The sequence below is a fragment of the Amphiura filiformis genome, chromosome 17, assembly GCF_039555335.1.
Source record: "Amphiura filiformis chromosome 17, Afil_fr2py, whole genome shotgun sequence".
Taxonomy (NCBI): Eukaryota; Metazoa; Echinodermata; class Ophiuroidea; order Amphilepidida; family Amphiuridae; genus Amphiura; species Amphiura filiformis.
The window spans coordinates 48,385,228-48,457,316 of NC_092644.1; the positions used below are offsets into that span (position 1 = coordinate 48,385,228).

The 72,089-nt window shown below is 36.8% G+C and overlaps 2 protein-coding genes across 2 annotated transcripts in view; both read right to left on the reverse strand.

Moving 5' to 3' along the window:
• Positions 1 to 4,726: 4,726 nt before the first annotated feature.
• On the reverse strand, positions 4,727 to 52,544 carry LOC140137895 (pappalysin-1-like). The gene is made up of 18 exons (XM_072159699.1): positions 51,895 to 52,544; positions 31,407 to 32,478; positions 30,441 to 30,586; positions 28,994 to 29,149; positions 28,284 to 28,430; positions 15,408 to 15,752; positions 13,837 to 14,311; positions 12,948 to 13,079; positions 12,624 to 12,715; positions 12,126 to 12,325; positions 11,754 to 12,016; positions 10,692 to 11,025; positions 9,985 to 10,147; positions 9,581 to 9,788; positions 8,705 to 8,879; positions 7,920 to 8,052; positions 6,938 to 7,119; positions 4,727 to 5,865 (listed from the first exon to the last, which is right to left on the reverse strand). The coding sequence occupies exons 1-18, from the start codon at positions 52,319 to 52,321 to the stop codon at positions 5,677 to 5,679; spliced, it is 4,839 nt and encodes a 1,612-aa protein (XP_072015800.1). The 5' UTR covers positions 52,322 to 52,544; the 3' UTR covers positions 4,727 to 5,676.
• A 5,385-nt stretch (positions 52,545 to 57,929) lies between these two features.
• The window catches only part of LOC140138454 (uncharacterized), a 14,221-nt gene continuing 61 nt past the window's right edge, over positions 57,930 to 72,089 (reverse strand). Inside the window, exons 1-8 of the mRNA XM_072160345.1 lie at positions 71,946 to 72,089; positions 69,714 to 69,803; positions 67,730 to 68,227; positions 66,428 to 66,524; positions 64,442 to 64,495; positions 63,391 to 63,438; positions 58,688 to 58,840; positions 57,930 to 58,199 (exon numbers count right to left, since the gene is read on the reverse strand). The exon at positions 71,946 to 72,089 is cut by the window's right edge and continues 61 nt beyond it. Of these exons, the coding sequence (XP_072016446.1) occupies positions 58,085 to 58,199; positions 58,688 to 58,840; positions 63,391 to 63,438; positions 64,442 to 64,495; positions 66,428 to 66,524; positions 67,730 to 68,227; positions 69,714 to 69,803; positions 71,946 to 72,089 (1,199 nt within the window). The 3' untranslated portion in view covers positions 57,930 to 58,084. The remainder of the gene's footprint in view (positions 58,200 to 58,687; positions 58,841 to 63,390; positions 63,439 to 64,441; positions 64,496 to 66,427; positions 66,525 to 67,729; positions 68,228 to 69,713; positions 69,804 to 71,945) is intronic.

A 72,089-nucleotide genomic window follows, 5' to 3' on the forward strand; every position in this document is an offset into this window, starting at 1 on the left:
ACACCAGGTAATTTCTTTGCTATATTGAAGTTCTGGCAACACTCTATCCAGGCCGGGCACCCAGAGATATCGATCCACAATGCTAGTATTAGCCGAAGATTTCACGCGTGGATTTGAAAATATTTCAGCTGCCGTCAAAAATTATGGAATCAAAACGGAAATTCTGACAAAACTATAATATATAGACCCACACGATGTGCTTTACAGAGGTGGGAAATATCTTTCTTTAGCAAACTATATTAGTTTGAGACGCTAAAAATGAATTCTGTAAAAAGCTCACGGGCGAACTAAAGGCCTATAAAAATCAAAAATATCACACTAAAAGACACAATTTGATGCTTAATTTTAACACCAGGATTTTAAAAAAATGTTCATCCAAGCACTATGTTTTTATTTGACATTACTGAAGAAAAAAAAAATTTTGCTTTATATTTGACCGAGAAAATAAATTTCATAGCAAAAAGGTGCATCTCGGAATTGTGCTGATTTTAACATGTATCGATCGACTTTTAGCACGACTAAGCAGAACAAAAGAATCGGTTGTCCTGCGTTTAGACTGTACTGTCTTTATTTCTACCCATAATTATTCAATCAATAGTTTTGCTGTTATACAAAAGACGTGTAGTCTCCAACATAACATTTTTTCTAAGAGGATGTTTGTACTCTCTAAATTCCAAAGAGTGAAAAAGTCAATCCTCATCGGAGTGACTCTTCAGGTCAATCGAAAAGATTGACATTTCAATCTACCAAGAGTGAAAATCACATATTTTCCTCCATACGAGTAAAATTTTCACTCTGCAAAGAGTGAAATTTCAATCTAAATTCAATAAAATTTAATAAACATAAATAAACTTCAATCGGGAGAGATTGTGCTGAGGGAACACTCTGTGAAAAGATTGAAAATTTCACTCTAAAAAGATTGAAATTTCACTCTTTGCAGAGTGAAAATTTTACTCGTATGGGGAAAAATATGTGATTTTCACTCTTGGGAGATTGAAATGTCAATCTTGTCGATTGACCCAAAGAGTCACTCCGAGGAGGATTGACTTTTAGAGAGTAGGCCTATGATAAATAGTACATTGCGTGATCCACAGCGTCATCCCCCACTTTTCTCAAAAAAGTTAAGATTTATATACCACTGGAAACCTCTGGCTACATAATGTTTATGTATAACAAATTACTTGCAGATTAATTCGTTTTAGCAAAAATATCGTGAAATTTGAATTACGTTATGGTATACCAGAACGAAATTACAACACATGGTCTGGAAGGTAATACACATAATCATGCATAATCTCCTCTTTGGGAATAACCTTTTCGTGGATATCCAATGAAAAATGTCATAAAAAGAGGATGCTAGGATCACGAAATACTCCTTTATAATATCTTGCAGTTTAGAGTTAAAAGCCTAGCCTCTTTGACATGAAGCGGCACGTTTCTCCAAATATTCTCCCAAACAAAATGATAATTTGGGAACTTTCTTTCCCAGAATGCTTGACAGATTGATTAGACAGATATATTTGGGGCTGTGCAATAATTATGAGCCCCGGGGTTACTTTTCGGAACGGCCGCCAAAATCGCCCCCCATGGTTTGCAAACCTATGGTCTAGATATATGTTGCGGGCGCAGCGAGCATATTCATGATATTAAAGCGTTTCTGTACTGTTTTTCTAAGCCTTTTAGAGCGTTTTATTTAAAAGGCACCCCATGAATGTGTGCCACAAATCGCTTGCTCACCCCTCTAGGCTGGCCACAAATTGCTCACCCCCCCCTTTGACCCTCCCTCAGGTTCATAAATTATTGCACAGCCCTGGGTTATAATATTACAAAATATCCTCTTACCTTTTCCATTGCTGTATATTATCACAATAACTGAAAACTGCTAACGTTCAACATGTGAATTCTTAGGCGAAATAAACACTAAGTTTACATGGTTAAGTTAATTTCATTTCACATCATGTCTTCTTTCCTTTCACTATTAAAGCTGGCGATGATATACAATAGGGTAAGCATTTTGTCTTGTCACCGCTCACGTTGATAGATTTATTATTAGGAACTTGATTGGGATGTTCCAGCTGAAATCAATTCACCCCCGTGGAAGACATGACCTTAATCTTCCACACAAGGAGTGTGAGTTTCAAATGGATCTACCTAAATGGGTGACTCCATTTGAAATCTACACCCCCTGTGTGGGAGATTAAGTTCATGTCTTCAATAGAGGGTGTGTTGATTTCAACTGGAATAGCCCAATTTTTCCATTATACCAACGAGTCTGAGATCATAATGACGAATAAAGAGATATCACTACCAAAACCACGTGTCAAATCTTAATAGTTAGAGAAATATAAATGGGGTTGACAAAAATATATAAATACATATCCATGGAAACGATTATTGTATTCAGTTAAGGCGAGTCGGAGGGGAGTATGATAACAATTAATATTGAATGGTATGGGTTCTACAAGGAGGGAGATCAAAAGGGGGGTTTTCCGCCCTGTGTGTATGAAACGTTTTGACTCTATATTAGCCTAACTCAAGAACCGCGAGACATAGTAAATATTAATGCTATTATTGGCTTCCTTGACTCATTTTGTTTTGGATCAATGTATCAATATAAAAAGGGCATTTCGTGATCCACAGCCTCACCTCCCCCCCCCCCCCACACTTTTTCAACAACAAAAAAGATTTTTATACCACTAGAAACCTCTGGCTACATAATGTTTATGTACCAAAAATTTCTTGCCGACTAATTCGTTTAGCAAAAATTTCGTCAAATTTGAATTTTGTTCTGGTATACCAGGACGAAATTACAACAGTGGCCTGTGGAACAGTGTTATACACATAATACTAGTCACTAGTCATGCATAACTCGCAAACGCAAAATCGGAATCAACTCAAATTTTGGGAATAAGCTTTTTTCGTGGATATCTACTGACAAAATGTCATAAAAAGAGGATGCTAGGATCACGAAATCCTCCTTTAAGAAGTACACTGCAGTTATGTTTTTTTATATAAATGGCCAAAACTGGAAATACACGGCTCCTATCAGCCTCTGCCATCCCACTCTCCTTAACTTCACGTCAATTGTTCAGTTCAATGGTTGGTAGATGAAACGCTATAAATATTTTAACCTTCCGATTCATTTGTTAAGATTATGGGCTTGATATATTCTTCCGTATTTAATATTTGATTATCTTCGTATAAAATCCTACTTGCATAGCCTATAATATAATGAGGTTATTACGATAAAACTCTCATTCAGCTTATTCTGAAATCAATCAACACATCACATTATCTGTATTGCCAGCTTTTAAAGGAAGGTGACCTGATATATTTGGAAAATCAAATTCTTTAAAACTTACGTATAACATAAAATGTCATCCCTTTCAAGCACTCATGCAAAAAAGAAAATGTAAATGTTTTTGTAAATGAGACTAATTCCTAATGGAATTACCGACGTTTATACAGTGTGATATTGGTGGGTCGTGTGGCGTAGTGGTTAGAGCATTGGACTCATGATCGTAAGGTTGTGGGTTCGAACCCCATCTCGGCCATTGCTTCTACTCAACAGACCCTAGAGTAATCATTGTACCGTCCAAAAAATGGACCATCAGGCTATGATGTTTCCAAATAGACGTAAAAGTTTGTAGAAATTGACCCTGTGTCAGCTTGGTGAAATGGTGATGGAAATCGCCCCTGCCGAGTTCCTCCGGGAGTTTCCAATAAGGTAAGTCTATCAGTGTTTTTATTAATAATAAGTTCCAACTCGGTGTATTTCCCAAGATATCATCAAAAAACTGCCTAATTAGTCTCAACTATGGTATACCATAGTTGAGACTAATTCGGCAGTTTTTTGATGATTTCTTCGGAAATACACCGATTTGGAACGCCAAATTTCAATATGTTTATGAGAAAAATATGAGCTTTCATCTGATACCAAAATCAGCATTTTGATGAGGTAGATTTTAAATCAGGTTACCCACCTTTAAAATGATCTTGTCTGATTTTCTTTCTATTCAATTCGCTGTTTACTTGTGTTTCAATTGTAATTTTAGCTTTGACAATGTGCGAAGTATATCATTTGCTGTCACAAATTAAAGAAAACATATTTGCGCACATTATCATGGTTATCTTATTTTTGAAATCTACCCTCACATTTGTTGTATGATTTATAAACTACCACCGTACCGTATTTATTGTGAACTACGCAACAAATAAAAAGCGTTTTACACAAAACATTTCGATATCCGGTTATATAAAGGGTATAAAACGTTTTAATAACATTAAGGAAACATTTTTGAAAATCTAATGCAAGATATTCTAAGTTTTTAAGTGTTGACAAAAAATTTTGCAAAAATGTTTGCCAAAAATATCTAGCAATAATATTTTGACAACAATCTTAAAATGTTCTAGTGTGTGGCATATAAAACGTTTTAAAAACGTTTTCATGACCTTTATATAACCCGACATTTAAATGTTATTGAAACGTTGTGACTAAAACCGAGACGCGTTTATAAAACGTTTATAACGTTATAAAAACATGTTTGTGTTTGCTGTTCATTACAATTTAGGGGTTTTTTTTCACCATTGTGTTTTATTGTGGTCTATGTTCTCCTTTCTGAGACCATCTTTCCAATTACCTCGCTTCAAAAAGAAACAATTTCTGAAAATATAGACAGAAATCTTTTTTAAACATAATCTAAAATCAATAAAAGAGACGTTACAAATTATTTTACATGAATTTTTACAAATATATGTTTATTTATTTCAAAATGATAACTGGCAGTGACAGTGCAAATTAAAAATACTTGAGGTTTTCCGATAGATTTAGCAACAATTGAATAAGCTAACGAAGAAACATTGATTTACTGTTATGCTGATAGTAAGCGATACAAATTGCATTAAATAAAAAATAGAACAATAAAAAAGGAAAACCAAAGAAATATAATGTATAATATTTCAGTCCTTAAGTCTTGTAAATGGGCCATTGGTGAAAACAAACGACCATTCTCATTGTCGTGATCGATACAATAATTTGTGCATCATCCTTTGACTTTTGACAGCATCAAATTCTAGACAATTTTCACCTGAATCCACACAACAAACATTACGCCTCAATACCTGCAATAGCTGCCATCTGTATTTTTAAAGTTGTGCATATGCAATAAAGTGCAGAAATTGTCAAATAGACTTCAAATGTCTATATGGAAGCTATAGAATTGTTTTCTTCTTGCACCAACCTCTTGACTTTCATTTGATGGATATATGGCTGGCCAAGAGGCAGAATATGATTTTTTCAAGGATTATTTTTAGGGCTGCTGAATTTGCACAAATTGAAACCTCTTGTCCCCCACCCTCCCCCTTGCCTCCCCTGTGGGATGCTGGCGTCCTGATATTAAAGTTTTTAGGCCTTTGGGTGTTTATTTTAGCCCATTTTGGACAATGTTTGTCAAATATTGCTCCCCGTATTTTAAGTTACCTTGCGCCCTTTTCCCTGCCCCATGTTTCCCTCTCCCCCTCTGAAAAGTCCTGGCTACGCCACTGTTTCTGCCAAAGTGATCAAACTCGTTGGTCCTAATAATTGGTCCCTTCTCATAAATTTCAGTAAAAATCTCTATACACTGGTTTAAATATATTTTTAAAATCTAATTAAAAAAATACTCTATCTTTGCCTATCTATCCTAATATATTTTCTTCAGCATCTGGATCCAAGCAATCGCATTCCCCATCAGCGCACTGCAAAAATGACGGTAAACTTTCGTCGCCGTAACAGAATGGGCAGGTTGAGGAGCAGCAGTCGCCTCCATCCCATTCACAATAAGCTCTGTTGTTCATCCCATCACAGAAATTATCCTTTATGGACATCTGAAATGTACATACAAAGTAAGGCATAGTAATGTTATAGTCATGATTCTTCTTTTACAGCAATGTTGTAGCATTTTTGTTTTGTATTCATACTATTAAGTCCATTAATTTGTAGTGACATACTTCAAATATCATGAAGCTACGCAACACTTCACCAGACCAGGGATATATCCCTGATCAGATTGACAACTTTGCTCCTTCTTTAATTCCTCAGGGATATGAGACTTTATCTCATATCCAGTTTCTAAAGTTGCAGCCAAAAAAATATTCGGTAAGAAATAGTTCCCTCATCTCTATAGTGTTTTCTCCTCGTCGTCTGAGCCAAATTTCCTGTCATAAATAGAGATGAGTGGAGCTATTTCTTATCGAACATTTTGACCAGTGTCTAGTGCCGCCAACGGCAGCAACTTTAGGAAAGAAGAAACAAAGTTGCCAGTCTGATGAAGTGCTCCATAGCAGCTGCAACTGTAACAAGGTATCAATGTCGCCAAAAATGGATTTGATCGTTTGAATTCCAATCAAACAATCCAGATGAGCCTGATACCGCATAATTGTTGTAGTATACTTCAAATTGTAACAATTCGGAGCCGACGCTCTGACAAACGATTGCTGCTATATAGACTACGATTTTATATTTGTACATAACATTGTGCCACATTTTGGAGAACTTTGCAAATTGAAAATGTCAATAAAAATACATTAATTGCTGGTGATCGGTCCATTAAAGCGAGAGACGTTCAAAACTGTAAGAGACACGCCCCAAGAGGGAAAAACCGGCGAATCTATATTAAAATTCTATGACCAATCTCCCAGATATACCACTAAGATAAAGCCATGATCCCTAGTTTGAGCCATATTTGATGCAATAACATTAAAGCACCTGTCTAATGCAGAGATAACCTTGTCACTAATTAATTTGATAACCAGGCAGGTTTGGATCACCCCAGAACAACTGCTCTGACGGGGCTTCCTCTTTAAGGTGAGCCACGATTCCCGGATTATATATCAACCTTAATATAGAGCTGCGATCCCCGGACTATCCCTTATAAAATAATAAGAATCTGTGACGTACTTGTTCACAGTCATCTGCACATGCTAGTCTTGACGGGTCTGGGTACCATTGTCGTTGTCCAGTACAGATAATTCTCTCTTTCCATTCTGCTGCACTTTTAGCGTACTTTATATTAGCGCCGTTTAAAACTACCAGGTGACTGTATGGATATCGACGACGGCAAGACACAGTACATATAGAACCTGCAGAAATACACGTGAGATTATCATGATTATTGTTACGATGGTTTATAGTTTCTTTGGAATCTTTGGTAAGAAGTATATACAAAATTATATATAAGTTAATACGTTCTGGTGATACTTGCAGCATAGGAATTGAAAATTCAAGTAACCGTGAATTTTCGATGTATTTCTCAACATTTTCACCAGAAGAAGCCAATGTTGTGACGAACTTGCCCTTTTGTTGACTTTCGGTCGAATCAGGGCATTATATAAAGATGACACATTCAGTTCTTGATCACGATTGAGGCAAATTGTCTTTTGTATTAATAATAAACGGAGAGAGACAGCGGAGCACAAGTCGTGGATACGGATGATAGAGTATCCCAGTTTTAGTATGAGGGAGGTCATATCAAATAAAGAAAAGATCGCCAAATCCAAAATCACAATCAAGGACTTGCGATGTCATCCTTATACACTGATTCACCCGATGGTCACCAAATGTCACCCAAAACACGAGTCCTTCACTGTCACAACATATGACTTCCTCTGCTTAAAACCTTTTGTCACAAGTTGAAATTTTAATTCCTGTGCTGAAAGGCAGTTCAATTTTTTGGGAATGTATATAGGTAACCATGGTAATTGAAGTACCACAGGCTTTTTCTAACGTTTGAAAAAGGCAGCAATGAGTAATAGAAAACTGGTTTTCATATTAACTTTTGAGATATACGAGTATTACCTATTTTGAGATATAATGTTGTTTTCACTAAGAAACGAAAGTCCGACTATTCCAATACGAGTTGATTTATTAACGTAGTACTTACCAATAGCGGTTGTTGAATCACAGCTGAATAAGACAGTATGGTCTGGTGAAACTGGTGGTTGACACTCACCAACGAATGACGGGCACATTGTAAACTCATGATCCCACGTTCCATCGGCTTGGCATGTAATGAGCTAATGACAAAATAAAAATCACATTGATTTGACCATATAGACATTTTCCTCTTGCTAATGATTTGACATTGATGTGTTTATTATACGAATGACCCACACACCTGATGCTATCTTGACTTAAGCGTGGACTTTCATAATGCAAGTATCAGGAATGAAAAAGTCATCGGCGTAGTGCTTCCTTTATAGGATAGTAAGGGAGACTTATGTTGTCAAGAACGGCGCATAATATTCGAGTGGCGTGCTCATATATATATTCATTAATTCATTGAGCAGTAAAATTGATGAACAAATCTCGCAGCCAGATTATGCGTAGGCCTAGTTGTCTGCACATTCTAAACTAGGACCCATGTGTACAAGTAATGAGATGTACACCTTGTACTAAATAAAACCTGACTGTATTGTGTAAATTTGGAGTTTGGCGTAAATTGTCCCTTTAACCCAAGAGCGCTATTTCAAATCCAACTTCAGTCAGTCGGGCAAGCAATTCTTAGATTATACATTTAAAATGATTCACAATTATTATCAAATAAAATCTACCCAGTGAACTGGATTGTTTCTCTTTGCTTTAGAATATAAAATGTGTTTCACTGGACAAATATCATCGGCTCATCGCTAGTTGCAAGATTTTGTTTTAAGAAGGTTGTTAACTTACCTGGTCATTATGTGCCTGAGTGGGACATTGCAATCTGCAAATACTATTAAAGTTGTATGAATCGGTACAATTATATAAGCCGGTAAAGACTGGTGGTGGTGCTGAGCATACGACGGGAAGACATTGTGGACCATCCCATTGTGAATCGATACCACACTTGTAGCGTAGAGTTCTCCTAAAACGACAATAAAATCAGTATGTGCAGTAGCGTACAAACATGCATGTGTTAACATGATAAGCTGTACTCTACATGACAGAATAAGGCTAGAATAATCCGGGAGAGTAAACAGTATCCCATGTACACCATGTGATACCACAATGATTGTGTGCAGCCCAATACAAAAGGGTTAATATCAATTATTAATTTGCAGGCTCGGAACTTAAAACAAACACCTGACACAAACAGCGCTAATATGGAATCCTGAAGAGAATACAGATTATCCAACACTCGTCCAACACATCTCCTTTATTAATAGGCTTCATATTTCAAAGAGTTTTATCAGCAAGGACAAGTCCCAAAGGGTAGAATTTGATGTGCTTTTAACACCATTACCAATGTATGGGAGCGCATGAAATTTGACTGGTTTGTTGTTGCTGTCCTTGGACTTTGTTTTAGTTGGTTGGGCTTTCGGATGGGGAATAGTAAAACAGCTTCTTTTGGTAATGGTCAGAGTCATACACCCTCTTAAGACATAACCTTAATCTTCCACAAAAGCAGTGTGAATTTCAAATGGGGTTACCTGAATGGGACATTAACGTCATGTCTTCCCCCGGTGTCTTCCATAGGAGGTGTATGGATTTCAACTGGAATAACCCAATGTGTGTGGATGACCCCAGCATCGGTTTTATATACCGTATTCAGTTCTTTATTCTTACTTCTTTTGTGCTTCGCCAGCCACATGGTATCCTTCTGTACATTCGTATTTGCAGGACGTGCCAACGATATATTGTCCAGCCCTTAGACAACTAGTGGTTTGGAGCTCAGCATTAGCTACATCTGGTGGCGACTCGCACATGAGTTGACAAAATGAATCCGGTAGGGAAAACAAGCCGTCTTCCTGGCATACTACTCGATTGTTTGTACCTGTCATAAGAACAACAATTTAATTTCTAACTCTGGAAAGGAGAGCATCATGTATTGGCCGAAGACGTACGCGTTTTTTAAGTAATTTCCAATGTTATCTAAGAGGTCAGAAGATTATTTGATTAGTTTATATTAATGATAATGAACCAACTACACATTCTAAAACGTCAGGACAGAAATGCGAAATCATAGTTACCCTGTAATTTTGCAGGTGATATACACTTAAAAGTGCATTCTCGTCCAAATTTGGTTCCAGAAGGGCAGTTGAATTTGGCATATGGAATGTTGGGATTGCCACAATCAATAGACCGGCATATTACATCATCTGGACCAGTCCATTCGCCGCTGATACATTGAAGCTGTTTGGAATTAGAGTAGAAAAATAGTAATCTGATAGTGAAGCACAATAGTGCATGGAATAGAGTTCTTGGTATGTTGGATAAGGTTTTACCAGAGTATATACGCATGTCCATTAACGTTTCAAAGGCTCCCAAGTTCTTTGCAGGACTCGCGCGCGCATGATAACCCCAGATTTATATCGTTTCGGGGACTTTAAGGGAAAGAAAATATATTTATAATTCCCTTCTACGATTTTCATCGGAATATTAAAAAGAGTATGGTTACTTATGTCATGTCTGTTTCTTTAAGGTTTACAGCATTTTGACCATTTTTCAGCAACTTTTATCGACATTTTGCTCTTTACTGAGCATGCTGAGCATGTGAACTTGTCCAAGCCATCCCATATAAACCAACACTATTTTGGTTGAAGGGCGGTTGTTTTAAAGTGGACTTCGGCGCATCAGCCTCATAGTCCTTATGGTATATTACATCAACAATTCCTAACAAATTCTCCGTCTTTGAATATTCATAACAATTGAAATGGAGGGCCTACTGCACACTTACAGTTCTGGTCTCTTGAGGAGTGTATCCCGGTAAACATGTGACCCTGCAAAGGTCACCCTCATTCCTTCCAGTACAATTCGTATGGGCTTTCCTCGCACTGAGCTGGCCACATCGAGGTTTTTTACAACTATAATCAACGCACTGCTCTGTTGTTGGGTCGTAAATGTGGTCACCACTACATTGCCCAATCTCAACAGGATCAAATGCTTTCCACGAACGGAGACGGACAGCAGAAATGGCCACCTCAAAGGAGTTGATCTCGATGTGAACTTGTTGAGTATAATAGAAAGGTTTACTGAGATCGTGTACGATATTGAAGTGGACAGGGTTTTCTCTGGAAAATACAAAGGTATAAATTTAAAACGTACATACCAAATCGTTTTCCTCTCAATTAGCTCTTAGCTACACCACTCTTTGTAATGAACTAGAATGTGGTATTGTGCCACGAAAGAGACTACAGGCCCCTTCTAATGGTATACCACATTCCGGAATGGTTGATCATAACGTGCAGACTACTCTTTGTGACACTGAATCTCGCTACGTGACGTACTTGATAAATATCGGAGACAGTACACCGATTGTTGAAACTGAAATCACACGGTACCTCAGTGTCCCGTGGATACCCCGCCCAGCAATTGCCGTACTTTTCGGTTCAAGTGGTAACAAATCATCTCATTGGTCAGATTCTATGCATTTCTGTCATACGTTTACCAGTCTATCCACTTCATTTCAACCAATTCTGTATCTGAAACATTGTGGGGTTGATGGAGGTGGTTTATGTGAGTGAATGTCTGGTTGATGGTTACATATTACTTGAGATGGTGCGATATTGGATGTACCTACGGTGAGAGTAAGTTGTGGAGAATGTAGAGGCGGTAAGATTGAACGACGCATATAAATGGGTATCGTCAGCGTAAATATGGTGACACTACGTGATATATCATCACGGGTATCGTACTAATGTGGTGCATTTTAGAGGACCGAGCATCAATCCTTGAGGAACTCCAAAATCAAAAACTCAACATTTCTGACAAGACCCACCAATCTCGACTTGATACTAACCTACAAGACACAGCAACGTCTTCAGCAGGTTGCGTATGACTGACTCCATCAGGTCCAATTAGCGAGACACTGACTCGTTTTGGATCCGAGTACTGATAAAATCCATCCGCACCTAAGTGAATTATAACTGACGTAGCTACCACAGGATCAGTAAAGCTTACTCGCAGCCAATAATCTGTTCGCAGTTGTTCATACCTACATGGATACCAAGGGTATCGATTCCGTGGATGGTTTTCATATTGCTCAACTGATGCATAGCATACCTGAAGAAAATAATAAAATTGTATTATTACGATTATGTGCAATGGAAAAATGGACCGATATAAAAGCTCACTGACAAAGTTAATATGATCAGTTCTATGTCCCATGTACCTGTGTCCGGCCTGGATCTCCTTTAACAACTGTTGCGGGACAGCGCTTAGATTGGTAATCGGGATTGGCGCGTGCATTACTGGCCCATTGATCTCGAAATCCAGGAGGCGTGTGATAGCCGCAATCCTCTACGCTGAGATGACGTTCGAAACTTTCGCAAATCCCATCATCAATGAACTTATAGCACAAGCTGGGTTTTCCTGAAAAGAAATGGAAATTATCGACAATTAGGCCTATATTCTACCTTTCCAGACTAGCGTCGATTTTAACATTATTTTTGGTCGTTTCTTGAATACTCCTAAAAAAGTCTTAAAATCGAAGTTAATATTCCGCTTTCCCCGAGGAATATGCCATAAATGCAAGTTCTGCACAAAATAACTCTACTGAAAGTGAGTTACAGTTTCAGACCGGTTAATAGGGGCCGATGTGTCCGGAACTCAACCTGCCTTTACAGACACTTCATACGGTACCCCAATACTATAAACTAAATCATCATACCTGAACATTTAAAGTGTGTTTCCACAAGGCAAACCGTATTGCATCCGTCACCATCCATAACATTACCATCGTCACATTCCTCCCCGTTTGCACTGAAATGAAAGTGATGCGTACATTAAACTTGGTTTAAATATCGCATTTGCTATCATGCGATGCAATATTTCGTACGAGCTGATGTTTCATGACATGATTTACATAGACATGTACATTATTTCCTTATTTTACAAACAAAAATTAATCTAAAGAAAAAAGAAATGGTGCTGTATTATTGGTATAGATGACAGATTTTTATTATTGATTTTAAAAATGTTTTCGGTTGCGTACCTGTCAATGACCCCATTGCCACAAAACGATTGTCCTAGTCTGAAGTGAAGTGGTGGAGACGGGTCGCTTTCTTCATTGTCGGCAATCACTGCTATCACGGTGTATGTGTAATCCACATCGGATGTCACAGAACTAAAGATATAGCCATAATGTTTGAATAATGTTTATTTTAATGCATTTCACAAATCAATATTCATGATCAACGGGCTACAGTTCTCGATGTAAATGCAACCAAGCAAGATCCACCATGTCCATGTGAATACTAATGTTTCCCTACCATTCATGCGACCTTTCTAAGGGGGACGTTCAGGCAATGAGAACCCTAAATGGCAGCTCTCGATCTGATCAGGCCACCGAGCAGTTTGAGCCGGGAGTTTGACCAGTGTACACTAAACTTTGATCAGTAAGGTATTGCTGATAGCGATCGATAGACAAAAGTGATGCATGCTGGGAAGGAAAAGGGCTCAAATTCGCGATCTCAGGTGACGAATTCTATAGCTTTTTAGCCCTTTCCATTCCCAGCATGCATCACATTTGCCCGTCGAACGCTATCAGCAATATACCATGTAACAAACATGACAAAGTTAGATCCACTTTTATGAGCAATTTATTTCCTATTTGTTTTAGTATTTTTGTAAAGAATGAAGAAACATACATATGGCAACCTATGAACCTATCGCTTTTGCAATTATCACCAAAAAGACTTTTAGTTTAGGGTTAATAATAAATAATCCACATTGAGAACAAGCCTGGCCATATGGGATCAACACGTAATTGAATGCGTAATTAGGTGGCAAAGTATACCATAAGGATCATAAACGAATTACTGCGCTTAATGGATCCGGATCAAATATGAATCTGGATATATAAAAAGCTTGATAGTCTTTACCTGTCAACAAAGTAGGGATGTTTAACCTCCACCATCTCGTCACCGTTGTCAAATGCCGGGTCTCGATGTACATTGTACAATGGATGCACACAGCTTTGACAATCAGTGTTTTGTGGTCTCGATTCCAGTAGAACAGCATCTATACTCAAGTATTTAGTGACATGAATTCGTACTCTGTTCACAGCCTCGTTAATGCCAGGTACAAGGGTCGTAAATGGCATGTCACAAAAGACTTCTTTCGGGCCCAGAGAAGAAACAATTGCACCTGTTGCAGAAACCAGTTCAATATCTCTGATCTCGTATCGCACATCAGATCCGCTGAGTGGTTCATCAATCCAATTAATCCAAACAGAGAGACGATTTGGGATTACTGGCGTGGTAAATCCCAACTCAAGAATGCAATTTGCACATGAGCCCCCATCGTCCGCATACCAAGCAAACTTACTAACTTTACAACGTGGGGCGTCTGGCATACCTGGAAATTAGAAACAAAGTTCATTTCAATAACAGGCTACAGGCTGTTAAAACACAGTTTAACCGTTTTAACAACTCTCTCTAGTGGGAGAACTAAATGACCACGTTGCTTAAAATATTTAAACATGTTGCTTAGGAATTTTAAACTACCTGTTTAATTGTTTTTAAACAACTGCTGCTTAAACTTTTAAACAGGCTTTTAATCGTGATATTAACTGTCGTTTTATCTTTTCTGTTTCGGGAGCTCTATTGTTCAGAAACGAAAACGCAAGGAATTATGTGAGTTGATCTGTTACTTGAATTCAGTTTAAGTTTGAAGTACCAATCAGCTTATTTCAATAGAGGGGAATGCCTGTTGTTAATAAAGGCTGGATAAGACAAGATTATGGAACACCCACAGTGTGTAGAAGACCGGTGTTTTTAGTGGTCTAGCGCCCCTTTCGCTATAATGTCATCTAATAATACCTTGGATGTTGTTAAATTGCACATTTCGTTTTTTTCTGTCTCTCGCCCTCCCCAACTGTGACTTGTGTCCCCGGGCTTGAGTCCTCTGTTGAATTATGTGCATACATTTATGGGTTGTTATGTTGTATTTCAAGTCTCTCTTTTACAAAGATCCACTTTACCCTTCTCCCCTTCTCACTGTTATATGTTGTTGTTGTTGTTGTTGTTGTTGTTGTTGTTGTTGTTGTGGTTGTGGTTGTGTGTTTTTTTAATTAAAAAAAATTTGGTGTTTGTCTCGGTAATTTGTTAAAAAAATTAGGCTTTCTTAATTCATCTGTTTATTGCTTATTTTACCCTGCTATGCAATTGGCAAACTTACGCAGTAGGCCTATGATCAACATGGACAAATTTAAATAAACTGAATAAACTCATCTCTCCTCTACTCGCCCTCCTCTCCTCTCCTCTCCTCTCCTCTCCTCTCCTCTCCTCTCCTCCGGCACGGGAACTCCACTCCCAGACCTTCCGCTGTTGCACCAATATTTGCATGATGAAGATAATATGTCTTATTTTGTTATTGTTTACTGCCGGTGACGGGTCTGATAGTATTTATCCTGCATGAGATATGGCATAATATGAAATTGCAGGGAATTTACCTGTAGCTCTCTCAGGAACTTTAAACAAGTAATCGGTTTTCGTCCCTGAAGCCATCGCCGTGCTGGCATATTGCGCTAAAACATCGCCTTCAGTACAGTCGCCACAAGCAAATCCTCCGTTTGCTAAAGTTGCCCTGCTGTCGCCAATTAGCCCATTCAAAGGCGGTACCCAGGTAATAGCCAATTCGTGGATATTTAGTCGTTGCTTTTCTGATATGATGTACGGTTTGAGTGGAATTGAATATGTGGGGCTGTTGTCGCTTCGCCAGGAAGGGTAAAAGAGGTCGATGTAACAATGCATACGAGCACTCTGTTGAAACGTGAAATGATCTGTGCATTCATGATCTGAAGGAAAAATAAAATAAGACAGATGATTATACTCCACATGTTCGACGTAGAAAACTCCACATATTTGACGTAGAAAATTCGACGTAGAAAATTCGACGTAGAAAATTCGACGTAGAAAATTCGACGTAGAAAATTCGACGTAGAAAATTCGACGTAGAAAATTCGACGTAGAAAATTCGACGTAGAAAATTCGACGTAGAAAATTCGACGTAGAAAATTCGACGTAGAAAATTCGTTCAACCTGTAAAGTGTGGGTTTTTTTGGGGGTTTTTTTGTTGTTGTTTTTTGTTGTTTTTTTGTTCGTTTGTTTCAATTCATTTTTATCTTCTGACGAATGTTTGTTGACGGAAACTCAATTATATTTGGTGTCAATAGTCTGACATGGAAATATATTAATGATTTTACGTCATCAAATATTCGTTAGAAGTTATATTAAACATGACTTTAAATGGAATGAGAATATTATCATACATTTTAAAGGAGCTAATGTTGCATCTAAAAAGTATACAGAGACCATTGGGTCCGCTGCAGACTTTTAGTGGAAGTAGGATATTCGATGCAACGTGTCTTCGTTATTTCATATATTCCCAATCTATTTCCAGTAATGTTTAACGTCTAACGAATGTTTGATGACGTAAAATCAATCATATATTTTCACCAGACATTCAACACAACATAACATTGATTTTCCGTTAATAAACATTCCTTAAAAGATAAAAATTAATTGAAATAAATTGAAAAACGAATACTTGTTGAACGAATATTCTACGTCAAATATTCAGGGTCTGTGGGCCCTTAAAGGAGGATTTCGTGATCCTAGCATCCTCTTTTTATGACATTTTTCAGTAGATATCCAAAAAAAAGCTTATTTCCAAAATTTCAGTTGATTCCAATTTTGCGTTTGCGAGTTATGCATGATTATGTGTATTACACTGCTCCATAGACAATGTGTTGTAATTTCGTTCTGGTGCACCAGAACGAAATTCAAATTTAACGATATTTTTGCTAAACGAATTAATCTGCAAGAATAAAGTTTTCAATCCCATCAATTGAAAACCAATTTAACCCCTGCAGAATTAATGCTGTGGTCCCCCGTTGGTAGGGCCCATTGTGTGAATTTGTGTACTGTTGCTAAGTCGCGTGGTACACAGGCGTTGTTTTGCATTCCGATCATTTCTTGTTTCGTCATTATTTTGTCAGATTCAACAAGACTAGGTTGTGTAAAAAAATTTTCTTTCGGAAGTTTTTTTTTTTATAGTGAACATAATTTTACAATTTTACCATCGTTCATAATAAGTAGTAATCCCAGTAGCTTTATATATTAATTTGGTAGTGTAATTACAATATTACGTGGATTTTCATTGATGAATTTCGTCGGAAAAATACAACAAAATCTGTGCGGCGGTTTGGAATTCAGTTCAAGAACTTTGAGTGGAACATTGGGGAGGAAAGTAGGTATGCCTACCACCAGCTGGACTTAAAAGGATCGAATTTTATGTCTATTTGCACTATCACCGAGCATCTCGCCAGGTGCATGATGGCTGATAATTCATCAGTTATTGAAGTGCGATCATAGGCTGTAGTATGATAGTTCCAGTTTGGACTCCTTTCTACGACTCCTAAGTCTTTTTACGTGAACGGAAAATCGATGTTTAATTGAGTTTACGCACGAAACAACCAGCTGCAGCAAGGAGTATTAAAAGTCATCAATATGATAAGTGGAAATTGTGACATTGGCTGAGATTCTCTTAATATTTTTGTTATAAAATGATAAATATTTGGAAAAAACTAACCCGAGTGATAGAGGCGAAGTTGCTGGTATACATGCGGTATGTGACAATTCTACGTGAACGGGTCACCCAGCAAATGCAATTCAATGACCAAGCAAGGTGTCCGCCGGCCGTCATCCGGCAGAGGTGTTGAGATCCCGAGTTGAGATCAATATGACGAGTTGATTTGGTGAGAAATTTGCTTTTATAATCAATCCCGGGTTTTAGTAGTAAAGCCTAAAGGTAGAGCACATTTGTAAAAAATGGGCATTGGAAGTAATAACACTTGGGTCGCCTGAGTGCGATTTATTTTAATAATTTCACTTCACACAAAGGAGTCTAAACTTGTTTCAAACTGTGAGATTCGCAAAAGCAGAACGCAAAACCAGGTTGCCAAAAAATTTCTGCTTGATTTGCTGGCCAAATAATCGAAGTCTCCAAAAATTCTTTTAATTTGGTTTATGGAACAGGAAACTATCTGAAGTCGCGGGAGCCAAATATTGTAAAAAAAAAAAAAATTGTCCTTAATCATTGGTTTTGAGACAGGAAATTGTCAAAAGTCGCGAAAATAAATAAATAATATTTTTTTCAAAATTCGCCCAATTGGGCTACCAAATCGCGGGTTTGGCAATACTTAATGGCGGTCTCGATGATTGAGTAAATTCTTTACCGTCAATCAGTCCTGGGGATTATGCAAATAGCCAATTTCTATGGCGCGTTATCAACCCCATAGATTAAATGATCAAACCCATTTACGAAATTACGAGAAATTACATCAGTAATTCATTAATGAGATGACGTCATTCGAACATGTACCACGTATACAAAGATATTTACATTGTTGAATGCGATATCAAGTTGTGTTCGAAACGAAATTTGAGTGCCAATAAAGAGCAGTTATGATTTAAAATGTTTATTATTTAGTTTAAATTTGGGTTTCCACATATAATTTGCATCGTTCACAAAATGTATCAACTTAATTGTAAGTAAAACATCGGACTTCTGCAGGATGAGAAATAGGCGCGTGGTATAGGTTGCAGAATTCGACATGCTTGATTTTCTAGAATCCATGGACGGGAAAGATCGAATCACTTCCCTGGTTAAAAACACATGGATCAGAAACAACAACCGTGGGTGGTCAAAACCCTTTATATAATCATGCTGATGCACGGCGTGCCTGGTTTTAGTTGAAAACAAACTGTATTGTTGTGGCTGCAATATCCGGGCATTGTAGGGATTATAAAATAATCCCAGGGTTTCAGTCCTGAAAAGGTTAAGATGCGGAGCCATGCGAGGTGTGCTGTGACTCCTGCTTTGCATAAAACATATAAAATGCCTCTGCTTTGTCCAATCGTGGGACAGGAGTCATTCACAGGCCGCGCTTGGGAGGCGTTGGCGTTTTTTCGGTAACTAGTGTCGGGAAAATTTACAAGCAGTTTGTATTCCCATCCGAAGTAAAAATAATAATAATAAAATAAGATAAAATCTTTGCGTCCATTTACATCAGTGAATAGAGCACAAGCTTTTGCTGATACAAGCGGCAGCCAAAAATCAGTCAATCAATAAATATGAATAGTGCTCCAAGTTTTTTGCTGATACAAGCGACATCTAAAAATCGTGCAATAAATAAATAAATAAAAGGAAATAAAATGAAAAAATAAATAAATAGCCTATGGGCATATAAATAAATGGGAAAAATATATATATTAATCAAAAATTATATATAGCCTATGGGCATATAAATAAATAAATAAATAAAAATTATAGCCTCGGGGCATATGAATAAACAAAAAAATTAATAAATAAATTGAAAATAATATATAGCCTATGGGCATATTAATGAAAAAAAAAAAAAAAAGTTTCTGGTAGGGCATATATGGTAGCCAGTCACACACGCTCCGGTCCTGATGGGACCAGGCTCAAACAAAATGTTCAAGCCAGCGTTAAAAAGCCTATAAACATACTGGCCTATATGCAAAGAGACGTGAAAAACTAATTTGAAGAACAAGGAAAGGGGGTGTCACATCCAGACTTTGCAAGATAAAAGTGACACGAACGCTGATATAAATAATCTGTTTACATTTATATAGTAGGCATTTTGATCTGCCAAGATCGTAAACAAGTGTTGTGCGATATGCAATATAGTAACATCGCTTGCGGTGCATTAGTGATGCGCGGTATATGATATCCTGGATATTACAAGTGGGATATTCGTGAATCATTTAGTCTGATTAAATAATGTTAGTGGCTTTTGAAAAAGCTTGAAATTACTGGAAGTCAAATTTTGGTTGGATTTTCATGAAAATTCCTGGACAATTGTTTAAAGCAATCGGTAAGGGTTAGGATAGCTGAACAGATTTCCTTTTTGGCGTAAAATACTAACATCGAAGGGCAGCATTATAATTTAACAATTTTGGAGGTCGTATATACCTGTAAATTACAGAAAATATTAACAGTGAGTGGCAGCCCTATAATTTAACAATTGGAAGATCGTTTTATGGGTTTTCTGACATATGCATAGGTGTTGGCACACAATGTCATCGACCCTATATCTTCATAGCAGAAATCGCCATGGTAGGTTGAATCCACAGCCACGATTGGCCATTTGGTTCAGACCTTTGAAGCTCTTTGAGACGAATAATTATTCGAGGGACATGACTAAGGCTACTCACAATAGCGGGGTAATTGATCTTGGTTTTGCGTGAATAAGCTTGTATACCCCATTGAAGTCAATGGTCATCGACTTTTATACTGCCTAGTAGTGAGTGCAGCTGTACTACACGATGTAGTCCATACAGGACCAACGCAATATAAAATTAGAGTTTTGGTCCGATTTTGAGTTCAAAGCGCATGGCCAATTTTCAAAGCGCATTCTAGCGACCATCATATCTGTTCAACACGTATTTTTCAAGTGTATGAGACCACATCTGGTTTCTTGAGAAAAATTCATTTACGGGAGATATTCATCATTTTCTACCCGGTATCCGAAGATTTTCGTCTGATATCAAAATCGTGCATAGCAATTCACGTGTATCGATCCCGTGTATTCATTTTAGTGTCTCTGCTACACCAAATAATTATTAGCCAGGCGGTGTCGGTGTGTGGCATTTAAGGAACTCATAGAAAATGTATCATCAGGAAATTGTAGAGTCATCTGATGTAAAATAAGTTTGGTGGATCATGGTACGATTCCTTATATTTACTTGCCCAAATTAACTCGGCATAGTTTTTTACTAGATTTGGTTTTAATCTACTTGGCAGCATCTTTGTGAAGCTCGCCTAGATAGTGGGAACAGAGCACTGCCTTTCCACTTGGACCTTCTGGCATATTTAAAAAGTTGAAAAGTAAATAAAGAGGTAAATAAATAAACAAAATAAATGGAAAAATAATCATGTTCAAGATCAATTCAATTTTCAACTTTTGAGTATATAGTAAGGTAGTTTTATTAATCATCAGGCTTGTATATATGCAAAAGCCTTTGCTTGCACAATTTGCTTCCCTTTTCTGTCTTCTTCATTGCAGATTATATCAGGTAACAGAAGGGAAGACGTGTTGCTTGTTGTGAGACTGGAGATTTGTTTATGACCACAATATTTGACGGTGATCTCATCATCAAGGGTTTACTTCAGTTAGACCATTGACCATTTACATGGAGCCACATAACAGCTACATTGCAGCAATCAATGACTTATATTTGCACATTTTGAATTAATATCGAATGTTGCACGTTGCTTTATTTACAAGCTATGTACAATGGAAGAATCATTTCAAGTGCTTTTAAAAAAAACATAAAATGGAGTACAATCTGGTAAGAATCACAAATCACGTACAATTATTGTACGTCGTCGTTGTCCTTGTGGGTCATAAGTAATATGACTGACCTGGTATTGTGATTTTAAGAGTGTTGTTTCAACTCTGCCTGTCCAATCCAAGATGATGCATGTTGAGCATTCACAAGTTGGTTTTGAATGTCATCTGACCAATATACCTCTGTTCCCAAAGTCCTGCAATCAATCTTCTGACATTCTGAACATTTGACAGGTATGTACACTTGTACAGCATCATCAATTATACTTTCAGTTGTCAGGTACTCAAAATTCTTGTTTAATGAAAGTATCCATAACAGTTGGAATGCTCACTGAATATGTGCACATGATATAGTGGATTAAGGAGATGTAAATTTAATGCCAAGAACACTTAAGAATTCAATTGTCAGATTGGTATAAGTTAATAAGCAAGGAACGTGTCAAGTTGCTGCTTGAATGTTTGTTTTGGTTTTGTTTTGTATTGTTTTAAACGATCTTCTTGTTCAGAACCATGAATTGACCTATTGTATTTATTTAATAAATATTTATTGAAGACCGGTCTAGCAGGTAGGATCCTTATTTGTTTAGAATTTTTCATATTCAATTTGATACTGTGTTTTGCCAATTTTGAGATTACATTGAATTGATCATGTGTTTTATTGCTTCGCTGTATACTTCATTTTCATTTTTGTTTTCTACTCACGTGTTTATCTATGTGTGTACAGCTTGGCTTTTTAAAAATTTATTTGTTTTATGATTCTAATTTCATCTTCTGTTTGATATTTGTTAGCAGTATCTTGCTGTTGTTTATTCAATTGTTGTCTGGTTAAACTTATTTTGCTTTAGTGCTTATGCCGTCACTTTGAACATTTCACTTAGTTGTTTCTTTACTCATTTTGCATGTATTTTTTCCGTGCAATACCTTTTTGTGCAATGTTCATCGTGTGCCTATTTCAATTGTTTCTTATTTCTTAATGATGTATATTTATATTTTAATGGGTATTTTGTTTTTAAGTACACATGTTTTAATTGTAAGGCGCCTTGTGGTCTTTGATGTAATGCGCTATATAAGAATAAATTATTATTATTATTTGGTCGATTAGGTTTGTTTGTACTAAGGAAGGAATCAACTCCAGGTTGGCATGGGATAGCCTAGGCAGGGGCCAAGTACTATGCCCTCAAAATTTTTCTTGTTCAACAAAATTCAAAATCAAAAAATTGTGTTCAAGTTTTTTCGTGAGGTTGCGCAGCCGCCTAGTTATCACGTTGATTCAAGAAGTAGGTTGACCTATTGTATTTTATAGAATAGGCATGTTATCCTAGTTCTCTGTACACTTTTATTTCTCGTTTGATGAGAAAAACATGGTGCGGGGCTTAGATGTACCAGAAATATAAACGAGTGGCACACACAATTTGTAGAGCAGAGTTAACAAACGCACATGTCATTACCCACAGATATAGTTCATCCAGATATGCGTAATATTGACAAACCACTATGGGTAGGGGATTGCACCATAGACCATTTGCACTTGCAGTCACCGTTTGGTCTCCTATATATCAGGCAAAAGAACATCCAGAGAGCTTCCCATATATCCCCAGGCTTAACTGACGAAAATAAATAAAGAATCAATAGAATATGTTTAAAAATCTGGGGGATTGGGAAGTTTATTTCTCATTCAGTTCTTGCATGATCCATTAACTTCTTTGGCAGAGATTTTCTAATTTGAAACATATATCTATTTAAGTATGGATAAGAAATGCACACAAATTAAAGTATGTAGACATTTTAGTATGGATCAAGTATCCAATTTAACCTGTCAGGGAATTCCCTATATGAATGTACGATTCCTGGAAACCATCTGACAGGAATATATATTATATATTTTGCATGCACAAATATTGTTAAAGGTTTCAGCCCATATCATTTTATATAATATTACTGGCTGTGCTCTTTGTTTGGATATTTATAATCTCTCCTTTTTGTAGTTCACTGGGGATGTGATTTCAGATAGGTCATCTGGGGTGCTATATTAAATATTCCTTATTTTATATTTATATTTTATATTAACAAGATATTATTCAGCTCCTCTGTAGGGGTCACGAGGGTGGTGACTTAAGATAGGTTTCATCTAGGTCCTCTAAAATATTCTTGTTTATTTTAAGATATTTATAAGCCCTTATTGTGTAGGTCACTTGGGTGGTGACTTTTGATAGTTCATCAGGGTCCTTTGTAAATCTGAATATCGTTTTGCTAATAAGTCCAGGTTTTGGGGGCTGATTCCTTATATGCATGCTATATATTTTTGTTACATACTTATTGCAAATAAATCATATATGTCTGTTGAACGTCTGACAAAGACGCAAATCATTGCTTCCAATTTCATTATTTTGTCTGGGGTTAATAAAGTTTTCAATCCCATCAATTGAAAACCAATTTAACCCCTGCAGAATTAATGCTGTGGTCCCCCGTTGGTAGGGCCCATTGTGTGAATTTGTGTACTGTTGCTAAGTCGCGTGGTACACAGGCGTTGTTTTGCATTCCGATCATTTCTTGTTTCGTCATTATTTTGTCAGATTCAACAAGACTAGGTTGTGTTTAAAAAATTTTCTTCCCACCCACCACTCCCTTTGCAATTTTTCATATTGAGAGTATGGTAGTGGTGGTGCGGAAAAATTTATAAAGAAAATTTAAAGTTTTTATGTTAAAGTTAAAGAAGCAATTCGAACGTAATTGATAGAGCAAAGATTCGGTCACGATATTCGTGATTTGATTATTGGTTTGGTGCAGTCGTCTAATTCCTTTTGAGAGCGGTAAATTGCTCAAATCATGAAACTCTTGATAGGTGCCTTCCTTTGCTTTATCAATCAAGAACTTCCTGCTGATACTTTAACTTCATCTTGTAAAATGTACAACTCGGCGGATTCTCTCTCCTTGGGTTAATAAAGCATATAGTTAAATGTTATCTCATATGTTATAGCTTTTCAAACAAAAAAATAAAAGAAAAGGACGAGATAGCTGTAGTTGATTAAAAATACACACATGTCTAACCATGTCATTTGAAGTGAGCAATGCTAAAGCATTAGCATCAATTTAAACAAATTTAAAATCCGCTGGCAGAGATTTTCTAATTTGAAACATATATCTATTTAAGTATGGATAAGAAATGCACACAAATTAAAGTATGTAGACATTTTAGTATGGATCAAGTATCCAATTTAACCTGTCAGGGAATTCCCTATATGAATGTACGATTCCTGGAAACCATCTGACAGGAATATATATTATATATTTTGCATGCACAAATATTGTTAAAGGTTTCAGCCCATATCATTTTATATAATATTACTGGCTGTGCTCTTTGTTTGGATATTTATAATCTCCCCTTTTTGTAGTTCACTGGGGATGTGATTTCAGATAGGTCATCTGGGGTGCTATATTAAATATTCCTTATTTTATATTTATATTTTATATTAACAAGATATTATTCAGCTCCCTCTGTAGGGGTCACGAGGGTGGTGACTTAAGATAGGTTTCATCTAGGTCCTCTAAAATATTCTTGTTTATTTTAAGATATTTATAAGCCCTTATTGTGTAGGTCACTTGGGTGGTGACTTTTGATAGTTCATCAGGGTCCTTTGTAAATCTAAATATCGTTTTGCTAATAAGTCCAGGTTTTGGGGGCTGATTCCTTATATGCATGCTATATATTTTTGTTACATACTTATTGCAAATAAATCATATATGTCTGTTGAACGTCTGACAAAGACGCAAATCATTGCTTCCAATTTCATTATTTTGTCTGGGGTTAAATATTTGGTACATAAACATTATGTAGCCAGAGGTATCCAGTGGTGTAAAAATCTCAACTTTTTTTGGGAAAAGTGGGGGGATGAGGCTGTGGATCACGAAATGCCCCTTTAAGATGAACACACCAATACCCGGATTATTTTCATGTTTTCATACCTTTATTTATCTTTGTGTCGATATGATGCATGGTGCTGTCTGTTTGGATTTCATTAAATTAAATTATGTACTTGACAAAAGCATTTCATACACCCAAATTGTTAATCCAAAAATGCAAACATGGAAGTAATATTCAATTCTATTAACCACAGTGATTTGCCAAAACGCGCAATTTTCCCGTGATACGCACTGTCACTTATGCTGAAGTGGATACGCGTACTGACATGTCTTGATTTAAGGGTAAAAAGTGATCTTATCTTTTTTCTGCATTGCCCTTTATTTCTTAAATTATGGCATATTATATTAAGTGATACGAAATTAACATGTTCAAAGTTTTTAGGGCACCATCGTGATTATGTGAAACTTGTCATTTTTAATTATGTGAAGGTACTAGTCATTGCGTACTTTATTATAACATATGTCAAGATTAATAATGTGAACAAACATAATGTAATCAAATCACACATCCGGTCATTGCATTACAGAGTTCAAATAAGTTCACAATGAAATGACATATTGTGGGTAAGACAAAAAGTCTTACATTAACCCCCATAAGACCTTCGAAGACCTTTTTTTAGAATATTCTTGTAGTTTAGGTCATTGTGGTTTTGCATATTAAACTAAATGCTATGGATATGGATGCAAGATTCCTTTTTGACAGATAATTATAGTTCAAGTGGCAGTGATAAACATAGCTTAAAGCCACAATGAACGCTTTGTTAAAATGAGTTTGGCCAATTTTGTTTTTCAAAACTGATTATTTGGCATATAAGACATGTCCCAACTACACCTCAGCCAAATTCGTTGTATTTGCAACAACAGAGTAAGTAGAATTAAAGTCATATTATGACTTTAAATCCCCCATGGAACACCACAGTTAAGTGGCTAAGATATTACGTGAGTTCTCTTTCATTTTTACCTCATTAGTGCGTATACCGTATTAAGACTTTAAGAGACAACAATTTAAGAGACCGTTTAAAGACAGTAAAGGAGAAGAGGACACACAACTATAATGAAACAAGTGCAGAGTTTAAGAAGGTAAATATATGGGCCCTTTAAACTTACATTAAGGAAATATACCTGAACATTTCTAGAACATATTTCATATAGTTTCTAGGGAGATCTCCTGAAAATGGTGCACTTTTGTGTTACTAAATATTTCCAATGATAGTCAATCCATCATACTAGTACATGTCCTGATGATAACGATACATCTCAAATAAAGTAACTAACCCCCTTAAATAATGACCATTATTCAAAAACGGGTGATTGTATTACAAATCTGTAAAATGCGTTGGAAGCAGAATTTATTTCTGCACATTTTGACCCTCATTTGTAGCAATTGACTAAATATTGACGTCATAGCGTACATTTAAATCAATGAAGCCCAAGATTTGAAAGTTGCAGTAAATTCTATTGATTTTGCATTCAGTGTAATGGAAGTTAATCTGTGTAATGAAATCTGAGTGTTTTTGTATTGTAAAAATTTGTATGTAAGTGCAACTTTCAAATCAAATCTCTACATTAAATCGACTGGTGTTTTATTGTTTTCCGGGCTATCGTATAATTAAATGAGGTGTCAAAATGCGCAGAAATAAATTCTGCTTCCAACGCATTTTACAGATTTGCAATACAACAGCCCCTTTTTGAATACCGGCCATTTGAGATGTTTATATCTGCTTACAGAAGCTAAATAATGATACTGTTTTTAACATGGTTGGTTTGAAGGAAAGCATGCTGTTTTCATTGTTTTTCATCCATTTTTAATGTAAAATGTTAGATAGCTAAGCATGTATCACAGTAAAAGGAAGGAAGGGATTATAAAATGTAAATTCGCATACACTCTTTTTGCTTTTGTTGCCTGACAAGTGTTCATTCATGTTCGTGATCATGACGCCGATAATTCAACAACACATGTTGCCAGGATTATGGATTATGTTGCGGAAACATTAATTCATTAATTGTATGTTCAATTATGTTTAATCTTTTGTAAAATATGTTGTGGTTTGGCATGAAAGGAGAAAATGAAGAGGTAGACTATCATTCTGGTTTCAAACTTTCTGCTCTTTGTCGCTGAGCGGCCCGGCATTTTAATGCTGCTTGCACAACTGGGCGGCAGGCAGCTGAATCCTGTTCTCATACGTCAGAATTGTCGCCACAGCGGCAAAGCGGCACGCGACAGGAAAGTATAAAACCAGCATTATGGCACAGTGTTTCATCTTTGTGTCAACACCTTTTCGTCAGTTAGTGTCTGTTTGAACTAGTGTCTCGTCGTGGGGCCTTGATTTGTCGCAGTTTTAACATTTAGAACTTTTAACCAATTGAATGCGTTTTATACATGAAAGGACATGTCGATATTCTGCATAAAGAACAAAAAAATAGAGAGAATGTTCAGATTTGAATCGGAACATTTTCTCTAAATTGGGTTACCAGTTGAAATCCATACATCCCTATAGAAGGCATGATCTTAATCTCTGGAAGATGTCTGGAAGATGTAAGTCGTGTCTTTCATAAGATGTATGAATTTCAACTGGAATATCACAATGTACTTATACGACACAGTTAAGTCAACATATCATTATACATTAAAGAAAAATGTCTCTGATTGGATGTTAACAAAACAAAACTGTCTTCAAAAAGACAGACGCAGATGAAGATCGTATTTCGTAATTTTGCATGATAAGTTGCTTGGAATGCTGGTGTGGAATAAGTTACCGGTGGAAATTGCTCGATGGTGATCAACGCCACCAAGTTTGAGACAATCCAACAATCTATGAAGTCACATTGGATTCAATGTGGTGTCATAATGTGCAGGTTTAGATAGTGCATCTATTAAAAAACCAAATTTACCCCAATATTGTTCAGTTTTGAAATTGTGATTATTTTTCCAAGTGTAAGGATACTTTATTGGCGCAGTATATATTAAGATGACCTTTGAGCTTTTGGAGTTTTACAAATCAAATCATAATTATGATTCTATATACCTACCTGTATAACTCATATAGTTTCTGAATGGTGTATCTACATATTCCTCATCCTCGAATCCACACGTAGCATAATTATCACAAGGCTGAGGATCTCGACATTTATAGTTCTCTGGTGTAGGGTTTGTGTCTGCAATCATATCACCCAGTTCTAACATAAATGAAAAATTAAAAGGACATTAATTTAGTGGAAGAATAATTAAACGAACTAACATATATAACGGATTTTGTCAACATGCATCAAGACAATTTTACGTTATCCAAATTATGAACCACTCACGTTTGCTTCATTACCTAAATCAATATATTATTGAAAAATAACACTTTGGTGTTTTGCAAAAGTTCATTCTACAAATCATATACTTTGAAAACTTGCTTAATTTATTATTTTTAATGATTTATGTACGTTTTACAAAAGTTTCAGCCCTCTTTACAACATAACTCAAGAACCACAGGACCTACAAAGTATATCTGTGATATTTGAATTCTTCTTACACACTCGCTATGAATTGAGCAATAAATTTTTTGCTAAAGCTCACTACCATTCGCAAGATGCTGTGAACGGTTTTTTGCTGCTTAGACCAACATACATCGTATACCCTTAAGTTGTGATTTGTCTTTGTCAGAGCATTGATTATCTCCTTTCTTCGTAACAGGCTTCTAAGATTCAGGACATTCGGGATCATTCATCTGTTTAATTATTTTACCCATTACCTAGCGATGCTTCCTTTTCCCAGCATTCATCACTGCAATCCATACCCGTGACTCCTTCGTGGACATGCCATAATCCAAGGTTATGTCCCAATTCGTGTATGATACTATCAGCGGATCCTGGCTCGTTACAACAGTCAGCATGTAGAACCGAACCTCCTAATAATGGCACATAGAGAATTACACACAGGAATGAACATTGGTGAAATGACGGTCCCAGCCAGGCTCGAAACCGTAATGGTTGGCAATATTTCTTGTAATGCGGGAATGGGTTAATAAAATGCTTTGTGTGGACTTCAAGTCATCCTGCTAGACTGAATGCGACATTTAAAGTTTGAATGGTATTTAAATGTTGCATTCTTTTAGATAACCTGGATCGAACTAGTTTTGTCGAATGGTCTAGTCGAATTCACCTCGATTTCTAATCAAACTAGCCAAATTTTACCAGAAATCGTGTCAATTTTAACTCAATTCGTGTTAAATTTGACACTAATCTTACTAGAAATCTAGTGAGATCTTATTTGACAAGTAACCTAGCTAGCTTTTAAGAGTGAAGAGCCCACAGCTATTTATTTATTTATTTATTTATTTATTTCATCATATTTACCCAGGGTAACCCGATGCTGTTCATACACGGGGCCCTGCATCATATAACAATTGCACAACAGAAATTTAAAATTACACAAAGTACAACAAAAGCTACAGGTAACTGAACTTTTCTAAGTCCCCCAAGACTTTTTAGAATAAATGTGAAAGTTTTTACAAAATTGAAAAAATTATAGCAATTCGGTCGATTCATAATACGATACGCCTCCAGCGTTTGCTGGGAGAGAGGTCAAAATACGCAGTGCATAATCATGATAATGGGAACATGACGACTTTCAAAGCCCGCGTAATACGAATACAACACAGCAACATAATGTCATTGTGTGTTTAAATGTCAATGTAATGATGTTACACGTGAACGCTCAGTAAAACAGTAATTTACAATTATCAGCTGATTATAGTAGATTCATTTTCTATCTATTAATCACACGGAATCCTTCGTTGAGCTGTTTTCAACATTATTATTTTCACACTCCCTTGAAAAGTCTATGGTGGCTAGAACTGCGATGTCGACCCTGAAGGTCAAAAATTGGACTGTCAAGAGCAACCGCTGACGGTGTCGTAATCGCCAGAATTTTCGGTAGCACTGTTTTACACAACTGGTCCAATTTACAGATGCACTGTTTTTTTGTTGTTTTTTTTGTTGTTGCTTTTTTTTCAACGTTCAAATATAAAATATGTTCAATGTTACACGTGGTTGCGTTCGGTCACATTGACCCATTGTACGATTTTTAAAATTACGTATCAAACCTCAAAAAGTCTTTGGGTGGAACCTAAAACTTGTGACCCTTAAATGAATCACTAGGAATGCGAAGAAGGAAGATAGCCCATGTACTTCACCTACCTAGAACACCAAGTGCTTCTGTTTCCCAAGGCAATGTGGCGAATCCTTCAACCATGGGATCATCAAACTTAACGAAGAACACCGTTAGATGCGTATCTGATTCCGAGTTGACTGTATGCTTCAATTCTTCTACTGACATGTAAGATCTGTAATAGAAATCCATTATGGGGAAAGTGCTTCATTTAATCATATTCATATACGCTGGCGAAGTTACGTAATAATCGGATTAACTGCCATAGCAATAGGTGAAAACAATTTTTGAATATACCGCGCTGCACTGATACGTTCACGCGGTACCGCTTCATTGAACCATATCATGCTGATTACTTGCACCTGTAAGCTTAGTATCTTTGAAAAGACCAGTATTCAGTATCGAAGTTACGTAATGTTACTATGTCAACGGGATCACGCGCTAGAGTAATGAACCACGATCGAAATGATCACCACATAAAGTATATGGCACTCGAAGGCATACCAAAGTAGCGTGATCCGGTAACCAAGAGAATTACGTAACCACTTCGATGCTGAATTGTATTCAATCTATGATTGCAGACATACACAGGTGATGAGTGTAACCTGCTTGTAGTGCAGCGCGATATGTTCAACATTGTTTTCACTTATTGCTATGGTAATTAATGCGATACATTCTCGTGACATCTTGCCAGAAGCATCGCGAATTATTAATTCAAGTCCTATACTTTGTATACTTTCTTTAACACGCAAAATTTAGAGCAGACAGGTCAACTAATTGCACTCTTAACATGGGTCTACTTTTCGGCGTAGTGGTAAAAGCCTAACATTTCCCGCCTATTACGAGCTGACCAAACTATAGTAATACATTCATTTGTGAGTAAATAATTTTGGGTTTTTTCTTTCTTTATTTGTTTGTTTGTCTGTTTTCGTTTAAACCTGACCAATTACTCAGAGGTCCCATGCATACTTGGTCATTGACTCACTGTATATTACCTGTAAGCCGAATTGGGATCGAAACAGGTCACGTTGGTATCTGTAATAAACGGATCACAGCAGTCTCCATCGTCCCAATCATGATAAGCTTTATTACACTCCATATCACAGCGCCCGTTATCCCGACCACTGCAATCCGTTTCAACTTCGCAATCTCCTCCATCATTACCGGTCACTTCGTGTAGGCATTCTTCGTTACATCTGCTATTACCAATGTCGGACACGTGACAACTATGAAGAACTATCCTCCGACGCAAGGAGCTATTACGTACTACCATCTCTGACAACTCCCAAGTGATGTTATGGGGTGCAAATGCGTCGTTTATTTCGTGATGTTGACGCAATATGTTTTCGTGCGTTACCGTAGGCATGGATCCGTCATCGTTCGCGATAGTTACAAATCGGTAACGCAGAATTTTACTTTTTCGTAATGTCTCTCGCGTCATGTAGCTTTGCATCACTGTCGGGTTATCGCATATTGTGACGCCACAGGGTGGAATATGTAATGATAAATCATGCATTTCATCTGGAATATCGGAGGTAACTATCACAGGACTCGTGTCTCCTATATCCTCCCACTCACGAGCTCTTTCGTCATCACTCATAAAATCAAAATCCTCAAGAATGATATTATTCGGATGTCCTGAATTTCGAACTCTGTAACTGGTCATACTACTTTTAATATCAGCATGGCTTCGTGATTCGGACCAAATTATTAATTCATCTATTGCTCCTCTATATGCCGCGTCGCGTAAAAGACTCCCTCCAAGAACTAACTGCTTGCACTGTTGTGTTACTGCATTGAAAATAGGGCCACCTTGTCCTGAACTCGACGCCACCATCGCTCCATTGACGTAAAGCTTCATCCGCCGTCCATTGTAGGTCCCCGCCAGATGGACCCATGTATTTGGTTGGTATCCGCGATGTGACGTTATCAAGGTTGCTTGACGAGATCGGTCGGTGTGAAGGGAGAAAAAGAAGCGAGCATCACTATTGGGGTTGTTGTCAGGTCCTTTGATGCCAAGAGACCAGCCGATTTCTCGATCTTGTGAATGACAGGTGTCTGTAAAACCTGCAAAAATAACAACAACAAAGAACCGAAATAATGAATTAATAAATTAAAATATGTCAAAATTGTTGCAAAACAATATTTGGTTATGCTCTCTCACCAACATTAATTTCTGTGGAAGGATTCGAGGTTATTACTCTTCCGTAAGTGACAAAAATCTGAAGTTTTGGTCCGACTATTAATGCATGAAACAGTGACAATAAGGAAATTGTTATTGGGATTGCAGATTTCTAGTGGGATAATCTTATCCCACGATACTGCACTGATCAACCTGTAACTGTACTCTAAAGCAAAATGCCTAAAGGATTCATATTTTGTCATATAAATAAACTGTTAATGAGTCTTAATGTTAGCAACAAAAAACAAAAGGTTCTACGATTCTCCAAATATTCTAACCTGACGAACCTTTCATGGTAATCACCCCCGAATCATCCGTTCTGGTCACGCAGTCTGAACCTTGAGGTGTCTTAGATACGTTTTTTATAATGTTAGTTCATTTTCATGTCTTTTTTGTATTTATCTTTATAGCGTTTTGAATCCCGGGTAATGTAATGTAAAGTAAAGTAATGTAATGTAATGTAATGTAATGTAATGTAATGTAATGTAATGTAATGTAATGTAATGTAATGTAATGTAATGTAATGTAATGTAATGTAATGTAATGTAATGTAATGTAATGTAGTGTAATGGCAATGCAATACAGTACAATGCAATGCAATGCAATGCAATGCAATGCAATGCAATGCAATGTAATGTAATGACGTAATGTAATCAAAAGGGTCCTCACATTTTCAAGGTCAGGACCCACAATGGGAGGGTAACTCATATGTTTTGTTAACTCCCGACCAAGACAGTTTTAACTTTCGGTGAAGCGTAAATGTACATTGTAAAATATACGATTTACTCTTAGATGCTCGAAATTGTGGTGTCACGGTGTGATATCAACGGGTTTTTCGATTAAAATATTGATTAATTTTTACATCAAGCCACAAAACTCAATGCCAAAACCTGACCAATGTCATTATTCTAATCAATGTATTCATGTTATGCTTTATGTTCATTCATACTGTAATAAAGAATTAAAATACAACCACGTGCTTTTTGAAGGTCAAACTTACAACTTTATACTTGATATTAATTCATATTATTGCAGCCTTTTGCATTTTATCGAAATCTAACTGGATGTCAGGAGCTGCATGGCATGGTAATGATAATAAAATTAATAATGTATTATAAAGCGCCGCTTTGCTAAAACAACCAATGTACAATAATATAAACATATTAAACATCTCAAAAAAGTAATTATCCCCCTTTAAATAATGGCATTATTCAAAACCGGGCTATTGTATTACATATCTGTAAAATGCGTTGGAAGCAGAATTTATGACACCTCATTTGATACGATAGCCCAGAAAACAATAAACATCGGTCAATTTAATGTAGTGAGGTACAGATTTGACAGTTGCACTTACAACAATACAAAAACACTCAGGTATCATTACGCAGATTTCCAATAGAATATACTGCGACTTTCAAATATTGGGTTACATTGATTAAACGTACGCTGTGATATCAATATTTAGTTAATTGCTACAAATGAGGTGTCAAAATGTGCAGACATAAATTCTGCTTCCAACGCATTTTACAGATGTGTAATACAATAATGAATAGTGGCCATTATTTGGGTAATTACCTTTTTTTTAGATGTTTAATGCAAAAAAATGGTTAATCAGTGTTGTATTGTTCATATTATGCATCGAGCCAATTAAAGACATTTCGGAACAAATGTGTTTTCTAGTTTGTTTTGTACCGGTTTTGTACCTATACATAGGTTCTCTGCAGAGCGAACTGAAAATGGCAGATTGTTCCAAGTTTTTGCAGCAGAAACATGAAATGATCTGCTGCCCACTGGATTCTGGTATTGTTTCTTGAAGAAGTCCTTTTGTAGCTGAACGTAGCTGGTGAACATGCTGAATACAATTACTACAAGTTTAGCTAATACTGGATTTGATATAATTTACAAGATCTTACAAACAAGGCTACTTTAAATGTAATTCTTTGTTCAACTGCATGGTAGCCCCGAGCTATAGCCAATGCAGGTCATGTAAAACAGGTGTAGTAATGTGCTGATGTAGGTGTAGTAATGTGCTGATGTGGTTTTGTATGGTTACAAGTCAATGTTTTCAATTCTCTGTAGTATGTGCAGTTGAGTCTTTGTGATATGCCACACAACAGAATTGCCGCGTAGCAATAGTAATCAAGGCCATGGCTATGTATAATGTAACCAAATGATAATGTGTAGATTGCGAAAGCACTGGGTCTAATGACAGAGCCTTGGGGAACACCGTAGACAAGACGGACGTCTTCAGACCATGCATTATTAATGCACACAAGCTGATGTCTGTCATGCAGATATGATCTGAACCATTTTTACGCAACGCTATCAATTCCAATTTGGCTTTTCATTCGATGGATCCACCGATCCACTCGTGGTCCACAGTATATGCTGATAAATCTAACAGCACTAGCATGCACAGATTTCCCCCTAAAACTGGTTAGCGGCGACTTGTGTATCCCACCCACCCTGTGTTCTAACCCATTGTGTTTTTTCATTGTTAAGTTTTAAAAGGGTAATCTATTTTTACTGACTGGTCTGATCAATTTTGTTTCGGGATCAACCTCCTTTTCCTCTTCTCTGACCTACACACAGAATGCTATGGACCTACGTTAAATAATATGCATTGTCTAATAATAGTAGATCAATCAATGGGTGAAAATTATGAATATTTTTTTATCTCGAAAAGTCCATGTCTGTATAAAATATGAATAGGTGATAGGTTATCATGGTTATAAAAGTGAAGTTTCACCTCCTCTGTGAAGAAACTTGGTGGCAATTGGATACTTTGATACGTATGTATAGTACGTTTAATGGACCCTTGGACTATGTTTGCCGGAAGAGAGGTAGAAGGTTAGATTTGAGGTGTATGTGCTTGGTTAGAATGTTAAATGAAAGTTTATACTTGGCCTAGCACCTACGGACATGTGCAGACGTGTGACGATGTTAACCTTGCGTGCATGCTTCATACCTAATTCGTTTATTTACACACGCCACACGAGAAGCATATTCGAAAGGCTAGCTTCGGGCGACGTCGCAATAGATGCTGGTAGATGCAAGTATGAATACAACATCATCCAAGTGTATAATCTCTTATAATCTTTAGGTCCGAGAAGTACTAAAGTTTGTTAATGATGTTCTATATACGTCAGTGGAGAATTATGCTATGCCACCGCATTCGCAGTAGCCTAGACATAATACAATGTCATTAAACACTCGGACAAGTATCCAGAATCAAAGGTCTTTTGACAGCAACGGTTGGGTACACGTTCTCTAAACGCTGGATAAAGAGACATTTTTGCACTACAGACCTTTAGTTCAGGCCACGCACACAGAATATATTGTTTACTCCCCAGCAAGCATTACAGATATTTCTTTCGCCGCAAGTGCGCGTTTTTATTCATGAGACGTAAAACAATGCACTGGCCACAGACCAATGAATCTCAGTGTTGTACTCAGAGTATCATAATGAATGGGTTTGAGCCGCGAGTATACCTCCTGGTTTCCATCTTTTCTTTTTTTAGATCTTTGCTCCTTATCCTGCGTGGAGTGGGGATGTTTTGTTTTCGCTCACTTTTTTTGGCCGATAATGGTCTTTCTCAGGGACTGTCTTTTGGAATTTGCAGGAGAGCATTAAATAGCTTTTCTCGAGGCTTCAAGGAGAGCTGTTTAAAGCATTTAAAATAGAATGTAAGGATAGAATGGTCAACTAAAGTTAAAATCACTCTCCTATATCAGATTTAAGGAGAGCAGTAGAGAGCGATTGCTCCTGCTCTCCTTAAAAGGCAGTCCCTGCTTTCTGTCCTGATATCTCCGTTTGCTGCTTAATGTTCACATATTATGAGGTGTCATGTCTTATGTAACAAAAGATACAACAGTACTCCGGATTTGTTATTATTGAACGACTTACGAACAATGTCAGCTTATAAAACTAGATACCAATATATAGGGGTTATTGCATGCTAAACTAAACATAAACAAAAACATTGATGACACAAATGTTATGCTATGTTATTATTATTGACAAGTTGTAACCAGATAGCTGTGACAATACACTCATGACAACATTACATTAATTATTCATTCACATCCATAACTGATATTAGCAGTTGTGATGACCATTGACAGTTTGACAGTTGATTTTATAACATAATCCTTGTTTGTAAACATTAACTTGTAGTGTCCGGTTTATGATCTACCTACCTAAAGAACGCATTTATTGAAATTCAGTAATACATCTCGCGTGTTTGGAAAAGCAAGAAAATGCTCTGATGCGCACCCAACGATTTATTCTTATCATACTTTTAATTTTAGTCTCATACGTTTCATACTACCCCATACTGCAGAAAACAGAATCTCGTATTTTGTTTTTAAAATGGTAAATTAAACAAAGTAAATATGACGAATAAATAACAAAATTCTGTCAACTCAATGGGCCCTTAATAATGTATTATTTATTCAAGATAGCCACAACAATCTTGTTTAATAAACTAGAAATAACATTGCTTTTATATTCAAACTGACCATTCAGTTATTTTGGTCAGGTATGCGCCATGCCCTGGTCACTTGTCAAATGGAGTGACCAGTAGTTTATCTACGCCACAGCAAAATGGTATACTGGTGCTGTTATTTATTTTCTCCATTTTAAACATGTTAAATAAGTAGAAAATATATATCTATTTTGAAGCGCGGAAAGTTAATTATGCGGATTATAAATTCAAAATTTAAAATTGACTACAGCTATAGTGTTAAAGTATTATTGTAATTATCATTTAATAATGAAAAATGCATTACATAATTAAATGTATGTATATCAATAAGTACCAATAATAATGTTCCTATTGGGAAGGCGGGTATGGGATGTACAGCAGATTTGGGGTGCATTTTCAGGCTCTTTGGCACAACTCTGGGTCGCCATGGGTGTTTTTTCAACATTATTTTCTCCAAAATCTGGAAAAAGTGAAGATCATTAGGCGGAGGCACCGTATTTAACGTTAACTTTGGATGTTCATTTATTACCTGGGTGAAAATAAAGAAAATAATTGAACATCCAAAGCTAACGCTAAATACGGCGCCTCCGCCTAATGTTCTTCGTTCTTTTTTCAGCAGGAACATCACGTTTCGCACGCGTGGTATAAACTCACGCGCTCTTTTTAAAAATATTATATAGGTGTAATACTTTCAGTATTTATGTTGTCTCAATGCCAAACAGTTCTGAAGGTCGGTGGATGGTCATAAAGCGTTAGCGCGTAAACTGAGTCCTATGTGTTATCAGGTCACGGCCAATTATTGTGTCTCTTTAGTCACCTAAATCGATTCGTCTAGCCATGGACAGATAGACTTCAATGTCCACATCGACCTTTCAATGGTTGGCCATACTAATTGAAATAATGCAAATGCCTGACAAAATGTAAATGACGAAGCATCTACACAAACTTCTTACTCAAGCACCTGTGTAAATCACTTTGATCAAAAGTCGTCATTCTAAAGTATAACGGTGCCGCACTTAAAAAAATGATACGATAATTACAATAATTTACCATGAATTACGCTTATCATTATCCAAGTTGTTGCAAATGATAATGTCGTACACCTTGTTGCTTATGACAAAAGTTTGGCAACGAAAGCGCATTTTTGAAAACACCACCTACACCCGCACCTAACGAATGTTATAGATTAACATTATTTAAAAATAGGGAAAATTGTGTAATTATGAATTATTTCAGGGTTATTGTACTTTTTACTTGACATCACTGAACAGCAGCTTTTTAGTTCTTAGTTACTGCTTTGGATGAATGAATGTGCCATGAACATCCAGGCACCTGCTAAAATATGGATTGAAATCAATAATAGGTTGACGAACTCAACAGATTGGCCTCATACGTAATCATGAGGATGATGATGATGATGATAATAACACTAATAATAATAATAATAATAATAATAATAATAATAATAATAATAATAATAATAATAATAATAATAATAATAATAATAACAACACTAACACTAATAATAATAATAATAATATATTAATAGGAATGTCATCGTTAAGCAGTTTTAACACATTGCGGCATATAATTATTAAGTATGTGGTTAGCAGCATGATCCACAGATAACGTATTAATATAAGAATGAGTTCATCGATTACTACTGAAACATTAAATGGATAAGGGACGCACCATTTGATACTCAGGGGGGGGGGTAGGAAGTTAGGGTCGGGGGAAGAAATTTTTTTTCGCCGCCGAAGGCGGCGAAGTTTTTTTTTTTTCACCACCGAAGGCGGCAAGTTTTTTTTAAAAAAAATTCATGCATTATACACAGTTAGGTGGGGAAAGGTTTTTTTTTTTTTTTAGTGTTGGTGGGGAAAGTTTTTTTTTTTTGCTCTTGTAGTGGGGGTAGTTTTTTTTTTTTTCAAAAACTTCTTCTCCACCCTGAGAAGTCTAATGGTGCGTCCCTAAGAGAACATCCTTGTGGTAAACCACTGCTATGTAGGGCTCATGAACACGACCGCATAGGGTGATTGACAACGCGGATTATGACTGTGAGAAAGACAATGACAATATTGAAGATGAACGATGGCGGTGACGACGAGGATGATCAAGTCAGAGATCATTTGAAGCCATGGGACATGAGACATAATAATAGAACCATATCATTCCTCTTGTATGTCAGCTTTATTGTCTCAACACCGCGATATCATGCTCCCCTCCGGCCAGCCCGTCTTAAGGGGGTACTACACCCCTCGATAAATTTGTGTCTATTTTTGCATTTTTCTCAAAAACTAAAAACACACTGGTAAAAAAAGTTATGTATATTATAGGGGCAAGGAATCCAATTACTACACTGGAATTTCAGTGTCCCATGACAAGCGGTTTGTTATTTATGATAAGAAATAAGGTACCGCTCGGATGTACCTCATTTCCTGTCATATACTGAACCACTTGTCTTGAGTCACTGAAATTTCAGTGTAGTAATTGGATTCCTTGCCCCAATAATATACATAACTTTTGTTACCAGTGTGTTATTATTTTTTGAGAAAATGCAAAAATAGTCACAAATTTACCACAGGGTGTAGTACCCCTTAACAAGTTTTTAACTGTTTGATAACATGGATTACTTGGATGAGCAAGAAATCAAACTCCTCTATTCATACGTAAATATTTGAGATCAAATCGTCCATGATAAATCGAATGAATTCACACCAAAGTATTTTTCAAATGTAATTTCATTGATGTTTTTCCTAATCCTGCAATGATATCATTTACACAATTATTGAATTCAATTGATCTATTAGTGATTATTGATTAATTACATTCCATATCGCATGGATAATAAAGCAATAAATTGTGTCAAACTATATAGGTAAGCGAGCAGCATGAGGAACATAAAAATCAAAATAATATATAAATCAATCTGGAAGTTAATCATGTTAATGTGCAGTTGGCTTCTAATCCATCGTTCTCGCGATTCCTTCTGTTTCTGGACGTTCTACCATGATTGCAAAGTTTTGGACCAATTTGTGTATTGAATATGATTGAAGGTACTACAATGCAGGAAAAAAATAGTTGGCACACTTGCACTAAACAATGGAAATGTGTGCCCTATCAAAATTGGAGAGGCTAGTGAAACATGCATGCAATATAATAAAGTGAAGTACAGACTCCCCCTATATGTCACCCTTCCCCACTCTTCAATGTTGGAGGGTCTCACGGACCTGTTGACAACATGGCTTGGTCCAATTGAATTGGGGGAGCGGGGGAAGAGATATACCAAAAGATAGGCAAAGTATGCAAACCTTTTTTCCTGAATTGTCTGAGTCAAATCTTAAATATTGCATCTGTTTTCCGTTTTTACTCAATAACTCTGGAACGGAATGCTGTATTAACTTCACATTTCACACAAAAACATGTAAAAGATAGGACTTTACGATAAGTAAAAAAAAATAGAAAAATGTATTTGTTTATTTAGGGAGTGGTCATTAAAAACATCGCTAAATGCCTGGTTTTGCGTCATTGCTTGGGTCTGAAATTACGTGAGAACTTTTTGGCAAAAAAGAAAGAATGATTTTTAAATGCAGTATTACATCGAATTGCTTAAGTAAAAAGAACTGAATGAGCAATTTACAACCAGCTATTATTACTTCAAATTAATGTAATTGCACTCGTATCATAGATAGGGCAATGTTACGTATGTCTATATAAAAACATCATCAATGCGGCAATTATGTGATATTTGTACAGTGCCGTAAAATAAAGGTAGAAATATAGAGGAAAAAAAGACGAGCATTGGCAAAGATTAATAGAATGACAAATATAATATGATGAAGGATATTGTAAAATGATAATAATAAAGAAAAGAAAAAGAAATATAAATATATTCAAGGGCTCGAACCCGGGCACCTGCGCCTGTGTCAGATGCCCTAACCATTGCGCCACAGAGCTCTGTATCTTCAACTATAATATAATGCTATTCAAGATGCATGTATATTATATTTATAAATATATACGCTCTACAGACGATATACAGTCCAAAAATCACATTTTTACGGCATTTGTTTGATTAACTGTATATTTATCATATGTGACCGTACACCGCGAATGAGCCGTAAATTCCTCCCCGGTCAATTTTGTTTTATTTCGTGTTTAGAAAATATACATCATAAGCTTTAAAATGGTATATCATTTGACTTCAAACGATATCCAGAAGCGGGGCTATGATTTGTTAAACTTTGCTCCTTCAACAAAATGGTAGCTTTTTTCGTTTCTCCTTGTGTCTCTTTTTCCACATTGCTGGCAATAAATATCAAACAGTCATAATTGGCGGTCATTTCAAATCATCTCCAAGTCAACGAGGTTTAAGAAAGTTCTCTCATTGTTAATTGTTGGTTATACATACTTGTACAAAATGCAATGCCTGGTAACCCATCACCACTTGAACAGGATTTAGAGAAGGGAAACAAAGACCAGAGCTATTAAAAATTCTATAGCCATCTAAGGTAGAAGCTTATTATCCACTTCAACAATAGGATTATTGATTGATGTTTGACTATCAAAATGAGATAGATGTCGCGCAAGCTTGCGTTACCGATGAATACGACCTTCATACAGATTTTACACTATAACTCAGAATACAATTTAGGGAATTTACGGCTCATTCGTGCTGTACGGTCACATATAGCAGGTGTTGGCTGACATTGTGCTCCACATTTAGTTTAGTTTTTGTCCGGGATAAATGACTGAACAAAATCGAACGGTATACACGTCTTTGAAGAGTAAAGAATTTTAATATAATATTACTTTCTTTTCTTTTACAGACGTGTATATCGTTCGTTTTTTGTCCTGAAGTCATTTATCCCGGCCAAAAACTGAACTAAATGTGGAGCACAATGTCAGCCAACACCTGCTATATGATAAATATACAGTTAATGAAACAAATGCCGTAAAAGTGTGATTTTTGACTGTATATCGTCTGTTGAGCGTATATTTATATACATGCATCTTGAATAGCATTGTATCATAGTTTAATATTATTAATATAAATGTCATATATTGATGATATGAATACAAGCATTACTCCCTGAAAATTTGGTGGCCACACCTATTATGGTTTTTATTTTATAAGCCAAAATATGAATTTAGATGCATATTTTTGGACGAATTATCATAGCTTTAAACTACGAAAATTATCGGCAATCATATAATATTCTTTTGACTTATCCTTTATTTCACAATAGTTTTTATTAATATAGATTTTGTATATTGATATGAATGTGAGGAATATTCCCCGAAAATTTGGTGGCCATACCTTTTATGGTTTTTATTGTATAAGCCAAAATATGAAATTAGATGGATATTTTTGGAATTGATTCAGACAATCCAGGAACAAAATAGTTGGCACACTTGCACTAAACAATGTAAATGCGTGCCCTATAAAAATTGGAGAGGCGAGTGAAACATGCATGCAATATGTGAAGTACAGACTCTAGTGCTATATGTCTTCCTTCCCCACTCCCCATCTTTCAATGTTGGAGGGTCTCACGGACCTGATGACAACATGGCTTGGTCCAACATTGAATTGGGGGAGCGGGGGAAGAGATATACCAAAAGACAGGCAAAGTGTGCCAACCTTTTTTTTCTGGATTGTAGGTACGCCGTCCATGTACCGGTATAGTACTGCAGATTAATCAATTATGATGACACAATCATGACAATTGAGTTCATAGTTCAATTAAGTAGAAACGGGTTTTTTTTTTTTTCAGATCCAAACACTGGTATTCTCACCAAAGTGATCAAAATCCCTGATAAAATGAAGTATTTCTGAGTGAGTAGGTGCCTACTAGCAGTGCCGCCGACAAGGTGGGTTAAGGGGGTGCGTTACCCCCGGGCCCGGGGTTCTAGTGGACCCGTAAAAATAAAGAAAACATACCTTAATGGGCCCATAATAGCAAAGAAAAATACCTCAGGGGTGCGGGTGTTCATTTTACCCCCGGGCCCGTGATGGCTCTCGGCGGCACTGCCTAGTGTTTGGATCTGAAAAAGATCTGGAAAAAAGAACCTTTCGCATACTTAAAATGATGAATCAATTTACACGGAGGAACTGATGGAAGCATGTTTACTTTGAATTAAAATATGAAACTTTTAAGCGCATTTGGCAGCTGCATTATGTATTAAAATACCAGACTTATTGAACTGAACTTGAACTAACGTGACAATCGTTCAACCACACTAATGTTTGAGAATATGTATGTCAAACAAAGTCGAACTCGGAACGTCTTTATCAAGGAAGGGAACTCTTACCTCTCCCCCTTCTGCTGGTGAATTACCGTTAATTTTGGTCTAAACCCAGGTTTGTACAGTGAAGGTATAGGTGTGTTAATTTATAAACACTAAAACACGTAAACAATATGAAGATGTTTATGTTTTTAACACAAGATGGCAGTGTCGTAGCCAAGGGGAGACAGTCCTCGTAAGCAGCCTCCCTCACATTTGGCCGCCCTGATATTTAAGATTTCAGGCCTTTCTTATACTTGTTTTTACCATTTTCGACAACATTTTCCCCTTGCCTTACCCCTTCTCTAAAAATAAAAAAAAGCCCTGGCTTCGCCACTGCCACTATGGTCTAAACCAAATTAGTCTGATCACATGCATATTCTGTCGTATTATCTGAAGACCCCTGAAGTTGTGTTTTTTGTTTTCGCGAATTGGAAAATATGAAGAGGTGGTGGAATTTGATAATGTGATCAAACTGACAATTTTTGTAATTTCTGTGGTTTAAATGTTTTAAAAAGTTTTATTTATTCCCTATGGACTGGTAGATACGTACCTGATATCTGAATTAGCTTGAATTGTGATGTATATACCCATAGCAACAAACCCTGTTCATGGAATCACTTCTTATTTTGCCATTATATTTTAATTTTAAAGATTAACCTAATGATCCATAGGATATATATTTCGCCATATACATGCTTTTGGACAAACACGTAAACATGTTAAGAAGATCGTTTTGATAATTTAGTTTAATTTTAGATATATCACATGGGCAAATAATTGAAGCTACAGACGCTTAAGCGTTAATGCAGCTCATACACGTTCAATTTTATTGGGCAATACCCAAGACCCTACAATGCTGGCCATAAGTGTTGGGACGGTTTGATAGGGTAATGTAAATAAGCCCCCCACTCCCCCGATCAATGTTGAATTCGACTTTTTTGGTCACACGAGCCTTGTGGCACCCAACATTGATTGGTGGGGAAGGGAGGGTTGGGTGTTAGGAAAGTGTTTAGGCTTGACACCAAAGAAACCTCCACTTTATCACGTTAATAATAACGGAAATAAGGTCATACTATAGTGTACGTTTTCCATAAGTGTCCCAACACATTTTGGCCATGGTTGTATTTGAAAAGTTGAAAAAAATCATCTAATTTCAGTTTTTTGCTTATAACTCAAAAAAGTAAATATGATATTGACACCAAATTTGGAGCAGTTAGAGATCTTATCATGTGGCTTTACCAAAAAATTTTGGATGGCTACATTTGACATTTAGGACTGGTCACTTAAAATGTCTTAAAACGATATTTTGGCCCTGTCTAAGTTCACTATTCGTCACTTTAACTGTCAAAAACTTGGGTTTTAAAATGGAAAATTATTGTTTCCACCAATTAAAATGTTACATTACAGCTATAGAAGAAAATAAAAGTTATCACAACATCTCGTGATCAAAAAACAAATAAAGGAATCGAACCCATGCACACTTGTTTTCCCAATTTACCGCAGTCTACCACAAATGAAGCAACAAATACAGAAAAAAAGAAGGACGGACATTGGCAAAAAATTAATAGAACGACGAATATAATATGATGAAGGATATTGTAAAATAATAACAAAAAAGAAAAGAAAAGATATATAACTAAATTCAGGGCTCGAACCCGTGTCCACTGTGCCTGTGGCAGATGCCATATCCATTGCACCACAGAGCTGTATTACTTTAACAGGCTTAAACTGTAATATAATGCTATACAAGATGCATGTATATAAATATACGCTCTACGGACGATAAACAGTCAAACAAATCGCACTTTTACGGCATTTGTTTCATTAACTGAATATTTATCATATAGCAGGTGTTGGCTGACATTTGTGCTCCACATATATTTCAGTTTTGGGCCGGGGTAAAATGATTTTGGGACAAAAACGAACGATATACGTTTGTAAAAAGAAAAAGAAAGTAATATTATATTAAAATTCTTTACTCTTTAAAGACGTGTATACCGTCCGATTTTGTCCCGTAGTCATTTATCCCGGACAAAAACTGAACTAAATGTGGAGCACAATGTCAGCCAACACCTGCTATATGATAAATATTCAGTTAATGAAACAAATGCCGTAAAAATGTATTTTTTGGACTGTATATCGTGTGTAGAGCGTATATTTATATACATGCATGTTGAATAGCATTATATTATAGTTTAAGTCTGTTGAAGTTACACAGCTCTGTGGCGCAATGGATACGGCATCTGCCACAGGCGCAGTGGACACGGGTTCGAGCCCCTGAATTTATTTAGATTTCTTTTTCTTTTCTTTTTTGTTATTATTTTACAATATCCTTCATCATATTATATTCGTCGTTCTATTAATTTTGCCAATGTCCGTCCTTCTTTTTTCTGTATGTCTACCTATATTTTACTTTCTATACTTACTATAAGTTTCTTTGAAAGCGCTTTAATAAATTTCAGTCATAAAATGTAATTTAAGCCTACTCCTGCCGACTATGATTATATTTACACGATATACTCGTTGCAAATACCACATACGTTTTTGATGCAAACGATGAAAATGATTAAAGTTTGTTGTTGTTTTTTCTAAAAATTAGCTTTTTTTTTAAATTTTAAGTATTTTTTTCCCACAATCACTCTTTTAAAAGACTTCAATCAATTCCTGTCAACAAATATCATGTATTTCTGGCGATTAAATCACTACTCTTTCAAAATAAAACGTCATTTTACGCAAAATACGTAGTTGGCATAGGCTAATAATGTTCAGAACGCACTGTAAAATACATGATATTGCGTATAAAACGTGACCGTATCCCTAAATCACATGAGGAAAATGCAATAATTTTTATATAAGTGAAAAGATAAATAGTTTCTCCGTTTTCATGTAAAATTTGATGAAAATCCAAGCTATGGTTGAGGAGATATGGGCCAAAACACACATTTTAAAATTAGATTTTTGTACCTTAGAGACAATGCTGGCCATAAGTGTTGGGACGGTTTGATAGGGTAATGTAAATAAGCCCCCACTCCCCGATCAATGTTGAATTCGACTTTTTTGGTCACACGAGCCTTGTGGCACCCAACATTGATTGGTGGGGAAGGGGAGGGTTGGGGTGTTAGGAAAGTGTTTAGGCTTGACACCAAAGAAACCTCCACTTTATCACGTTAATAATAACGGAAATAAGGTCATACTATAGTGTACGTTTTCCATAAGTGTCCCAACACATTTTGGCCATGGTTGTAGATACAAACTCTACCACTGTGCACTGTACACACGATCATTAAGAGTGCACAATCAAGACAATGGTAGATTTTGTATCTAAAGTCTTTGATATTGGACAATAAAATTGAGCGTGTGGGCTGCATTAGATCATAAAGGTAGTCACTATACATTCGGAAAATAATGTAACTCAAATTTTACATTGACTAAAAATAATGTTACTTGCTTGCAAAATTATAATTTGATCCTTTGATCTTATGTCTTGCTCTCAGGTTCTGAGGCTAGGTAAGTATGTATTAAAGGTAAATACAAAATGATTTATTCGGTTTTTAATAGACTCTTTGATTTGAAATACCCATTGATTTGAAAATGTCCCATCTGGACATGCAGCACACACCGACCTCACCCGGTTAATAATTACATTATACAGCAGAGACACTGAAATGAATACCCGGGATCGATACATGTTAATGTGCTATGCACGATTTGATATTCAGACGATAAATCTTTGGATACCGGAGTAGAAAATGATGAACATCTCCCGTAATTGATTTAGTCTAAAGAAGCCAGATTTTGTTCCTTGCACTTAAATATATGTGTTCAACGGATATGATAGTCGTTAGCTAGCGTCTTGAGAAAGAAGCGTGCGTCTTGAATTCAAAAACTGACAAAAATATTTTGATTTTATATGTGCCGAACTATAGCGCAGCGTAGGCTAGCTGCACTCACTCCCGTGGAGGCAGTCTAAAAGCAGATGACCATTTACCTCATCATGGCGTATACATGCTCACTCACACACAGAGAGGTCAATTACCAGGCTATTGTCAGTAGCCTTAGTCGGATGTCCCTCGGCTCATTATGCGTCTCAAAGGTCGGAACAAAATGGCCATGCGTGGCTGTGGATTCAACCTACCATGGCGATTTCTGCCATGAAGATATCGGGGCGATGACACTGTGCAGCGTTTTACTCATAATGTGGATCCGCCATGGGCTCAACGTGCAAAAGTTTGTGGGGTTCATTTGTTTAAAAAGTTTGTAGAGTTCATTTGTTTAAAATAAAGTTCCTTTACCCAACTAGGAAATATTGAGCAATTGTCGAACATTTCACAATATTTATGAACATGCACTGAAAAGCTCTGAAATTCCCTACTGAACGTGTCTATTATTGTACGAAACTACTGTACATCTTAACATTTATATGACACATTTTCTAACTAAAGTTCAGTTGACACCTGTATTTCAACTTCAGTCGCTCGCTATTATTGTTAATCTGACCAATGACATAGATTTGTATTTCATCTCCGGAAAACATAATCCATCCATCATATTGGCCAATAGTGTTCGTTCAAGTTCGTTGCTGGCGAAGGAAAATAGACACTTTGATGCAATTCTGCAGAATGAATCTTCACTATTTATTGTAACTATTCGTGCTGGGACAGCAATTACAGGGAGTGTGTTTGTTAGGATTTATGTATTATCTGATAATCATCCATATACTAAGTAGTTATATACTGATTCATGATTATAGACATTGATGGCTTACTAAATAACAGACGTGTGGTTTCATCTCAAAACATGATTGTTTAGGGTGCTATTCAGATAGTTGCCGTCAAGATTTAACGAACTTTACAGTAAGTGTAGTGTTAAAGTTAAAACACATGGTTCAAGTTCCAATGGTTTTCTCCCAGACGCAAATCTTTGTTGCAAGTGGACCAACATTGTGAGTGAGACGTCAGCAGACTTTCCCTTCTGATGACGAGTATTGTTAACATTATTGGCACTTGAGAGTGATCACAGATTATTTAAAAAGTGGGTTTTTTTTTTTTGTTTGTTTTTTGTTTGTTTGTTTTTTTGTCCCTCTTAATTATAATTTTATAGAAGCTTACCTTTTCTAAATCTGGCCATTAAAACCTTTTAAGGCCATTAATGGTTTTAAACTTTAACCTGACCGATGACGTGATTGTTATCTTTTCTTCCGAAAAGCACAATTCATCTGATCAGTCAAGCGCAACAACCCGTCTGATTGACCAACAGTATTAAAATCCCAATTTACACCCCATTCGAATTTATTGGAATATATTTGTAAGATTTATTAAGCATTTTAACAAATTTTATTCATCTAAGAAACTGTCAAAAATCCGTCTTTAATAAAGATATTAAGAGATGGCAGTTTAAAAACATTGAGGCATAGAATTATTAAGTGGTAAGTAACACACTCCACAGACGTGATTACATAGTAATGATAACACGATAATGTCAGAATGAGTCAAGTTCATCGATTACTATTGAAACATTAATGGATAAGAGAACAACCTTGTGGTAAACCACTGCTATTTTAGGCTCATCATGCACCCGACCGCGCAGTGTGATTCAGCACGGTCTGGATCTGAGACCATAATACCTAGGTATTATGGTCTCAGGTCTGGATAATGGAAGGCGTGTGCGCATTGGTAATCTTCGTACTCATGAACATTTTGCGAGTTCGAACCTCGCGGGTTACCATCTTCCCGAACATCTTGTTGTGCGATGCAAGTATCAGAACTTAGGCACTGGTTATATAATGAATGTCAAAGGTATGCCCGCTTCAGTTTAATTACCAAACCCGTATTCAGGATAGATTTTTGTGAGGATGCGGAAAAATATGGACCTTCTTCCTAAATAATTTCGCTTACATGTGAACTTACCCTGATAATTGACTTTTCGGGCTTATTAAAACGGTTTAGAGCGGTTTATTGTGTTAAAACACAATAAAGGTAGTTGTCAACTTTTTTTAATGGTTGGACCTTCTTGAGCACATTTAAAAAAAATATTTTTCTCTACTGAAAAATGGACCTTTTTGTCATCGGGTGCGTGGCTATGGTCTGGTAACCTGGTTACGACTTTCTTGCACTGCTGACCCGTCGAAATATGGTTGGCTCATAAGGATATTTCACACGTAGCATAATGTCCCAGGATGTATCTGATCATTGATTCAGGTCATTGATCGGTGATTGCATTAAATTTGTTAACAGGTTTGTCAAATTTGACGACTTAATATGTCAAACATGATTCAAACATACATCGTCCAGGGCGTCTATGTGGGTAATCCCCTCTATATGTAATGTCCTTGATCTTGACTCATTATGCTCATGGCTAGCCTGCCCAAGGTTGGCGCCCGTCCATACTTAAAGGCATTTTAATAGATCTGTCACGTCGAGGACCACAAAAACCGAGCTAGCAAAATTATCAATTATTCAAGGGTCTCTTAAACTATTTTCTTTTCAGGAATATTGACAAAATGAATTACTTGATGAAAACAAAACTGAAAGGTCCCGTCCGTCTTTGACAGCGCGTTAAAGCCTGGGCAAAATAAAAAATATTTTCCCGATTTTGGTGGAAACAATTTCCCGGTTTATCGGCGGTGGAATACCGTTTTCAGAGAGACAATGAGGGACAATGTGTGCGCTTAGTAGTTGGAAACTGTCTCCTTTTCCATTTTCTTTACCTTTTAATGTACCTTCCAGATTTTCTCTTTCATGCACTCCCCTATCAGGTCACGTGTCACAGGGAAAATTGCTCAAAGTTGACCAAATTGTCCAAAAACGTCTGACATTTCACAACATTTTATAATGTTGCGTAAAATGGTCCAAAGCTGCATAACATTGTCTGCCCACATTGAACGATTTTGGACAACTTAGTTCGCACAGTTGTACGCAGAGTGCAGCAATTTTGCGTTAACTTTTGAGCGTGCTTTCAGCACCTTTAGGCCGTTTTGAACAAATGTTAAGCAATTTTGTGAAACTTTTAGTAACTTTATGAAATATTCTCAAAATGTGAAAAAAAAGAGATGTGCTGTGGACATGTATTTTGGGAGTGGCGGATCTACTAACTGCGCCTTTAATGCACTTGTTTGAGTGCATTGCATGGTTGCCAAGTCATTCTTTTGCGGTTGGTCAATGCATAGAGGAGTTACTCTAGGTTAAACTTGTAAATGAAAAATGCCACAAAACATACAATGAACACAATAAGGAATAAACAAATAAGCAAGTCACGCACTTTGTACAGTTGCAATGACGAAATTGCAATTATTGTCTTACAAAGTTTTGATCTCAACCAATAACAAAGTATACATTTATAACACAGCAGAAAGTAAAATCCATGATTGACGTTCATGTTAACCCTTTTATCATGCTTATTTTACGCCCACATCATGCATGTACATCCTTGGCCTTTAAATTTAGGCATTTAAAATGCCACCAGCCCTGTATTATGGCAGGATAACTGTAATAATAGTCACTATTTTTACACATTTATATATGTATAGAAATTGTCTAAATTTTGTAAAAAGTTTTTTTTATAATTGTAAAATTCTCTCAAAGTTGTGTTCCTTTAAAGTTAAATCGTCAAATTCTCATCATGAAAAACGCGATATGATCATAAAAATCGCTCCTTAACCTTATAGCAATGTTATGTTATGAAAATACCTCGCTATGGTTATGTCTTCATGTTTCGGCAATTTTCGCTTACGGACATTTTGAACAGATTTTTGTACATTGCTGACGAACAAAAGATGGAGGAAAAGCCCTCATATAGTTAACAAGAAATTGAAGAAAATATTTAAAACATGCTCATCCGCCAGTACGCAGTTCTTTAACCCGGCCCCAATATGGTTATATTCATAGAATGACATTTAAAAATGTGGGAAAAAACTCATATATATACTATGCAATATATTTTGAGCTTAGATTGTTAAATGAGGGTTACTGAACCAATGACCATTTTCGTGATTTTGCTCAAAATGAATGCAGTGTATCTGATATTGGTCCGTATTATATGGATTCATTAGGTTGTGTATGGGTTTTTTTTAATCTTTTTCGTCAACGAGGTTGTCCAAAAAGTGATTTCGCTTAGGGAATCCGACAGGGTACACGGTGTATTTAATATGTTTTTTGTTTTGTTTTGTTTTTCGTTTTTGGAGTTTTGCCTTTTTTATGCTTTTGTATGTTTGCTTGTCTGAATTATCTATAAATCATTAGGTTAGCGATTACATAATGATCTAAACATCGACACGCTGTATATAAGTAGTGAGTTAATTAAACTTAGCAAAGTATACACAAATTGTTCCTGGATCGATTAGATGGGTTGATGGAAAGTGTCACAAACATAAGAAATCACCAAGTACTTGTAACAAGCAGTATATTCAATACATTTAAGATTGCTAATGAGGGCTTAGTGCAAGAAGGTCGTATCTGCAATACAGGTGTCATAACTGTAGATATGTACAATACAGAATGCATAGGATCTTCTTGCATTAGCCCATTGACTTACCCACAATAATAGCAGGAGATTTTTGTCCACCCTCTGGTTTCACCCACAGCTCTACTGTAAATTGCTCCGTAGGATAACCAACCGTGGTCAAGTGGTTCTTAACGGCCCTTCTCAGTAGATCATTCTGTCCAGTAAAATAGAGAGCCATACCATAGACGCTGTTACCTCGTCCTGTCGTAGCGTAACGCGGCGTCCGGGAATAGCGATCCCCAGAACGCCTTTCCCTTGACGAATGGACACATTGCCGTCTGCTTTTGATATGTTCTTCTGTGGCAGCTCTTTCAGCTCTTCTTAAAACGTGTTCAGTGTCACGATTAAAATTACGTAGATGGGCATTTGATGGTAATATTTGCAATAATAAGATCACAATCAATCCACATAACCCAAATATATGACTTATATGTGTCCGATAAGTTTCCACATGCATTTTGCTTCCCCGGATATGCTTCCAATCAATAAAATGTAATTGCTTTTAAATTCAGATCACAAATCTTTCTTTCAGATAGAAAGATTCGTGAATTAAAACAAAAATGGTAAACAACAATACATGCAGCCAGTCCTTTCCGGTTTACTGTTAAGAAAATTAATTTGACTAAAATAGTCACAGTGAATAACACGTCAAGCCATGCGTAGCTCTCACTTCCGAATGATGTACTTTGAAAATCGTTACTATCGACTCAACTTTTCTTTTGAATTTTATTCGTTATATGGGGTGTAAATGATATAACTATTCGTGGTAAAAAGGGGAGTGGTTACTGGTTATCCCTGGTCGTTCATTATATCGTATATTTCAGTGAAATTGTGATGAGATTGTTTACAAACTGTTTGCTTGGAACTGCACAGGAACTTAGGAAGGGGTTTTGAGGCACAACAGGGAGCCCTTTACTATTGTAATGTGCTGAGTTTAGTACCCCCAGTGTAGCATGTTCTTTGGTATTGTTTAACAATGCAATTCAATGGTATTTTGTCAGTAACGCCAAATCTTGTCTTTACGATTTCAATCGGACGGTCATCAACCTCAAACATGTTATCATGTTTAATAACAAACCATATATAACTGAATAGTAAAGTATCAATGTAATGATAGTAGGGCCTACCAAAATTTAAACTTCGTTATACCTAATAATGTGCATGCACTTCTTTTAAAGGTGGGTAACCTGATTGACAACATCATCCCTCCACTTTACCCCATCAAAATGCAGATTTTGGTATCAGGTGAAAGCTCATATTTTTCTCATTAACATAATTGAAATTAGGCGTTCTAACTCGGTATATTTCTGAAGAAATCATCAAAATAAAAATTCCTTTAAAAAAGGAATGGGGCGCCCAATGTGAGCTTGGACGTGATATGGTGAATTCCATGGTGTTTAGATTTGGTATTATAATGATTTTTTTCTAGGGAAGAGTAGAAGATGATCAAATGCAAGAGAAATGTGTTTGATTGAGGAAGCTTTCGTGTCAATTTGCGATTATGGTTGGGGGAGTTCTGTTTTTGGGGCCTATTGTAGTGAGGATATTGCTTTGGATATTGAATATTGTTGAATTTCGTTATGCAGGGGTATATGATGGATAGAATAGAAGATAAACTGTCTAATTAGTCTCAACTGTGGTATACCACGTTTTAGACTAATTAGACAGTTTTTTGATGATATTTTCGGAAATACACCGAGTTGGAACTTTTAATTTCAATATGGTACTGAGAAAAATAGGGTCGTTCACTTACAATGAATATAATTACATGATCATGAGTGAGTGCTTGAAATGGACGTCATTTCATGTTATACAAAAATGTTAAAGAATTTGATTTTCCAAATATATCAGGTCACCTTCCTTTAAAATCGACATATTTCGGGGGAAATATTTTGTCTCATATCATTATAAACTCCGTAACATCGTGTTGATATTGTATGCTTTTGGAATTTGCATATATGTTAATAGGGAAATTGGGGACATCCCATAATATTTCATCTCAAATCACAGAATGTCTCAAATCTAACGATTAAAGGAGTATCATACACTGTAAAAACAGTTGTTTACACTTTACGCTGGGAAATTTCGTCGCCATTTTTTAATGTAGGCCTATGCACCGAAAGAAAGAAAGAAAGAAAGAAAGAAAGAAAGAAAGAAAGAAAGAAAGAAAGAAAGAAAGAAAGAAAGAAAGAAAGAAAGAAAGAAAGAAGGAAAGAAAAAAAGAAAGAAAGAAAGAAGGAAGGAAGGAAGGAAGGAAGGAAGGAAGGAAGGAAGGAAGGAAGGAAGGAAGGAAGGAAGGAAGGAAGGAAGGAAGGAAAGAAAGAAAGAAAGAAAGAAAGAAAGAAAGAAAGAAAGAAAGAAAGAAAGAAAGAAAAAGAACATTTCTTGTGAATCGCATACTGTGATTTCAGCACGAATAACGTGAAAAACATGCATGTTTGCAGGCATTTTAAAAAGTATCAATTGCTTGTGTGATTCAAACCATATTGCCATCTTTTTTGTCCATTTTGCCACAGGAGTTTTGCTTGTATCGCATTATGAACAGAGTGGCTGCAAGTCCTTTGTTTATCTTTGTCATCATGCGTAACTAATTTGGATAAAAACGTTTTTGCTCCAGTTATTATTTGTTTACACAGAGTTAAAAATATGCAGAATTTGCCTATTTTTATCCATTGAATGTCACCTGGGAACCAAGGAAGAACAGTACCTGTGCATTGATTGGTCACCCCAGGTTAAGAAGTAAATGAATAATATAAACATTAAAAATCCTGCAGCATATTCAATATACCTTCTCTTCTCAAATATCAACAATTATCAAATTATCGGACCATATGGGTTTGAACTTTGTAAGCTCGCACTGTCATTCAACTTACTCTATGTGTATTTGTTATGGAATGGTAAGACATAACATATACCCCCGGTTTTCAATATTATTATCAAATTGATTAGGCCAACAAAATTGTTGTGTTGCCCTCATCGACCGATCCTAGGCTATATCCTGAAAAATTAGGGTCGCATTTTTTTTTCTTGACGATTTTTCGCAGATTATGTTTAAAAAACAATGTTTTTCACATAAAATTAATATTTCATTGAACGGCTAGTCCTAAATAGATTATCTAACAAGTATCCAGAAGTCAAAATTGACAAATGTCTATTCTCATCTTCTCTGCCCTGATGGAAGAAGCATATTTAATATTTGTGGGGATTTTTAAAAACGGACGGTTTAAGGTGGAATACCAGGGATTGGGTGCTAAAAAGCAATTTCTGGAATTTCTCTTATGATATTACTTAAACATACAGCTTTCTTTTACTTTTTATTTGATACAAATCGCACATTGCGTTCAAAAGTTACGGGTGAAAAACTTTTCAACAGATGACGCAACAAACTGTCAGAACAAGCCTTTATCCTATATAACACAATGCATTAAATTGTTGCATATATAAAGTTCAAGTGATACCTCAGTAAAAATAATAATTTCTAATCATAATATTATGCTAATTAGCTAATTAATATTCATATTTCAACATTAGAACTTTGAAGTAGATTTTCTCCTATTTCATATTTTACCGAAAATGTATTTTCAAAAAAAGTGGAAGCAAAACTACACCCCCTATTGACCTCAAATTTGGCCAGAATTAGCTTTAAACCCTAAGCTATGTTTAGGACCTAACATGAGTTCAGATAAGAAATCACTTTTTTTACCATTTTCAGTAAAAATGCAGAAGGGTCACTTGTCATATATTGCTTTTCTCAAATAGTATCATGACCTCACCCCCATAAGTAAATAGGTTGAAAACACAGAACTTTGAAAGAGTTTTAATTTGACACCTCAACCAGCTTTTGTAGCATATGTTCAGAAGTTGAGCTACATTTTTTCGAAAAATATGTCATTAACACTAATTAAATATGCAAATTAGCTAATTAATATGCAAAAAAATATGGGAAAGTACTTCTTGTCATATGCTTCCTAGCTGGTGATAGTATGAAGTTGCTGTGATATATAGTTACTGAGATGCTGTAATCCCTGGTATTCCACCTTAAAAACAAATCGACCGCCGACAGAATGGTTGGTACCAATTAGTTTTGGTGTTTAACGATACCTAGAAATAAAGGAGGCATGTTTTATGTTTTTATCACAAAACTTTCCTGAAGTGCTTTTAATACATTTGGTAAGGCTATAGAAGGCTATAGAACTTCTCAAACATCTTCATTAAAAAGTTATAACTGAAATTTTAGAAAATAAAAAGAAAATTTAAGAATCTTCAAAAAATGAAGCGGGAGGGGATGCTAAACATGTTTGTTTTTTCCTCGGTCTAAGTGAGTTTTACCTCATTTATTTAAAATTGACAGAAAACCTCACTGACACTAATCTATGGTTACTAAAATCATTTCAGAATTTTTGACAAATAATAACAAAATTAAACCGAAATCGTATTTATTTTCTTCATGACAGTGGGCCATATAAAGATATCAATGAACTCTTATATTTGCTGATGACGTCTCCGTGTACAGTCACGGTTGTAGATAAATATGATGCAACTAAACTTGTAACAATCCATGGCAAAATTGACAACTTTCTTGTGTTAAAACGTTCACTCGCTGAAGACGTGCACAAAACGTGATTCTGAAACTGAAATACATGCACGATTTGTCTAAATATTATGTATCCGTGATTCGGTGATTCATTTTTTCTAGCATGCAATTTAGAAAAGACCAAGCAAGTGAACAATCAACATAAATAACAACCATAGGATCGGCGGCGGAAGCGGGGGAGGGGGAGCTGAGGGGAGGACACGACCCACCCGAAGTTTTTTCCAGGGGAGACATCTCCACCTAAGCAAAATTTTGCGGGCCCACAAAACACACCTCATAAAAAGGCGCAAAAAAAGTCCCAGTAAAATCGGAACAAAGTACGCACGTCCTGATACCTACCCCCCCGCTTCCGCCGCCACTGTTAACAACAAATATACATCTTCACTTATTTTACATTATATCGTAGTACTGCATAGCCCTACTCTATTATGTAACTTTTAATTCGTCAAAAATGTGGTCTATAAATTAAAATGCGTCCTTTTAAATGACCGGTTAATCATTAAAAAATAATCTGTTACGCTGAAAATTTATTTATAATATTATTTCAAATTTATTTTTTTACACCGGCCATTTAAATTGCTAATATTCAACTTGTCAAATTAGAATACAATTTTGACAAATTAGAACTTTCCAGTGACATATCATGCTATATTGTCACAGCAAGCAAAACAAAACGTCCCCGTGCTCACCGTTTACGACCCTACCCCTAAAATATTACATTCTGCTGAAAGGTCAATATTATTTTCTTAATGTCCAATGCTGTAAGTTTGCCATGTAACAAAATCAAACCAAGTGAGCCGTGTTATATGTCGCTAATTGTTGATTGCCAAAAGAAACTATTGTGAAAGGATCCATGCTATTGTGAAATTTGCAGCAGTATAAAGATTTAAAGTAAAAATTCGAAGATAATAATTAAATAGCTAATTTCTGATCGGTAATCAACTGGCATGATCCACATGATAATCATGATGCACACAATAAATTATTCATTTTATTATTGTCCGATCTCACACCCAATGACCCCTAAGATCTTGTCTTTCAATGAACACCCACAGATTGTGCCTACTGACACTGGACCCTGCATGGTTTTCAACTGAGCATCTGCCACTCAACATCAATAACCACATGAAATGTGCTTTATATCTACACATTGTCACGTTTTGAACAAAAATCACGAAAAACCTGATGTTTAACTCACATACATATCCCCAATTTAGCCTATCATGCTACCCTTTTTGACAAACTAAATGACCCCGCAGGCCCCAGCCTTATTAGGCCTACTGATATCCTTCAATAATTACTCTCGGCGTAACCCCCCCCCCCTAGCCGAGGTCCTCCTTGAAGAACTTTAATAGCTTCCAGTACCGGAGGTATGATGTCAGTTTCAGAATTAAGTATATCACCTCCTTCCTCCCCCAAAAAAAAAAACAACCCAGAAGCTTCTTTATATGAGACAACCAACTCATATCCCTGGTCCTAATTAGACTTCGTGTGGGGGTGCTCGTTTTTGTGTGCTCTTGCTCTTTTGCAATAAAATCAACACGATCATAAAGTCTGCATTTTAAAAAGGAGCTTATAGTATTTCATGATTTTAGTATAAAATTCATTCATAAATAGTTGACGTCATCATCCTTCAAATTCTATGTAGTCTGGTTCGGCGTCCTCCACTTCTTCGTCGTCTAAGTAATGCTTGGACGGCGGGGCAGGCGCGTCACGAAGTTGACTGATTTCATAGTCTGACCTAAAATAGGCAGATTAAAAGTGACATAATAATATCATACATGTAGGCCTATTACTTAACTTAACATACATGTATAGGTCAATACTTAACTTAAAATATTTGCAATTAAAATGTTTGTAATAAAATGTGCATAACTCAAAACGCTCTTAGGAGTGGGTACACATTCACAATCACCCCTACATACAGTGGGTCCAATGACCCCATATTTTACGCAGTATCAAAGATGAAGATCACCAAATATTTTCCCTTCAAGTTTCCAATATTCAGCACGCTCATCAGACACATTTTGTAAAGGGTATGAATATCATGTATGTAGGGCCTATAATTCGCAAAAAGATCCCAATTCTGCAAAGTTTGAGTCAATTGTCTCCTAAAGAACCAATTTTAAGAGAATGTTAATAATGTGTCACTTTTTGAAAATATTCGGTTAATATCCTCATATTCCGACGAATTAATTTATTGCAAAAGCGTGATGTTGCAACACATACCCGGGTGGGTTGATTTCTGAAATATCAAGGTAGGGATTCTCTTCTGGAGGGTTGATTTTTGATGGCTCGAGGTACGGGTTCTCTTCGTCATCGCTGCTGAGAAGTCTCAGTTTGCCATCTTCGTCATCAGTGTCGGAATGTTTCTTTTTCTTTCTGTAAAAGATTGTTAAAAACAAAGGGTGATATTGATAAAATTTGCGCACTGATTGCAACGAACGAATAGTACACATATTAGTCCGGGATATACCAGGGTTTAATGTATACCTCCCCCCCCCCCCAGGAATCTACCAAACCAACTTTTTAGCTTCCTTTTATGGTCCTATAACATATTTAAAAGACACCCCAAATTATTCCTCTCATATCAAGGATTCAGAAAAGGTATAGTTTGACCTACCTGCGACATACCGTTCTTGAGTTATACTAACAAAAAGGTCAAATCTTGGGATGGTCTTTTCTTTTTTTTTTTTTTTTTGCCACACAGAGGCCAAAAATTAAAAATGCTCCGATTTCAATGAAAATGGTTGAAACAATTTGGCAGTTATCATGTTATGAGGCCCATAAGTTTCCATAATTCCAGGGTTAGGACCAACTGCTTGAATTTAAAACTGTTAAAACTACTTGGTGTTGTCTTTAAACTTTTATTCTTCTATATAAGATCTTGGTTCGAAGATTCTGTTCAGAGATACCAACTGTTATTTTATTTTGTTGTTTTCTATTACCTTATGAAAAGGTCGGTGGTCAAGTGCGTGATATTGCAATTTGGCATCACAATTAACACGTATGCCTTACGCCTATTAATTCTTTTGAAAACACCCGGTGAAAATCATTCCACTATCCACTTTGACCTTATGAGCTCTTATGTTCAAAGGACAATCGTGGCGTACACGTATATGACAAGTCAAGTGTGCATATAGTGAGCTTTTCTCACTTATAAAGTTATCTGAACTTAATTTTTCTCCGATAAACGTAGTTTTTCTGAGGTAACCATAGTTTTATCATTGATAAACTAAGTTTATCAAAATCTGATCATAAAACCATAAAACTAAGCTTATCTGAGAAAAAATAAGTTATGAAGAAAATCTATTTTTTGTCTCAGATAAACTAAGTTATTCAAGTGATCAACTGATAAGGTTAGTTTTATTGAATTGCAAAACATCTGGCTTCGATATTAGATACGCCTAAACCATAGATTATCTAGGTTTAAAGCTAATTTTGCTCAGATAAACTAAAATAGCTTTAAACTTACTGTAGGCGTATTTGATATTGGAGCCAGATGTTTTGTAATTCAATAAAACTAAGCGTAGTTTGGTTTATCCGAGACAAAAAAAATAGATTTTCTTGATAATTTACGGTTTTTTAGTTTGAAATTCAAGTTTATGTGAGAAAGATTAAGTTTATTGAATTACTGAACATTTTGCTTGTCATAAACGTACATAAACGCTTTAATCATGATGACGCACTGGATATTACATGAAATGTCGCACGCAGAAATATAAGACGGCAATATGTTGAAACAATTTCTATAAAAAAAAAGTTTTACAATCATAAAGAACGGACGTCATATATGTCATGTGTGACCGTCATACATGAACGTCATTCACGTCATGGACCAATAGAAGCAGTGTCGGCCCCAATGGAGAGAAACATGAGGCATAATCCCTCAGTTACCCGCGTCAATACAAAAAATAAATTGAAAAGACTAAAAAAACAAGCTCGTTTCATGTAGGTGGCCTGAAAACCTAAATGTGGATACGATTTTTTTAAACATTATATTTGGGTTTTTTAAAGTGATAACATATAATAATGTATTGTAAAATCAGTGCAGAGTAGGTTAGAGGAGAAAATTGATGGTTTAGGTAGGTCTATATCATATATTGCTTTACATATAATTTTGTCATCACTATAAAAACAACGAAATGCGGTAAAATTGCTACTATAAACAATTTTATTTAGCCAAATGCCATTGTTTTTTACGTAAATTTCCAGACATCGCCAAGAAAAAACATTTGGTGCCGCTAATGAATAAAAGAACAACTTACACTTTTCGAACACCTTTCTTATACTGACCCTCCAGTATATAAGTTAATTATATCACATATCCTATTTTAAATGAATAACAAGTGTTGAATTCCGTAGTAGGCATCGTCTTCTCGATGCAAAATAGTTCAATCATCATTTACCCACACATCACCATCGCCCAACGCAATGTAAACGCATCTTTCTTCATGCATGTTGAACCAGGGGATGGAAAACGTGCATTGATAACGAAATTGTCGCTATCATATGGATGGCGGATACATTCAAAATACGCCTAAGATAATATGCCTAACCTTAGACGTCTAAGATGCAATCTTAGACGTCTAAGATGCATTCTTAGACGCCTAAGATTGCATCTTAGACGCCTAAGAATGCATCTTAGACGTCTAAGATTGCATAGACGTCTAAGGTTAGACGTATTATCTTGGGCGTATTTTGAAGGTATCCGCCATCTATACTATCACCATGATCACGCTCAACAGTGGCACTGCACAATAAATGACACTGACAAGACTTTTCAAATACGTCGTCATCGTCACCATCATGATCATCGTTATTATCGCCGTCATCATCATCATCATCATCATCATCGTCGTCGTCGTCGTCGTCGTCGTCGTCGTCGTCGTCGTCGTCGTCGTCGTCATCATCATCATTAGGCCGTATCAAATTAATGTTTTGGTTCTCGTCCAGAGGATTTTCATGAATTGATGAGGGAGGGAGGTGTTTTTGTTTTTTTTCAATGTAAAATTAGCATTGTCAGGAGTTTTCGGTCTTCTCCAACAGTGCTCGAGGAAATGATGAGGCCCTTTTTTTTTCAAATGTGAGATTCTGAGGGATAAACCCTCTAGAGTTCCACAAAAAGACTTGGAAGTGATGCTTGTTCTCTAATAAACTTATTTATATGTATGAAGATTTCATAAATCATTCCAAAGTCTAAAAAATTGAAAATCTAAAAAAAAAAAAAAATCTGACAAATCCCAGAAATTGAGGAGGGAGGGACGAGAACCAAAATATTAATTTTACACGGCCTTATCATCATCAAACATTTCAAACTTTCAAAAAAATTGCTTGAGCATGTAGGCCTAAATATTGTGTTTTATTTTTACTTTGAAAATTGCATGTATTTTTAATTTTTATTTAATAGTTGTATACGTATTTCATGTTGGTAATTGCTTTTTTTTTTTTTTTTTGCAAGTACTAGGGGAGCTAGGACCACATCCTTTGCACCCCCACAGAACCGAACCAAACAAACTTTTTTAGGTTCCTGAGATGACCCAACAACATAATCAGGATGTTCCCAAAAATATAAACTGGTCCCAAGGGGGAAAGTTCATCGAACTTTGCACAGGGTTCAATTTCAAACTTGCTCAAATTGTATAAAAATCATTCCAATGTATTCCTCTAGTCACAAGGATTCAGAAAATGTATATTTTGACCTATCTAGGACGTACCGTTCTTGAGTTATAACCAAAAAGGTCAAAGGTCACGTTTTTGGCTTATGGGGGTCAAAACATCAAAGTGCTCCGAATTTGACAAAAGATGTGTCGAAATGTTCGTATTGATAAAACAAATCAAATAAGGATATGACTGCACCATCTTGGATGTTTCGTTACACTAACACGGCAAAATAGGTCAAGGTCAATTATGCCTCAACACCACTGCCATCACCCAACTTAACTAAGTAAATCACCATTTTCCATGCATGTTGAACCAGGGGATGGAAAGCGTGCATTGATAACGAAATTGTTGCTACAATGCATCCCTGTCACGTTCAACAGTTGCACTGCACAATGAATGACACTGATGCGATCCGGGGTGAAATTGTTAGGCTTTTACCACTTACGCCGAAAAGTAGAAACACGTTAAGAGTGATAGGCCTATAGTTGGCTTATCACATCTATTTTGTGCGTGTTAAATAAAGTAGATAGAGTATAGGACCTTGAATTAACATTTTGTGATACTTCTGGCGAGATGTCAAAAGGCAACGAAATAAAATACATTGATATTACTCCGCAATGTTCAAGGCCCGCCGATTACGAGGTGATCAAACTATATTTGAACAACGTTGAACCCCGGGGGGCACTTCAATTTGAAATGGATATAGGTGTAGGGCTGGCGCTTTCGCACTAAGGGGCATTCGGTGAGAGCAACATGTAAAAAATATGGGGTCATTGGGTGAGAGCATGATATTTGGCATTCGGTGAGAGCAAAATGTTAAAAATATGGGGTCATTGGGTGAGAACATGACCTTTTTGTAAATGGAATCTTTGGGTGAGAACCAAAACAGCGCCACAAAAACCTCGAAAATCGAATTTCTAGTTCTAAATGGCTTCAAATTTCTTTATTTTTTCAAAATAAGTAACAAAATCAGTGATAAATGAAAGTTGCTGTTCAAATTGAACTTGTAAGGGTCTTTGGGTGACAGATCAAATGGAAAAATAGGGGTCTTCGGGTGACAGAGCGCGGAGCGAGCATGTGTTCGTAAAAAATATGGGGTCTTTGGGTGACAGCGATGCTGAAAAAGGGGTCTTAACAGCCCTACATACGCGTCACCTCCAAAGTTGGAGTGCCCCCGGGCGTTGAACATTTGGCAATAATTGCCGCTATAGTACGTTACATGCAGGGCATCTATAGAATTTGTTACCTCTCAACTTTTTATCACTTACGGCTTCTTTTTGGATCCCTTGCTTGCTCTTCTGCCCTTTTCGTCCGGCCTATATACACAACAGCAGAAAAAAAAACATTTCTTAGGTGTTTTTTTCAAATAAAACATAATCCTCTTGATTCATTTTGGCTTTAAAAAAGGAAGGTTCAAGGGGTGGGTGCCACCATAGGTGCCACTACACGTAAGACCTTCTCGGTCCACTTTGCTTTCTTTGATGAATAAAGATTTTTAAAATATGTCGTATGCACTTGTCAAGGACAAAAACTGATTATAATTATAAGGAAAGGTCATAAGAATAGACAAAACAACTCTAATTCTTACAAAATTACTTTTGTTGCGTGTTTTTAATACCAGGTTAAAGAGTTTGAAAGCACCTGTGTGTCTATTAATTTGCCATAATATAAGAATATGCATTATCCATTAGATATTAATTTTAGAATAATTTCGGAATGCCTTGGGTTCTAGCGTAGACTGGTAGTCAGAAGTCATTCCTATTATATAGTTTTGCTCTTTCTCTATTAATCCTTTCCTTTTATAACTCAGTTTTTCTTCTCTGCGGTGAACCCAACATTGAGCACGGTTGTTTGACGGCATGTAAACTCCCGGTGTAAACTACGTCATGTTTAAGAAAAGATGAACACTGATGGCGCTATAATCGTGTTTTCATCTTTACAAGATATAAACGCTGATATAATGATAAAGCATCAGAAAAAGAGTAATAAATAGCAAGGAATTTTTCAGAAAACTTTTTATCATAAAATGTATGGAAAAACTAAATTAAATTAAATTAAAATACATGTAAATAGAGCCATCAATTTGCACAAAAATGTACAGTTTATAGAATAGAAATGAACACAAAGAAACAGAAAAAGCCGAATAAAGTGATAAAGAAACGAAAATTTATGCTTAAAATGGCTAAAAATATATGTCTATATTACTGTGTGATAGCTGTTGGTATTGTCCAGGTCCAGAATTGAACATTATATAATGTTTGTTAGAAAATTTAATAAATGACCACATCAAAGAATCAGGTGCAAGCACAACGAACTTACGTCGGTGGTAGAGGGCCTCGGTCACTACTTGAAGTCTTTGAGTTCTCGGGATTTCTGTGGTAAAAAAAATGACAAAACAGTTAATTTAACAGCTTTTAACACATTGACAGTCCAGTCTGTGTGTGTTCGCCATTTGGACAGTTTACATGATTAGCTTTTTTGTATACGTGTACGCACGTGATACAGCACTAGGTGAGGTGAACGAAAGTGAACGCGATACGTAAACGGGCGATGACACCAGGGCCGTCGCTAGAGGGGGGGGGGGTATGGGGGTGTGTGACACCCCCCAATCGTCAAATCCGTCGGCAAAATCGTGCCGTCGTCGGCAAATGTGTTGTGGTCAAACAAATGACCATTTTCGCTTCGCTTTCGACATTTCCCAATTTTTGTTTAACACAATTTATAGGCCTACAATAATAATTATAGGGAAAACTTGTCCACGAAATTCGCGCAAAAGGCTTCATGGACCGCTCATTTCACAAATGTTTGGGCTTTTTCAAACTAAAGGTTTACACTCTAATATAGTGTCAAAATGGTCCACGAAATCGCTTCAATTAGGCCTTCATTTTGCAAAAGTTTCTTACTTCGGAGGGGGATGTTCAGACACCCCCCCTGTGTTGTGGTCAAACAAATGACCATTTTCGCTTCGCTTTCGACATTTCCCAATTTTTGTTTAACATGTTTAACACAATTTATAGGCCTACAATAATAGGGAAAACTTGTCCAAAGGCGACGCGATTTTTTAACATAATGTTACGCTAATTTTCCCATTTAAGTTTCTAATTCGGAAGTTTCTAATCATATAGGCTGTAGATAAAAATTGGTATTCAATCGGCACACAGACGGCTCGTCGGCAATCATTGACTCTTACACCCCCCTAATGAAAAAGGTCTGGCGACGCCCCTGGATGTCACGTGATGTAACTGTGACCAATCAACTCTCTAGAACACTTATCACACGGATCTATGCGGCGTCTTTATGCTCGTGCGTGTCTACGCCTTGCGCCCAATGTAGCCCCCCTAATGCTCACTGACGTCACTGCCACATCAGGACGAAAAAAAAGTGCGTGCTGTCTAATAATATTTGTGAGTCACCCACAGAATTAAAACCAGAGAATCAGGACTCCCTACGCCACGTGCAAAAACGCGGTTAGTTATGGGGAATAATTGGGGGTGTTCGGGTTCTTGCCGATTGTACGCGGAAACGAACGAAAACAATTCTTCGTGAAAATCACACTGTTATACGCACATGATTGCGTCCCTCCTAGACGCATGCGTGTATCAAGTCGGCGATCAAGTCCTGGTTTTCTGGATTTAATTCTGTGGAAGCACCTCGTTATATTAGCTTATTATTTCCATACATCCAGTAATATGGTTTTATATAATTGTAGTCTTTATGCCCCTGGCAGACTTTCATGTCGCTTGCCCCTGCGGCAAGTGGCGTGGCGCAACAGCCAATGACAAGTATTGATCAGCAGTAGATAGCAACTTCATCAATACTGATATCAGCAGTAGATAGCTACTTCATCAATACTTGTATCAGCAGTAGATAGCTACTTCATCAATTCCAATATCAGCAGTGGGTGGCTACTTCATCAATACCAATATCAGCAGTAGATAGCTACTTCATCATCAGTGCCCATATCAGCAGTAGATAGCTATTTCATCAATACCAATATCAGCAGTATAGCTACTTCATTGATACTAATATCAGCAGTAGATAACTTCAGCAATTCCAATATCAGCAGTGGGTGGCTACTTCATCAATACCAATATCAGCAGTAGATATATACCGGTAGCTACTTCATCAATGCCCATATCAGCAGTAGATAGCTATTTCATCAATTCCAATATCAGCAGTATATAGCTACTTCATTGATGCTAATATCAGCAGTAGATAGTTACTTAATGCGCGTGCATCACGTCACTCAGCGGCAAGCGGCATGACAGTATGGAACCAGCATCATGGTTTAACGGATATACTTACTGACACTGATTCTTCACAAGAAAGTAAACTCCAACGCCGCTAAGAATGATGAAAACCATGAGAAGCATGCCGAACAACATAGGCCAAGGGGACGAGCCTGAAAAAAAGTAAATTACACGCCACATTGTAACACTTGCATCATTAATGTTGACAAAAAATGACGATGTTAGAAATAACCGAATGCAGTCTGTCCAAAATATCACAGGCAAAATAGCCTCTAAATCTTAAAACTTAAAAATCATAGGCTACTAGAAGTCCTCAAAGTCCCGTGTTCGAACCTCACTGAAGGAAAACCCGTTACCAATTATCCGTGTTGGAAGCGCGGTGGCCCAAAAGGGCGCGAGCTTCATAATCGAAAGGTTGCGGGTTCGAGCCCCACCACGGGCAGTGTATTGCGTCCTTGAGCAAGATAGATTCCCAATTGCTTCACTACACCCAGGTGTAAAATGGGGAGCAGCTGGGGATAAACACAATCTAAGTCGCTGAGAGTACATGTGCATCAGTTGTGGACTTGGTGAAGCGGAAATGATTCTGCTATATCCTAATGGCAGTGGAATTATTGTTGAAGTGTGCAGATAATAGGTCATGCCTAGCAGTAGCACACGACAAACAACATTTTTTTTTATTATTCTCTTCGTTACTTTAATGGTTGATGATAGATTTATGGATTGACTCTTACTTTTTGTAGACTGACTTCACGATCCAATCAGTGTTTGTAACTCTGTAAAATGCACTGCCAAACATGCCAAATGACATACGTTACATGTGGGTGGAATGAGATTTCAAAATTTGTGTAGTGAATTTTTGTTATTTTTTTCAATTGGAAAGGATTTATGTCTAATTACAGTCGGCAAAAGATTGAAAAACAATCAATTATTCGACTGAATATTCAATCGACAGAGATGATTTGTCCCTTAACCTCAATCGCTAAAAGATTTTGATTGATTAACAAAATTGAAATTCAAATCATTCGACTGAAAATTCATTCAAAAAAGATTTGTCCCGAATTACAGTCGACAAGAGATTGAAAACCAATCTTATCTATTGAATATGCAATCAGAAAATTTAAGAAAGTATCTACATACGTGTGTTTCAACGTTAAATTTCTTCTCTTCAATTCGCCAGCGAATTGGTTACGTAACTCCCTCGTAACTGGCTCACGCACCTTTTGGAACTGATAGTACATGCAATAGACTTTGTGTTGCGATCATTTCGATCGTGGTGCAGAACTCAAAAGCGTGATCCAGTTGACATAGTGATAATCGGATTACACGTAACACGTCGCTGGCGAATTATACACACCTTCTTCCTCTTCATCTTCAGCAGGGTATCTGCCGTAAGTATTGGCGTAATCATCCTCGCACTCCATTTCCACGCATCGCCTCCACTCCGCCGACCCCGGGTGATTATTCCTCGTCCTGGCTTGAAAGCCCACGCCGCAGGTGGTGTTACACGGTCCCCAACGTGTCCACGCCACCAGTTCGTAATCGACGGGGTTGATTTTCTGCGCATAGGCATTTGGCATATTTGATCCGCCACCGACCGGGAGAGCAACAGGTAAATCCCCTGGATTGACTCTCCCTGGATTGCCGATATTACCAGATCCTGCTCTATGCATTGATCCTTGGTTCTGTGCTATTGGCCTGCCCTGATTTGCTTGATTGACTCTTTCCTGGAGTCCGGCATACTGCTGGCTACGACCCGCTGGCGGTGGGGTGCCGAACAGTAAACGATTCGTTTCACTGTCTCCTAGTTTTGATCTTACAAAGGCAACATCTTCGGCTGATAATAATCCCACGCCTGATAACAGAAAATGAAACAGAATTCATGAACACTTCCATACAAACACGTTGTCACTATGGCAGTTTTGACCATTAACTAAAATATTCCAGTGTAGGCCTACTTCGTATTGATCTTATAGAAAATGAGTCGAGGAAGCCCAAAATCGCATTTATACATTCTATAGGTTTTGTGGTTCTTGAGTATAGCTAATAGTTATATCAAAGCGACAATTTTGGGCGTTATTCCCCCGGGGTTATTCCCTCCAAAGAAAAATCATTTATATCAGTGAGTCGGAAATGATAACCTTTATAGCAAGCCTTGGGATCTCTTATATAGAACCTTCAACCTATACCATTCTTCTTGTGTGTCGGCTTTATTTGTCTCAATATTTGAATGCATAATAATATACCACTAGGTCATGCTCACCTCCGACCTGCCTTAAGAAAAATCACATTCACAGGCATGATTTCAAAATATGCTACTGTATATATCAACTCACAATGTTCTGTATGTTCATATTATAACGCCACGGTGCTGCTTCGCTCAGAAGAGGACAATCACAGGCCAAAGATAGCCTATTGTTGCTTTCAGAAGTATTAGAAGGAAATACTTCTCAAAAGCTATTCAATTTGTTTCAAGTTATTGTATCTTCTAGCGAATGTTTGCTGACGAAACAAACGATTTCAAATGGGCTGCTATACGTTTCTTATATCAACTATATGTACCTATTTTGACGCCATGTACGGTGCTGCCTTAGTCGCTCACGTATCGTCAACATAGCGTAACGCAAGTTGACAGAAGATAATCAAAGGACAAAATACTGTAGAAAGACCGTCTTGTTTTTTTCCTGCTGAGCGAATTCTCAAAAGCCGATAGGCCTATTGACCTGTTCGTGGCCTGTGATGTTTGAGCTTGATGGTCATTACTGTTATCATCAGGTCGATTATTATTTATCTATTTTCCCTATGGACCATTCCATGGGTCCGCCGGGCGGAGTGTTGGATCGAATTGCTCGAGTCGCGCGTAGAAATGAGAGTAGGGCTATTCGCTGTCAAAGTGACATAAAATTCGGATTAACTACCATATCAATAGGATAAAATAATTTTTGTATATATCGCGCTGCACTAGTATATTCACGGGCTACCTCTGCATTGAACCATAGATGTCAAAGAGCAGGGATAAAGACCTGGATCGTATAATTCTATAGATATTCATATCATGCTGCTCACTCGCACCTGTAAGATTAGTATATTTAAAAAGAGCGGTATTGTATTCAATCTTTGATTGCAGACATACACAGGTGATGAGTGCAACCTGCTTGTAGTGCAGCGCGATATATTCACAAATTGTTTGAACCTATTGCGATGGCAGTTAATTCGATTATTACAGCACTTCGACAGCAAATAGAAAACCGGGAACGCAGTACCCTAGAATAGTGCATGAATTAATGCATTGCATGCAGCACATACATTACATAATACGCTAAAAGAAACTTCCAACTTACCTGTCTCACCAGCTGGATTATAAGGACCCACATTGCCATGATTACTTGTACCACTTGTATAAGGGTTTCTAGCGGCCTGGGGCCTGGGTCCTGTAAAGACAACAGGTATACACACGTTACTACTATCACAGTTCGTTGGGATCGACCCAAGGACCTCACCATATACGATAAGACTTAGGCCTAATTCACACTTTATTCGACGTCGAATATTCGATGTAATCAGTCGTCTTGGGGCACTTAAATAATATACACTTAATTTAATGCCCACGTGACCAGTTGGGCGCTGACATTACAGCGTCTAGACAGGATGTCTGGAAAAGTGACCTTTGGTAAAGCGGGTGGTCTTCCTGTGTATTTCAATTGGAAACGCGGGATGCATAGCAAATTTGTCATTTTGTTGTAACTTTGTAGTACGTATTATTGTAAGAGTTTCTGTCGATAACTTTTTTTTCCGTCGACCAAAACTTTCCAAAATTTAGTTCTTGAAAACATACTAAAAAAAACAGAATCCCCGTATGTATAATGAAGTTGCCTATGAAGTCAGCAATTTTGATGATATTTGACTGAAAAATTCCTCTCTCTTAGCATTGTAGCACATCTACTGATCACTTGGTGGTCTTGGTATGGCGGCGCCCATTGGTCACGTGGGCATTAAATTTAGTGCCTTTTATTTAATACCCTATGGTGGTAATGGATGCATGCATTGAATCTCTTTCAAATCATTTTCTTCTAACGAATAGCCTATTTGTTGACGAAAGCTTGATTATATTCGACGTCGGAGAATAAATTGGCCACCAAAATATTCGATGTTGAATAGATTATTTAAAAAAACACGAATCAGGCCTAATCGGCTGAGGCTGGGAATGGGATATCGTTTAATTGTGCAGTATTGACTTAGGAAGATGTTCAATATGAATAACCTTTAGGCTATTCATGGCTTAATTCTGCTGCACTAGCCGCTTGTCTCGGTCCTGATAAAACAATAAAACAATATCGGTATTAAAGCATATGGAAAGGGGACTAGTGACGGATTTAAGGTGTCGACAAGTCAGTAGTACTGACCGGGCCCATTTGCTACATTGGCCTAAGAAATCGGTTTTTTGTCGATCCAAAAACTTGGCCTACTTTTAGACAGCGGATTTCATCAATGTTGAAACAATGTTCACTCCTGATGCCCAGGGGCCAGCCGACAGTGTAATTGGCTGCGAGAAATCAACATACACCTGCACCACAATTGCACAATTTCAAATGCAGTAATAAAGAGATGATGTCGAAATATGAGCCTCTCACACCAGAGTCAAAGACCTTAACCATTGGACCACGCACTCTCACTAAATTGACCCCCCTTTGAACTTCCCAGTCCCAAGTAAAGGTCGGATTGGAATACGCCCCCTTACATCGATGCTCTACTGGGGATCCGCCTCTGGAAGGGTCCGTGCTTCTTTGAAGATGTGTGCCCTTGCCTTTAATCCGCCTCTGAGGGAAACAAGGGCCTATTCGTTATTTGCTCTTGAATCTGCACTATAAACAAGATTCTCCCCCTTAAGACCACACCCCTTAAGACCAGCAAAGAACTTCCCTTTCACACCCCTTAATGCCGAAAGGTGGTCAGGTAACTAGTAAGTGACATTCGCTCTTGTAAGCTGGAAAATCTCTTGTCACAACCCACCACAAAATCCCCTCACACAAAACACTCCGTAAGACCAATGAAGACCAAAAGAATCTCCTTACATACCCTTAAGACCCTCATCCCCAATATCCTTTCATATGCACCCCTTAAAGACTACCAACAGGTGATAGTAAACCTGATAGACGGTAGACCCAAAGGGTACTAGGAGTTACTAGGGTCTAGCAAAAACACTTGAATAGCTGTAACGAATCCACCTTTCGGTAATCCCATTTGTAAGAACCGAAATAAAACTATGTTACTGCCATTGAAATTGCAATGCTCCTTCGCAGTAAAAATGTTCGCATAAATAAAATTGTCTCGGTTTCATTTGCAAAGGCTTTCGGGATGTACCGAAATGGGCTATTCCAGTTGAAATCCATACACCCACTATCTGGAAGACACGACCTTACTCTTCTGCACAGAGAGTGTCCATTTCAAATGGGGTAACCTGAATGGATGACTCCATCAAGTTAATTCTACACCCCTGGGTGGGAGATAAATGTCATGTCTCCCGTGCATCGGAGCTGTATGGATTCAAAGATCAACTGGAATGTTCATGATACCTGTTTGCGGTGCTGGTGTTGCTGGTTTAAGGTAAGGCTTCCCCTTATTGTCGATACCGTAAACTCTTCCCGCGCTATCTTTAATTATATTAGTTCTGAGCAACATCATTCCATGTTGTCGACCATATCTTTTTAAGATACTGG

Excerpts from the sequence above, each read along its gene's own strand:
- LOC140137895 (XM_072159699.1), bottom strand. The coding sequence starts at position 52,321 with ATGCATGTGGAAACTTATCGGACACATATAAGTCATATATTTGGGTTA. Across the intron at positions 32,479-51,894 it reads ATCTCCTGCTATTATTGTGG|GTTTTACAGACACCTGTCAT; the intron begins GTAAGTCAATGG and ends TTATTTTTGCAG. Across the intron at positions 14,312-15,407 it reads AGTTCCTGAGAGAGCTACAG|GTATGCCAGACGCCCCACGT; the intron begins GTAAATTCCCTG and ends TCTAATTTCCAG.